At 44.9% G+C, this 60,527-nt stretch overlaps 2 protein-coding genes and 2 pseudogenes across 2 annotated transcripts; 2 read left to right on the forward strand and 2 right to left on the reverse strand.

Moving 5' to 3' along the window:
- Positions 1–2,532: 2,532 nt before the first annotated feature.
- Positions 2,533–6,129, forward strand: LOC136454273 (uncharacterized; annotated as a pseudogene).
- A 10,704-nt stretch (positions 6,130–16,833) lies between these two features.
- On the forward strand, positions 16,834–20,823 carry LOC136449564 (probable LRR receptor-like serine/threonine-protein kinase At3g47570). The gene is given in 3 exon segments (XM_066449619.1): positions 16,834–19,435; positions 19,438–19,932; positions 20,065–20,823. Coding segments are annotated over 3 exon segments (3,132 nt in total). The 5' UTR covers positions 16,834–17,178; the 3' UTR covers positions 20,445–20,823.
- Positions 20,824–20,976: 153 nt separating this feature from the next.
- LOC136449568 (dirigent protein 1-like) lies at positions 20,977–21,775 on the reverse strand. Its single transcript, XM_066449623.1, has one exon. The coding sequence runs from the start codon at positions 21,773–21,775 to the stop codon at positions 21,164–21,166; it is 612 nt and encodes a 203-aa protein (XP_066305720.1). The 3' UTR covers positions 20,977–21,163.
- Positions 21,776–25,884: 4,109 nt separating this feature from the next.
- LOC136454274 (receptor kinase-like protein Xa21) lies at positions 25,885–56,473 on the reverse strand (annotated as a pseudogene).
- Positions 56,474–60,527: the final 4,054 nt, after the last annotated feature.

Below are 60,527 nucleotides of genomic sequence, written 5' to 3' on the forward strand. Positions count from 1 at the left end.
CGTCGCTGGCGATGTCCAAGCACCGAGGAGCGAGGAGTCTCCGACGTCGCTGGCGATGACCGAGCACCGAGGAGCGAGGAGTCCCCGACGTCACTGGCGATGACAGGGCACCGAGGAGCGAGGAGTCCCCGGCGTCGCTGGTGATGTCCGAGCACCGAGGAGGGAGGAATCCCCGGCGTCACTGGCGATGTCCGAGCACCGTGGAGCGAGGAGTCCCCGGCGTCGTTAGCGACGACCAAGCACTGAGGAGCGAGGAGTTCCCGACGTCGCTGGTGATATACGAGCACCGAGGAGCGAGGAGTCCCCGACGTCGCTAGCGATATCCGAGCACTGAGGAGCGAGGAGTCCCCGGCGTCACTGGCAATGTCCGAGCACCGAGGAGCGAGGAGTCCTCGGTGTCACTGGCGACGACCGAGCACCGAGGAGCGAGGAGTCCTCGGCGTCGCTGGCGACGACCGAGCACCGAGGAGCAAGGAGTCTCCGGCGTCGCTGGCGATGTCCGAGCACGGAGGAGCGAGGAGTCCCCGGCGTCATTGGCGACGACCGAGCACGGAGGAGCGAGGAGTCCCCGGCGTCGCTGGCGACGTCTGAGCACCGAGGAGCGAGGAGTCCCGACATCGCTAGCGACGTCCGCAAGGTGAAGTGTGCCCACTTAGTCTTCGAGCATGAAGAATCCGAGCGCCGTTGAGTAACCGACGTATCTGGCGATGAAGCATGAGCGACGAACAGTCTAGTCAACTGATCGGCGGCGAAGTGAGCATTGAGTAGAAGCGACCGGTGAACAGTCCAATCAACTGGTCGGCGATGGAGTCCATAGACCAAGCGGTCCTACCAGTTGATCGGTGGTGAAGTCCGAGCACTAGGTGATCCTATCACCTGGACGATGATCCTGCAATACAAATATGTAGAACGGGTAGTACATGATGTACAAATATATGAACTCTGGAGAAAAATCAGCAATAGCGATGAAATAACGTAAGTAGCTCAGCAATTAGTTGGTGTGAAGATGTATTTATATTTAATATAAATCGTCCGACTAGTTAGTGTGTAGCTGAGTCTCCAGCCCTAGCTAGCCCATTAACCATAACGCGGAGCGCGGAGCCCGTGCACGTATAGGAGGAACAGGTGTGACCAAGGAGCTGCTACCGACCACCCATAATGCAGAGCGTGGAGCCCGTAGCACGTGTAGGGAGGAGCCGAAGACAGGGTCGTCTCTAGAGGCGTCCGAGCATCAACATGACTGTTTGGGGGTTCAGAAAATCGTTTGGAGAGCAAACATGGAGAAAACAGCTTGGAGAAACATTATGGCGATATACGGAGATTGGAGAATATTTAGAAGAATATTAAAGCGTGACTTAACTTTAGACAGAATGTCTGGTCGGCGACGTATGGCGCTATCTGGTCGGCGAGAGGATGGACGTCTTTAACCTGGTCGGCGAATCTGCCCCTCAGGGCATGTTGGTAAGCGGCGGCGGCGTTGGTGAACCCGAAGGGCAGAGCCGCAACTCCTGGAGTTTTCCGAGCAGCCTCCGATAGATCTGGATCGGAGGGTGGTCGGTGCTGAACCAAAGTATCCAGGGCTGATTCGGCAACGAAGAGGCAATCGGCGAGCTTCGGACCGACCTGATCGATGGATTCGATCAGATCGTCATTGTTGATCTGCCCCCTCTGGTAGCGAGGAAGCGGGTGGCGAGTCGTTGATGAAGGTGACCTCGGAAGTGGTTCCAAGATCGGATCTACAGTTGCAAACGCGGGGGTGATCGACGCAGAAACGATCTGCACCGGCTCGAGGAGCTCTCCAACTCCGTCAGCGTTGATGATCCAGAAGATCGATCCGACCGTGAAAATCTGGCCGGGCTACGGAAGGGACGAAGAGCCTGCGGAAAAAAGCCATCTTGTTCGATAAGGAAACAGCACGCACTCCCCTACCTGGCGCGCCAACTGTCGACAAAAGATGCTCGGCAGTCCACCGAGGGGTATCCCACGATGGTAGATTTGTCGTAGAGGTGAGCGAGATCAGGAGCGAGATGGTAATACAAGCACCAAGACATAAGATTTAGACATGTTCGGCCGTTAGTATGACGTAATACCTATATCATGTGTTCTGATGTATTACATTGAGATATATGGATCGTATCCACTAGTGGACCCCTGCCTCTCCTTATATACTCTGGAGGTGTAGGGTTACAAGGAAAGTAGCCTATTTGGTACTATACAATATCTTACGGTGTACGTCGAGCAGCGCTGTGCACGCCTTGATTTTGTGGGCTGGACCACCTCTGATGGTGCGGCCCATGTCTTGTCTTTGTGAATACCGAGGGCCATACCCCACAGACACAAATACCCAAATGCCCAGTAACATTATGATCCACTCAACTAATTTTGTACTGGGGCTACACAATTGCTAAAGTGATTTTTTTGATACATAACACGTGAAATTATTTTTTAATACATACTCTTGTACATATCAATGAATTTGATGGCTATACCCAGATACCCAAATTAATTTCATGGCTATACCCAGATACCCAAATGCTGGTTTGTAGCGATCCCGGCTGAGGCAGTGGGCTGGACGAAGCCATTGAAAAGAAGGTGAAGGGACATAGTCATGATGGGGGCTCCACTTGTTTAGCAGTGTACATACAACCCAATTAAGAATATCTAGCTCTGTAAGTCAAAAAACCTGAAGTGTTCGGTAGGCATTTATATATTGATTTTAGAACTGTGTTAGTGCATGAGTTATTGTAGCATGTAAATATAAATTTGCATTGGGCATCTTTTGCTTATTAACTCCTTTTTTCGCTTGATTCATATTTTCTCTGGCTGTGGCATATTTAATTAGTACTGGCTGCAGTCTGTCAATTTGCTTCTAGTCATTGTCAACTTGGACTTGTTACTTGCCCGTTCCAGTTCTGTGTAGGACATGTTTGTAGAATTTCTATCTACGTCTCTTAATTGTTCCTGTAATAGTTCATGCCTACAGGTTTCTTGCAGGAATTCATTATTATTGACAAAGATTGCAATTTATAGAATTATATCAGTTACAATCAGACGACAACTATTCAGCCTGATTGACTATTGAATCTTCAGACGTGCCACTGAACGGTGACAACACTAGTGCCCTGTTTAGTTGCACCCCAAAATGCCAAAATTTTTAAGATTCCTCGTCACATTGAATCTTTGGACCCATGCATGAAGCATTAAATATAAATAAAAAATAAAACTAATTACACAGTTTAGACGAAATCCACGAGACGAATCTTTTAAGTCTAATTACATTATGATTGGACACTAATTGCCAAATAACAACGAAAACGCTACAGTAGCGTTTTGCCAAAAAATTTAACATCCAAACTGGCCCTAGATTATTCCTCGACATCGTCATGCTCTCCACCTTTGACACTTTGACAGACAGGTGAACAATATGACTCGACCGCAGATTAGTTAGCGGCAACTGATGATGACAATATGGGCAGTGTCCTTAATTGGGTAACTCCTGGATTATATGGTTTCGCATGAATAAGTTTCCTTCCTGACGATGGGCCTATTTGGTACAGCTTATAAGCTACTTATAGTCAAAATAAGCTGAAATTAACAGCCAAACGGTATGCTTTTTTACAGCTTATTTTAGCCACACTTATTCTCACTCTCACCACTCTCAGGGTGTGTTTGGTTGAGCTGTGGCTGTGGGAAAAAACTGCTGTGGGCTGTGAGCTGTGGGAAAGCTACTGTGGGCTGTGAGCTGTAGAAAAGCTGAAAGCTGTTTGGTTAAACAAGTATAAAATATACCTTGTATCTTTATCTCTCTTGAAACAACTATGGAAGAGCTTTTTATTCCACCAATTTCGAAAAGCAGAAAGCCAAAAGCTAAAAGTAAAGTCAAACCAGCTTTCAAAAATATACTATGAAAAAACAGCTGCTTCTGAAAAAGCAGCCTCCAAAAGCAATCCCTTTGATTGGGCTTTTGGTTTTTTGGGGCAAAAAGCCAAAGCCAAAAGCCCAACCAAACGGACCCTCATTTGTACTAAAAAGTAGAAGCTGAATCAGACCAGCTTATTTTGATCGCCACTTTTACTCTATTTGCGCAGCTTATCTAGAAAGCGCTTCTCTGATAAGCTGTACCAAACAAAGCTGATATATGATTTGCTGATTCCCTGGTTACAACAGTAGTAAAATTTATTTTTGACGTAACATGCAAGATATGGTTAGTTTGTGTGGTGTATCTCCGACCACGGGACCCTGTTCATGATGGGCACTGCCTTTATGATGGGTGTTGGAGCTGTCAAGTCCTGGGAGAGGACATGGGTGCTGTTTAGTTCCCTTCCATTTTACAAAATTTTCAAGATTCCTCGTCACATCAAATTTTTGGACGCATGCATAAAGCATTAAATATAAATAAAAAATAAAACTAATTACATAGTTTAGACAAAATTCACGAGACGAATCTTTTAAGCCTAATTAGACTATGATTGGACACTAATTACTAAATAATAACGAAAGTGCTACAGTACTATTTCGCCAAAAATTTCGCCAACTAAACAAGGCGGTCTCTCAGGCACGCCAGCTTCAGCATCATCCGGGAATCAGTGAAGACAGTGGCACTGGCCAAGTGCAATTTTTTCCTCGAGTATGAGACCCGTCCATGTGGATTCAAGGGGGATACTACCCAAGAAGAAGAATTCTTCAAACGGCATGTTCATGCCCTGTTCCATGTTAGCAAGTCTGCCATGGTTGATTCTTCAGTTAATGATGAAGGTTCAAATATTAGAAGTAACCATGTTGGTCTTGGTCTTGGTCGAGTCCTTGAAGGCTTCAAAAAACAAGACACCAAGTACAAGTGGACGTTGATGGAGAATTGGAGATAGAGCTATCTCTTATGCACGACATTCTCTACACCAAAGCAGCTATGGTCCACATCTGGTTTGGCTATTGCATCCGTATCGTGTCAGTGCTCACAGTATCAATCTTGCTTCTGCTGTTCTGGTTCAGTATCAAAGCTGGGTACAACAGGGTCGATGTTGTTATCACTTATGCCTTGTTCGGTGGTGCCTTGCTTCTGGAGATGGTATCGCTGTTGGGAGCCCTATTCTCCACCTGGACATTTGCCTTTCTATGCTCCACGCAATGGAGTGGCCTTCGGCATGCAGCCTTGTGCTCGGGAAGTTGGGACCAGCTTCGTCGTGTAATCGTTTCCCTTCACCGGCTAGCCTACATTACAAGAATTGCTGGCTACTTCAGATTATCAAGGAGGTGGCATGGTACCATGGGGAAGTGCAGCATGTTGGACATGTGCATCCGTTGGGGCACAACCCGACCTCTTCGCGTCATATGGGCTAGGATGCTAGGCTCCAGCGTTTGGACTGTTAACATCCCAGACACAGTCAAGGAACATGTGGTGGATTATATAAATTTCATCAACGAAGAAGGTTCAATAAACACACTGGGGGTGATTAGGAAGAACTGAGGCCAGGTCGCACTAAAGCACCATGATTTTAAGGTTGGCGAGGCACAACATGGTGCTGAGGTCCAAGAGGCCATCGTCATCTGGCACATTGCCACTGATATCCTCCTCGTAAAATTGGGGAAGTTGAGGACCAAGGACACAGAGTGTTGTAGGGGCAATCAAAACAATCTCCCACTACTTGATGTTCCTCCTTGTTGAACGCCTGCTCTGCTACCTGGCCTTGCTCAGATCAAGTTATACCAACGGACAGAAAAAACTTCCCCCACTCTCAGTTCAGCAAGCTGGATTTACATCGTCTATACAATGGTCGTGGAATTACATGGTGGTGGCCCCAACTCTGATTCTCGGAGCTACCGAAGAGAGCAACTTGCCAAGAGACTACTCGATCACCAGCCTAAGTTGGACGAATTTGGCATTAAATCTCGTGTAAGATTTGGGATCAGTCTAGCGGAAAAAACTGCTCAAGAGGGAGGGCAAAGAGAAGGACTTATTGCGAATAGTCTTAGATGTGTGGACAGATATTCTAGTCTATGTGGCCAAGTGCCAACCGATGCAGCAGGGAGTCGCATGCTAAACAGCTTAGCATAGGTGGTGAGTTTACAACTCTCATATGGCTTATGACAGAGCACTGTCATCAAGCTGGTTAGAGACCAACCTCTTACTAGGGATGGCAATGGCCCTGTCCACTGTTTCATGGCAGTTGTTATTAATCCCCATACTTGGGATGTGGTTAAATATGACATTGGATCTGTGCGTATCTTATATCATATAAAAAACATTATATGAAATGTTGAGCCACCTTTGATTCTATTTAATATGTCATGGTCAATTGATGTCCATCTTTAGTATCTTGAAGTCTTATTGTGTTGATATAAATCATGATGTCGCTATTGCCATTTTGATGCTTGTAAAGGGGGATGGAGAACCCAGTGTTAGTTTCTGTGGATCGACTAGGGTAGATCTAGGCGGATGTGTTGTTGAACATGATGAACTAGAACAAGCAGAGAGTGGGAGAAAGGAGAGGGGTGCTGGTGTTGAACCTGAGCCCTCGGAGGGAGTCGCGGTTGAGCTGGCCATCTCAGCTTCGGTGATGGAGGCAGCACACGGGCAGCGACGGATGGAGTAGAGGTTGCACGGACGTCGATGCAGTGCAGACGGACGGCGTAGCAGTGACGACGGCGAAGTCAGTGGAGCTTTCCGTCGCTGGCTGCGCGCCCTCTTAGATCGGTCTAGGGTTTGTTGGTGGGGTTTGCAGCTCACGGTGAACCTCGTACCTCGAGCTGCCGGCCCCCCACCTCTTTATATAGCGCAGTGCGACGGGGCCCACCAACCATGTAGGGTTGGGCGCCCCCGATCAGGGCGCGTGACCAAGGCCCAATAGGCCGTTGAGCTTATTGGTTGAGAGATCAATCTAACATTCTCCCCCTTGATCTCACTATTACTTTTATCTTTAAACTTTAAACTTCAATCCTTTTATCCTTACTCATTTCTTCACAGATGATGCATAGAGCATGTTTCATCGTCACGGTCAATCGCCGATAGATTTAACAGCTATAATGCACGTCTCTGATCTGAAATAGTTACTTTAACTTTTGGGCCCTTTATAGTCCAGGAATCATAGGCTTTTCCTTAAACCCATGCCGGCTACATATTCTCTGAACACGTTGGGTGGTAAGCCTTTTGTAAGCGGATCCGCGAGCATCTTTTCGGTACTTATATGCTCAAGACTTATCATTTGATCCCGGACTTTATTCTTCACAACATAATACTTTATGTCAATGTGTTTGGCAGCACCACTTGACCTATTGTTGTGAGCATACTGTACTGCTGGATTATTATCGCAGTATAACTTCAGTGGTCTATTGATGTCGTCAACCACCTTCAAACCGGGTATGAACTTCTTTAGCCAGTTCACCTACCCCGTTGCCTCATAACACGCTACAAACTCGGCATATATTGTGGACGATGTAGTGACGGTTTGCTTTGAGCTTTTCCATGAAATAGCTCCCCCTGCGAGAGTGAACACATATTCAGACGTGGATTTTCTATTATCTCCCATATAATCAGAATCTGAATATCCCACTATATGGAGTGAATCAGATCTTCTATACGTCATCATGAGGCCTTTCGTTCCTTGCAAATAACACAAGACTTTCTTTACCAATTTCCAGTGTTCTATTCCAGGATTGCTCTGGAATCTGCCAAGTAACCCGGTAACAAATGCCAAGTCAGGGCACGTGCACACTTGAACATATTGCAAGCTTCCGACAGCTGAAGCATATGGAACCACTTTCATTTGATCGATCTCATATTGGTTCCTGGGGCATTGAAAATCCCCATATCTGTCGCCCTTGACTATAGGAGCAGGTGAGGAACTACATTTGTGCATACTGAATTTCTTTAAGACTTTTTCTATGTATGCCTTTTGTGACAGTCCTAATACCCCTTTACTTCTATCTCGGTGAATCTCGATCCCTAGAACGAACGAAGCTTCACCAAGATCTTTCATATCAAATTTTGAGGACAAAAACTTCTTTGTTTCTAGTAGTAGACTGACATCACTACTAGCAAGTAAGATATCATCCACATACAGGACAAGGAAGATAAACTTTCCATTCTTAAACTTTGCGTAGACACAATTGTTCTCAACATTATCTTTAAACCCAAAATTCTTTATTGTCTGATCAAACTTCAAGTACCATTATCTTGAAGTTTGTTTTAATCCATAAATGGATTTCTTTAGGCGGCATCCCAAACGTTCTTTTCCTTCCATGACAAAACCTTTTGATTGTGCCATGTAAACATTTTCTTCTAAGTCTTCGTTGAGAAATGCCGTCTTTACATCCATTTGATATAATTCTAAATCGTAATGTGCCACTAATGCCATTATGATTCTGAAGGAATCCTTACATGAGACTGGAGAAAAGGTCTCATTGTAATCAATCCCTTCTCTTTGTGTAAAGCCTTTTGCCATAAGTCGGGCTTTATATCTCTCTATATTTCCTTGAGAGTCAAGTTTTGTTTTGTAGATCCATTTATAGCCTACTGTTTTGGCTCCTTTAGGAATTATCTCCAAATCCCAAACTTTATTTGCATTCATTGATCTCATCTCATCTTCCATGGCCTCAAGCCACTTTGATGAATGATCACTTTTTATGGCTTCTTCAAATGAGGTGGGATCATCCTCCATTTGAAATTCTTCAGTGTTGTACACTTCATAATCAGCAGGAATAGCTGATTTTTGACTCTTTGAGACCTTCTAGGGGCCTCCTCAATTGGCACATTTTCTGTTTGAGGCTGTTGTTGCTCCCCTTCATGTGTGGCAATAGTTTCTATAGGATCCTGAGGAACAGGTTCCTCATCATCATTCATTGTTGTCACAGGCGGGATAACAATAGGTGCTGACACCACAGTGTCTTGAACTGTCGGTGCAGTAACAGCAGGTAGTAAGAAAAATGGCTCATGAATGATCAGAGTGGGTGCATACACCTGCTTCTCTTCAAGGTCAATTTCTTGAGCTACCATGCTCCCCCTAATCATTTCATCCTCTAGGAAGACAGCGTGTCTCGTTTCCACAAACTTTGTATGTCTGTTAGGACAGTAGAAACGAAAACCTTTTGACTTTTCTAGGTAGCTAATGAAATGGCAACTCACTGTTTTGGGATCTAGCTTCCCAATATTTGGGTTAAAAACTTTAGCCTCTGCAGGGCTCCCCCACACACGCAAGTGGTTAAGTGAGGGTACTCTTCCTGTCCACAACTCAAACGGTGTTTTGGGCATCGACTTACTTGGTACTCTATTGAGAATATAAATGGTAGTTTTTAACGTCTCCATCCATAGACTCATCGGTAAAGTGGAGTAACTTATCATACTACGCACCATATCCATTAGGGTACGGTTACGCCTTTTAACTACTCCATTCTGCTGAGGTTCGCCCGGTGTTGAATACTGGGCGACTATACCATTCTCCTGTAAGAACCTTGCAAAAGGTCCAGGAACTTGTCCATATGGGGTATACCGACCATAGTACTCTCCCCCACGGTCAGACCTGACTATCTTAATCTTTAAATCATGCTGATTTTTAACTTCTGCTTTAAATATTTTGAATTTATCCAACGCTTCTGTTCTTTCTTTAATTAGATAAATGTAGCCAAAACGAGAGTAATCGTCTATGAATGTTATGAATGAATTATAACCATCCACACTTTTCATAGGAAAAGGACCACATATGTCTGTGTGAATAATCTTTAGAATTTCTATGCTTCGTTTGGCATCTTTCTTAATTTTCTTTACATACTTTCACTTTATGCAATCTCTACATTGTTCTAAATCTGAGAGCTCTAATGGAGGAAGAATATCATTCTTAACTAGTCTTTCTATTCTCCCCCTCGAAATATGGCCTAAACAACAGTGCCATAATTTCGACAACGCATCGTGAGCTCTCTTTCGTTTTCTATTTGCATTGTTCGATGAGGATACATTCTCATTCACATCACATACGGAATTCACATTTTCACGAAGTGATAACAAATAAAGCTCGTCTTGTCGGAAGGCAAGACCAACACATTTATTATTAAACAATATCTGACATTTGCCATTTCCAAAATGGCAATCATAACCATCATGGTCCAACTTTGATACACTAATCAAGTTTCTTTGCAAAGAAGGTACATAAAGAACATCTCTAAGAAAAAGTATGAAGCCATCAGCAAGCTCTAGCGGAAGATCGCCAACGATCTCAACATCTGCTTGTACTCCATTTGTGACTTTAATGAAACTTTCGCTTCTTTGCAAAGTTCTCATCGAACGGAATCCCTGTAATGAATTAGCAACATGAATAGTTGCACCTGAATCAATCCACCAAGTAGATTTTGAAAACTTTACATATAAGGATTTATTTACAAATGTAATGATGTTCTCACCTTTATTTTTCATAATCATCTTTAAAAAATCAGGACAATTCTTTTTATAATGTCCCGTCTTCTTGCAGTAGAGACACTAGTCTTTATCCACTGGGAATTGCTTGTTCTGAGACTGTTGCATGGGACCTTTTCCAGATGACTTGGAGGAAGAGCTATTATTATAGTTCTTTTTCTTATCTTTTAGGTAGTTGACAGTACCACCCTGTGAAACTTTTATTCTTTCCTCCTCCTGCACACACATGGCTATGAGCTTTTCTAAATCCCATTTTTTAGGCTGTATGTTGTAATTAACAACAAATGTGTCAAATTCTTTGGGCAAAGAAGCAAAAATCAAATGAATAAGAAACTCATCCTTAAATGCCAAATCCATTGGTTTGAGCTTAGATGCCAGATTGCTCATTCTCAGTATGTGCTCTCTAATGCCACTGCCGCCACCAGAGTACCTTTCTGTTACCAGCTGCTTGATCAGCTGGGTTGCATATGTCTTTGAAGAGCCAGTGAACTGACTCTTTATTCTTTCTAAGTACTCTGTGACCGTGTCACAGTCTGGAATTGAGCCCACAATAGCAGGCTCAATCATGTTCTTTATCACCGCCAAACACTTCTTGTTGGCAGTGACCCATTTCCTATGCTCAAGGTCATAGGACATCTTTACGAGAGCAAAATCCCGCTCTCTGTTCTGCCATGCAGCATCAGTCTCAGCTGTCTCCCTCACCGGTGCCACAGGTTCTCTGGGGCACGGTGTGGTGACAACCCAGTCCACCTCAGCGAGGATGAAAGCTAGATCTATCTTTTTCTTCCACTCAATATAGTTATCACCTTTTAGAGTGGGGATCTCTTTGATACAACTCATCAAGTTGTATCCTCCTAAAAACACAATTCAAATAGTGTGAGAACACAAATAATAACAACAATAATTGCATGCCTTAGTTTAACGTTGGTCAAAATTAAAACATGCAATTATTTTATACATTAAATCTACATCACCGTTGGGCAGAAATAGAAATAATGCATAATCATTAAAATTATAATATTGCTATTAACAACGTTGGTCAAAAAATAACAATATCATAATCAACTCATATTTATCTCTTGGCTCTTAAAATCAAATTCTCCCGTTGGTTCGAATTTAATTAAAAGTCCATAATTACTTTAAATACGCAGCGGAAACATTAACATTCAATAATCATTTTCCTATTTTCCAGAAGCAACTTTACTATTTACTAAACAAAAATATCGTTGGATAAATTTTGTACAGAAAATTATCATAAAAATTCAATTCAAATTGATCAAATTGTTTTCTGGAAAATAAAAAAATAAAAAAACTGTGACTGTACTATTTGTTTGGCCATTTTGGCCCGATCCAGCAACAGTGCGCATGGCCCAGCGAAATGCGGCCCATGGCCTGCTTCACGCGCGCGCGCCAGCGCTCCCGGCCCAGCTGCCTGCGGCCCAGCCGCGTGGCGCGCGCTCCCCCGCACCCAGGCCGCAACCTAGGCCTGGGCCGGGATTTTGGCCGAGCAGCAGCGCCCGGCTGGGCCAAAAGAGGCCCGAGCCCTCCTGGCCATTGATCTCAGGGCAACGAGATCCGACAGCACAGCACATGTTTCGGAGGAATAAAATCGGCAGCAGCAGCGATCCCCTGAAACCCTAACCTCCATTTCCATTCGCACACTCTCTCTCTTCGCCTCACTGCTCTCCCCTTCTCTCCTCAGTTCATCACCGAGCGAGCGACCACGGCGAAGCAGCGAGGTCCCGGCGCCGTCGCCGGCCCCCTCGCCGGCGTGCGCGCTCCCCAGCGGGTGAGCGCGCCGCCGTCGAGCGGCCTGGCCGCGGCGCCCCTATGGCTGGATCCCGGTGAGCGGAGCCCTGGCCGGCCTTTCTTTTCCCCGCGCGCCAGCATGACTGCGGTGCCGCGCGGCGGCGAGCGTAGGCCACCCCCTTCCCTTTCTTCCCCTTTCTTTGATTCATTTGTTCGGATTTTGGCCCGATTTGCCGATTAGGGTTAGGGTTAGGGTTGGGATGGCCACTGTTTTCTTTTTCCCCCGATTTGAAATCGGTTCTTTCTTTCCTTTTCCCGAGCTCTCTAGAGTTAGGGTTAGGTGTTTGCTTCTATTGAATCCGAATCGAGTTCGAATTTACTTTTCTTTTCATTCATTTTTCGTTGCTTTTGATTCAGAAAACCGAGATCTACACCCTAGGCTGACTAACTGCTAGGGTTAGGGTTTCCTTTTTTTGTTGAAACCGTGTCCACTTTTCCCGTACCCGATCTGATTTAGGGTTCAATTTCTTTCTTTCCCCGATCTAGATCTACCACTAGAAAGGCTCTGGTACCATTGTTAGTTTCTGTGGATCGACTAGGGTAGATCTAGGCGGATGTGTTGTTGAACATGATGAACTAGAATAAGCAGAGAGTGGGAGAAAGGAGAGAGGTGCTGTTGTTGAACCTGAGCCCTCGGAGGGAGTCGCGGTTGAGCTGGCCATCTCAGCTTCGGTGATGGAGGCAGCACACGGGCAGCGATGGGTGGAGTAGAGGTTGCACGAACGTCGATGCAGTGCAGACGGACGGCGTAGCAGTGACGACGGCGAAGTCAGTGGAGCTTCCCGTCGCTGGCTGCGCGCCCTCTTAGATCGGTCTAGGGTTTGTCGGTGGGGTTTGCGGCTCACGGTGAACCTCGTACCTCGAGCCACCGGCCCCCCCATCTCTTTATATAGCGCAGTGCGACGGGGGCCCACCAACCATGTAGGGTTGGGCGCCCCCGTTCAGGGCGCGTGACCAAGGCCCAATAGACCGTTGGGCTTATTGGTTGAGAGATCAATCTAACACCCAGTGGGTATCCATTCAATTCGTATGGGTGGGGGTGGGGAAAAATGAGCTTCAAGGACAAGGATAATGTATTTTCTTCCCAATGGGTATGAAATGGGGAGGAGAGGAGTGCTTTAGGTCCAGATCAACGACCATTTGCTATTACAGTTCATGAACTTGACTCCCAAGGAAAGCTCAATGAGTCTGCTATAATGAATATTATTTTAATTTTAACATTTTTTATAAACTAATTTGAAATCTAACATAGTTTAATTTTTTTTTCAAATCTAACACTTTTGGCCGCGCCTATTGCTATGGCGCGGCGAAATGCCTATGTCGCGCCATGCATGGTGGCGCGGCAACGGAGATGACGTGGTGACGACCGAGACGTTGACCGATGACGTGGCAGGGTCTGCCGCGCCACCGATCTTGGCGCGGCGCCGCCGCGCCATCTCTCACGGCGCGGCAAGGGAGCTCGTACTGTAGATGTAGCCTGCGGTGGCCTACTACTGTCCTAGCAGCGGCAGCCTTCAAAGCCTGCACTTGCTGTCTGCCCGACACGGTGCCAGCCTACTGCAGCGCTGCCCGCCTCGGAGCCTCGCGAGTTATGGGCGCAAGTACCGGTAGTAAGCGCCACTGACACTTTGGTCAGCCGCGTAGCCCGCCCCCTGCTGCTCTAGCGACAGTTCTACTGTGGGAGAGTACTACTCGTACTACTAGTTGCCTGACGTCCTAAACCTGGCCTTGTCTCCTCTTACTCGATGCTTACTACTGGTGGCGAAGCGAGCAAAGTTGTCTCATAGGTACATAAGCTTGGGTTATGAAAGATGTATGACCCCTGCTTGTACTCCTAAATTGACGAAAGATTGTCCCATATCAGTCTGTTCGGTTGGTGCTGATATGATCGTGGATTATTACTACTAGCTGGTTTGGTGTGAGAAAAAAATACTATTCTGGCTAGAAATTTACGATCGTTTACGACCAAACGAACAAGCCGCATAATGGACGAAGATATGCCGCGGCCCGTCACGTCCTTGCTAAGCGCGCGACTGCCAGGCAAGGCCCGGAACCGCAATCAGCTGTTCGTTCTCTTTCCTCTACATACGACTGCATTTAATACAATATTTAATACAATATTTTTAATGTAAAAATACTATATTTAATATAGTATTTTAATACAATATTTAATACAGTATTTTATATAAAAAATACTATATTTAATATAGTAATTTATATGTTCTATCTTTGAATTAATTCTGATCATTAGATCTTAACCTTGTGGTTATAAAATTTGAGTGTTCCATGGCCTTAAAATAATCTTGCTCAATCATCTCAAGCGAACCAGCACATATACACATTGAGCAATAGTGTACTCGTTCTTGGGGCTTGCTGAAGTGAAAGCCGGACGACTGATATGAGCAGGTAATGTCCCACCTGCTGGTACTTGTAGCTCTCATACTAGCCTGTCATCCTAAGCTCAACTAGCTGTTCATGCACATATAGGTAGTTGTTCATGCACATATAGGTAGCTGTTCATGCTGCACTAACTGTTCAGGCATAAAGACTCTTTGGTTTACTACTACTCAACACCAGATGACAAGAACTACGTTAATTAGGCACTATTCATGTTATATATACCATGCATGAGACAATTAATATTACTCTATTAAATATTACTTACCTGATTAGTTACCCTTTTCTTTATACACGTCATCTTTTACTATTAATAGTGACGTCGTCGGGAACTAGGACTGTTGATCCATGCTATTCACGTTCAGTCTCACTCGTTCACGTGCGGCCGTGCCTACCTGCAGTCGTATGTAGAGGAAAGAGAATGAACAGCTGATTGCGGTTCTGGCCTGGCCTTGCCTGGCAGTCTCACGCTTAGCAAGGACGTGACGGGCCGCGGCGTATCTGCGTCCATTATGGAATGCTGAGCTGGGACAATCTTTCATCAATTTAGGAGTACAAGCAGGGTCATACATCTTTCATAACCCAAACTTATGTACCTATGAGACAACTTTGCTCGCTTCGCCACCAGCAGTAAGCATCGAGTAAGAGGAGACAAGGCCAGGTTCAGGACGTCAGGCAACATGCTAGTAGTATGAGTAGTACTCTCCCACAGCAGAACTGTCGCTAGACCAGCAGGGGGCGGGCTACGCGGCTGACCAAAGTGTCAGTGGCGCTTACTACCGGTACTTGCGCCCATAACTCGCGAGGCTCCGAGGCGGGCAGCGCCGCAGCAGGCTGGCACCGTGTCGGGCAGACAGCAAGTGCAGGCTTTGAAGGCTACCGCTGCTAGGACAGTAGTAGGCCATAGCAGGCTACATCTACAGTACGAGCTCCCTTGCCGCCCCGTGAGTGCGGGGGCGCCGCGCCAAGATCGGTGGCGCGGCAGACCCTGCCACGTCACCGGTCAATATCTCGGTCGTCACCCCGTCATCTCTCTCGCCGCTCCACCATGCATGGCGCGTGTGCCGCGCCATAGCAATAGGCGCGGCCAAAAGTGTTAGATTTGAAAAAAAAAATTAAACAGTGTTAGATTTCAAATTAGTTTATAAAAAATGTTAAAATTAAAAAAAATATTCGCTATAATAGACACTGATGATGTCGTGCAGGATGATTTCAGAACCAAGAACCAAGATACTGGTGAAAGCTATATGTATGAAGAAATATGGGGCTGTCGCAGATGACAAGTCTCTAAGTAAGTATGATAATTGATACGGAATAATCTAAAACTGGTTCCACGGTCAGTACTATCCCATGTTCATAAATAGTTCACTCTTCATTGGCATCTTGCATCTATGCTATAGACAGAGGATGCTGGGAATTCATTTTGAATGGGCACATGACACATCACAATGTCCTGTATCTTGTATGTCAGTGTCAGTGTCCATACCAAAATTCACAAGGGTCACATCTTGGGCTAAAGGAGATCATCACTCATCAACAAATAATCATTGACATTATTAAAAGGTTTTCTGTCAGACTTGCAATATTAGAGTATGCTTGTCTGATTATTAGTACAATTTCAAGTACTGTTTTACATGCTTGTACTCTGAGGGGCATGTGAAATTATTTGCTTGTTCATCTGTTATGTGTGCTGTCTAGTTGTTGCCAACATATGGACAAGTAAACTATGGATAAAATTATGTTTTATATCTTCCATAGAAGTTGGAAAACGCTGAATTAGTACTGCTGGTTTCAAACGGCTGGCAAACAGTTACAAACTGAACTGATGGTACAATCACTTCATTTTTGGCATACCTCTGCTTAACTTGTACCTCCGTTTTCTTCTGTTAAATTTATAGATCATACGTTGCCTGGCTACTCAGGAACTCATCTAGTACTGTCACAGTTGTGTTTGGTCACTTCCACGCTGCCAGTCCTAATCTATTCTCAGGTAAATCTATTATTGTCTTTTGCTAATTTGCTGCCTCTGGACTACCGACTACCAGCTACTTCTCTTTGCTTTTTGTTGACTGTATTTTCTTTTCATTGTTGAGTTTTAGATATCCTTATGTTAGAAATTACTTCATCTGTTTGCAGATTTTTGAACAGAAGGAATAATTGCTAGAGCAGAATTGGGTAATTCTGTGAATATAACTGAATCAAAGGTTTGTCTCAGATTAGGAACAGAACATGTTTGCTAATTGCTAATGCTCCACAGGTTGGAACATGTTTCTAATCTAGTTGAAAAAATCCCCAGAAACTGGCAAAGCCCAAAACAAACTTGGAAAGGACACGTGAAAGTCAAAGATTGAAGGAAGCAGCGTGCAGCGACGTCTCACCAGATCACGAATCAGATGCGATGGATTTGCATGCTGCATGCATTAGCACGCATCCATCAGGATTAAAAAAATACAGCAAGTTGCTCGCTCCCATGCTCTGACTCTGACCAAGAAAGGCTTGGCCCCTTTCTATTTTTGGATAAACATAAGGCAAGGCTCAGCCAGCTCTTGGCTACGCTCCAGCCCAGCACCACCATGGCAATGCGTGTCATGAGATTGCTGCGCGCCGCCACCTTCGTCATGATTGCAATGGCCTCCTGGGGAACGCACGGCAGTGCCAGCGACGAGGCCAGTTCAATGCTCGCTTTCAAGGCTGAGCTCGCTGGCAGCAGCAGCTCCGGTGTGGTGGCCTCCTGGAACGCCAGCACCGGTGTCTGCAGATGGGAAGGCGTGGCGTGCAGCGGCGGCGGTCAGGTGGTGTCGCTGAGCCTGCCCTCCTACGGGCTCGCCAGCGCGCTCTCCCCGGCCATCGGGAACCTCACGTTCCTGCGGACGCTGAACCTGAGCTCCAACTGGTTCCAGGGGGAGATCCCGGAGAGCATTGGCCGCCTAGCGCGTCTGCAGGTGCTGGACCTGAGCTACAATGCGTTCTCCGGCACGCTGCCCGCCAACCTCAGCTCCTGCGTCAGCTTACTGCTGTTGAGCCTCAGCAGCAACCAAATCCATGGGCGCATCCCTGTCGAGCTCGGCAACAAGCTCACGCATCTTCGGGGGCTCTTATTGGCCAACAACAGCCTGACGGGCGCCATCCCAGGATCACTAGGTAACCTTTCATCCCTGGACTACCTTGATCTGACAGACAACCAACTCGAGGGTCCGGTACCACATGAGCTTGGCAGCATTGGAGGCCTCCAGACCCTTTTCCTCTTTGGGAACAGCCTATTGGGTATGCTTCCACAGTCCCTGTACAATCTGTCATCGCTGAAGAACTTCGGGGTAGAATTCAACATGCTGTCTGGAACTATCCCTGCTGATATTGGCGACAGGTTCCCTGGCATAGAAACCCTTAGCTTCTCTTACAACCGGTTCAGTGGAGCTATCCCACCTTCGGTCTCCAACCTCTCTGCTCTCATAGAACTTGGCCTCGCAGGAAATGGATTTATTGGACATGTGCCTCCTGCTCTGGGGAAGTTGCAAGGTCTCACTGTCCTGGACTTGGGTGACAACAGGCTACAAGCCAACGACAGTCAAGGGTGGGAGTTCATCACTTCCCTGACGAACTGCAGCCAGCTTCAGAATCTGATTCTTGGCAACAACTCTTTCAGTGGTAAAGTGCCCGGTTCAATCGCCAACCTATCGACGACTCTCGAAACTCTTTATCTGGGAGACAATAGGATTTCTGGAGCTATTCCATCGGACATCGGCAATTTGGTTGGTCTGAAATTACTTGAGATGGCAAATAACTCCATATTTGGAGCGATCCCGGAGAGCATTGGTAGGCTAGAAAACTTGGTTGAGTTGGGCCTTTACAACACTAGCTTGTCAGGCCTCATACCTCCATCACTAGGAAATCTTACACAGCTGAACAGGCTTTATGCATACTATGGCAATCTAGAGGGGCCCATTCCAAGGAGCCTGGGAAACTTGAAGAATGTATTTGTCTTTGATCTGTCAACAAATCGACTCAATGGTTCAGTTCCCAAAGAGGTGCTAAAATTTCCTCAGCTTTCTTGGTACTTAGACTTATCATACAATGCATTGTCTGGGCCACTTCCAGTTGAAGTTGGTAGCTTGGCAAACCTTAACCAACTCATTCTATCAGGAAACCAATTGTCAAGCAGCATACCTGACAGTATTGGAAATTGCATTTCACTGGAACGGCTGCTGCTGGATCAGAACTCATTTGAGGGAATCATACCTCAATCTCTGAAGAACTTAAAAGGTCTCGCCTTACTGAACCTGACCATGAATATGCTGTCTGGTAGTATTCCTGATGCCCTTGCTAGTATTGGCAACCTGCAACAGTTGTATTTAGCACACAACAACTTTTCAGGTTTGATTCCAGCAGTTCTACAGAACCTGACACTATTGTCGAAATTGGATTTGTCCTTCAATGATCTCCAAGGTGAAGTGCCAAAAGGGTGTGTTTTTGCAAATGCAACGTCCTTGTCGATTCACGGAAATGATGAGCTTTGTGGCGGAGCGCCTCAACTACATATAGCTCCATGCTCCATGGCTGCTGTGGATAACAAAAGACAAGTGTCAAGATCCCTTATGGCCACCCTAATATCAATTGGCGCACTTGTATTCTTAGGTATACTAGTTGCTCTTATTCATTTGATCCACAAGAGGTTCAGACAAAGAAAGGCAAGCCAACTCGTTTCCACACTAATTGATGAACAGTACGAAAGGGTTTCTTATCAAGCATTGTCAAATGGAACTGGTGGTTTCTCAGAGGCTAATTTGCTCGGACTAGGAAGCTATGGTGCTGTTTATAAATGCACTTTACATGATCAGGTATTACCACAGCTGTAAAGGTGTTTAACATACGACAGTCTGGGTCCACCAGAAGTTTCGTGGCTGAGTGCGAGGCACTGCGAAGGGTACGTCACCGTTGTCTCATAAAGATCATCACCTGTTGTTCAAGCATCAATCATCAAGGTGAAGAATTCAAGGCACTGGTTTTTGAGTTCATGCCGAACGGTAGTCTAAATGATTGGCTGCATCCAGTATCTGAAGTACACACTCTGAGTAATACGCTCAGCCTAGCTCAGAGACTAGACATTGCTGTAGACATCATGGATGCTCTAGAATATCTTCACAATCAGTGTCAGCCACCGGTAGTCCATTGCGACCTCAAGCCAAGTAACATCCTCCTTGCAGAGGATATGAGTGCCCGGGTTGGAGATTTCGGCATATCGAAAATCCTTTCTGATGGCACTAGTAAAACCCTGCTAAATTCAGTCAGCTTCACTGGACTGAGGGGCTCCATTGGTTATGTCGCTCCAGGTAACAGAAGTTCCTACTCACAATGTTACCTTCGGTCTCTAACTTCCATTCTGTCATGTCTAGCTGCCTCTGCATGTGTACTGAATCCATCGACGAAATAAACTAATGCCCGAAATTTGAATGACACTGCAGAGTATGGCGAGGGTCGATCTGTCTCAACTCTTGGGGATGTCTACAGCCTTGGCATACTGTTGCTTGAGATGTTCACCGGGAGGAACCCTACTGACGACATGTTCAAAGACTCGTTGGACCTTCATAGGTTCGCCGAAGCCGCTCTTCCCAAAGGAGCCTCGGAGATAGCCTATCCAGTAATCTGGCTGCATGAAGAAGCTAAGGCAAAAGATACTGCTGATGCTGCCAAAATTAGAAGCCGGAGCGAGGAGTGCTTGGTTTCAGTGATCCGGCTCGGCGTCTCCTGCTCAAAGGAGCAGCCAAGAGAGCGAATGGCGATGGGGGATGCTGCTGTGGAGATGTGTGCGATCAGAGACGCGTACCTCATGGTTGCCAGCTAGCTGGACGGAGATCTGGAAGAGAAGCAAGCAAGCCGCCGAATCCTCTTATTCTGATTAAGTTTCTGATGTTCAAAATCATAGAAGCAGCAAAGCAGGAGGCCCAGTTCTGAACTAAATCATTGTACGGTTTAGAACCTTCATTCATAGCTATGAGCCTATGACAATGATGAAATCAACACAATTATTATTTGTTATACTTGCTTCTTGTACCATTGTGGAAACATGTGCTAAGTGCGTTCTCGAAAAAAAAAACTACTTGTACCATTGTACGCTGGTGAAGTTGCGCATTACCAGGTTTTCATATTTGGATTTGGCAAACTAGTTGCTTGATTGGCTGCTATAATTTTTTTTAAGCTGAAGGTGTAGAGAGATGACGGATCGGTGGAGAACTGAAGGTGTATCTGCTGACCCTATACAGTTCATCATTGGATTAGGAAGAACAAAGAGATAAGGAAGCCCAACAGGAATAAGCAAAGGTTGATGATTGACTCTGCCCAAGAAACAGAACACCTCAATTTAGGCCAAGGAAATCTTTTTTCAGAGGACAAGGAAATTGCGTGTTTACTGGGTTTCATCAAGACAAACAAATCTGAAACAGTTGGATGTACTTCACGTCGTCGAAAACAGACTGATGTTGATTGGACATAGACACTTCACCCACTGCCCAATAATGCGGTAGCCACTAGCCCACACTACTCACTCAAGTCTCAAGGTGTGTGCTAGTATTTGCCAGCAGGGTGCATGAGCACGAACAGGTTGATCTCGTTGACGTCCGTCTCCGGCGTCGGCTTGCTTATCATCTTGAAGAGCATGTACCCGCGCGCGAGCCTGAACTTGCCGGTGCCGCCGACCACGGCGCGCTCGATGGTGCCGGTGAACCCGAGCAGGGGGCCCTGCACGGACAGCGTGCTCCCGCCGTACTCGCCGGCGGTGAACACCAGCGTGATGGACGTCAGGTAGCCCTTGCCCAGCTCCAGGCTCGTGCCGAAGAAGACGCCCTGGTACCGCCCCACGAGCTGCGACGACCGGTCCGGGCCGACGCGTATCTCGTCGTCCACCACGCCCATGCTCCCGAACGACGAGTTGGCGCCCAGCGGGGACTGCAGCACGGCAGTGGCCGTCGCGTTCGCCCCGGTGTACGTCTCGTGCACGTACAGGTGGATGTGCGTCAGGCCGTGGTGGTCGCCTTCGCTGCCGGCGGCGGCGGCGGCAGCGAGGACGGCGACGGACGACGTCAAGGCAAGGAGGAAGAGGAGGTGGGGAAGCGAGGACGGGGCCATCGTGATGGCTGCCTTGTGGCCCTGTGTCGTCCAGTGTTTCCCGGCTTTCATTTAAAATAGGAGTACCGAGTACGTACGAATGTGGCTATGTGGAGGTGGAGTGGGACGAAAAAAATAGATTATGTTTTCTTTCTCTTTTTTTTTTCTTGTTTTTGGACAAGGGAGCAATAGATGATGTTGACTTGCCAACAGCTTCGTGGGTGGGCACAGGCGAATCATGGCGGTGGTTGTGCGCGCCAGCTGCCTCCCTTCTCTATAAAGCCTTGTTTAGAGGTTTTGGGTGTCACGGAGCGGTTGAGATACTAATAAAAAAAAATAAATTATAGAATCTTTAAGAAAACCAGGAGATAAATTTATTAAGCCTAACTAACTCATCATTAGCACATGTGTTACTATAGTACTTTATTATCAAATCATGAACTAATTAGGCTTAAAAGATTCGTCTCACAAAATAGTCGTAATCTGTATAATTAGTTATTTTTTAATCTATATTTAATACTTCATGTATATATCTAAACATTCGATGGGATAAGACGTAAAATTTTGGCAGATCTAAACAAGACATTAGTTTATTTTTTATTTATATACAAGGGTTGCGGTTGAGAAAAAAGAAGAAGAACAATCGTTTGTACTTTTAAACACGTTGACCAAGTCGTATATATTTTTTGTTGAAAACACGACACAGATGGCCGTCTGTCTTCTAATAATAGGCTTAGCCGCTTAGCGCTCACTCTCCATTCCTTTATTGCTTCTGGTCAACGTGTTCTAGCCAAAGGCTGAAACTGAAAGTTGATTTTCAATAAAAAAGGATTATATGCAAACTTTTCTAGTTATCGGAATAAAGAAATTATTTTATTCTAAAAACATATCCGTGCAATCCCTTTTGGTACACGCAACTCTCCTGTCTCTCTCAAATTTGGGAAGGTTTCGGGTGCTTTTCATCTCTTTCTCATCTCACTCTGGATCTCAACTATCCTTGATGCATACCATGCAAACCTGTAAGGATCAATATTCCAGCAACCATAGGGACAATGAAGCATCTGATATCCCTTGATCTTGACATACAACCGCCTCAACGGTTCCATTCCAACAGATGTAATATGTTACCTGAAATGAATAAAGCCATACATGCTCAGATCTGTACTTCTTTCATTAGATTAGAGTGAAAACTAAAAGGCAACACATGCATAATTTGCACATTTACGCATGCAATGTTTGAAGCTCCACAGCAGTGGCATACCGCACATCAACCATAGTTGGTGCAAAGATTTCCTATTTTGATGCACTACAGGAATTTCACAGTTGGAAACAAGCAATTGCATGTACGAGTTACGGAGTTAGAGTTACCACGCACATAGCAATCATTTCACATCCTGAGCAATAACCAATCCTCTATTCCATTTCTTCACAACAATCATTAGTCCAACAGAAATCGCCTACTATCCCAGGTTGATGGTGCAAAAGTCAACTACGGAACTAACTACAGTCTACCCAGAAACCGTCATCAATAAGTTTATGTTTCTGTTCACTACTGTCACTTATGCTAATAGATAGGAGTAGGAGGCACCACTGTAGAGTGGAAACGCCACCCTACTCCTTGAAATAGCGGATGGAGGAAACATGCAAGTAAGAGGAATAGAGGATGCGGATATGGAGGTGCGCTCGGAGATAGCATGCTTTTACGAGCTCTCCTGGCGCAGATCGGATCGGACGAGGCCCTTTTGGAAGACGTCGTCGATGAAGGACAAAAGGAGTTCTTGACAGGTGGCCCTGTGGTGGCGAGGCAATGGGCGCTACACAGTGCCCCCTCTCAAAATCCCCTCTTCCACGGCGTCTGGAATGAGTAGTGCCGGCAGCAACAGAAGTGCAAGCCTTCTTCCTAGGCTGTGTCACTGTCCATTAGTCTCGTTTGTGTAATATCGAAATCTGTATCTATATGCTAATCCAGCCCACGACTGTAATCCTGTATACCTCCTAGAGCGCTCGCAGAACCACATTGTCATATCAAACATTTCTACTTACATGCGTAAATCTTTTGCGTATTTAAGAAAAAAAATCCCCTCTGCGGCCAGGCAACGGGCACTGCGCTCCGGGAGGCGCCGAGAACTTTTGTTGAGTCGTGCTGTGTAGCCACATTGGGCTGATGGGTTGAACCAAAGAAGAGGAGAGTTGGACAGCTCAACTCTGAAGGTTTCGTGTCCTGGCGAGTTGTCCACGTCTTTGTTGGACCGTGAAGAATTTTTATTTTTAATCATTTTTAATCAATATTTTAATAATAACTACTTCAAAAAATAATTTTAGATCTGATCTTTTTGGTCGCGGCGTGACCAAACAACGTTGTCGCGCCAACGCATGTGGCGCGGCAACATTTGCCATGTTGGATGGCGTTTCCGACATGGAAAAGCTTATCGCGCCACTCCCGGTGACGTGACAATAGACGAGACTAAATTTTCGAAAAAAACATAACTCTTCAATAAGATGTCAGATAAAGATAATTTTTATACGAAAATTGTAGATCTCAATGAGATCTACAACTTTCTAGTTTTGAGTTTTTTCGTTTGAGGCCGTTAAGACACTCAAAAAATTAATATAAAATTTCAGCACCATAATAATCATGTACCAACGCTTACCGCATTTAAAAAATAATATCTTTTTTGTATGGTGTTAAATTAAGATACATTTTATATCAAAATTGTAGCCCTCAACGAGATCTACAAGTTTATAGTTTTGAGTTTTCATATTTGAGGTCGTTAACATACTCTAATAACTAATATAAATTTTTAACAGCATATTAATCGTGTATCAAAACTTATCTTTTTAGAAAAAGCGTATATTTCTTATTTGATGTCACGTAAAACTAATTTTTAAATAAAAGTTGTAGATCTTGTTCGAAGCTCCAGTTTTGATATAAAAAGTACCTTCGTTTGACACGATACAAAAATGATATTATTTTTCTAATGCAACAAGCGCTATTACGTGATTATTATGCTACTAAAATTTTATATTATTTTTTAAAACATCTTAACGACTTCAAATGTTAAAACTCAAAACTATAAAGTTGTAGATCTCATTAGGAGCTACAACTTTCATGTAAAAATATCTTCATTTGACAACATACAGAAACAATATTATTTTTCTAATGTGACAAGTACTAGTACGCTGTTATTATTTTCTTAAAATTTTATATTATTTTTTTGACGATCTTAACGACTCCAAATGTTAAAACTCAAAACCACAAAGTTGTAGATCTCATTGAGAGCTACAACTTTCATGTAAAAATTATCTTCATTTGACAACATATAAAAACAATATTATTTTTCTAATACGACAAGTACTAGTACGTGGTTATTATGCTCCTGAAATTTTATATTATTTTTTGAGCATCTTAACGTCCTTAAATGAAAAAACTTAAAACTACAAAGTTGTAGATCTAATCGAGAGCTACAATTTTCATGTAAATTTCATCTTCATCCAATGTCGTATCAAAGAGTTATGATTTTTCAAAGATTTAGTCTTGTCACGCCACTCCCGATGGTGCGACAGAACAATACTGTCGTGCCAGCGGGAGTGGCGTGACAACGTTTTTCACGTTGGAAACGCCGTCTAACGTGGCAGATGTTGCCGCGCCATTGCATGTGACGCGACAACGTTATTTGGTCGCGCCAGCGGATTAGATCTACAAAAAAATTTAGGAGCAATTATTATTAAAATATTAAATAAAAAAGGATTAAAAAAAACCGTCTGGAAACGACTCTCTGGTTGGCGCTGCAGTTGCTGGACTGTCCGGTGGCCATATCGATCTGGACCACCATCAATTGCACAATAGTGCCAGACTTAATAACTGTTGAAAATTAGTTTTGCAAAAATATAATTTACATGATGCAATGATCATGATGAGGATGATTCTCAAGAACGCATGTTGGGTCGTTACACTTTGATTCATACATCTTACTAAATTCTCTACAAAAATTGTCATACAGACATTTGGTAAAATTATTGATCCAGTCTATTTGACACATTTTCTGAATGTCCTTTATACCTGCATGTATCAAAAAAAGACAGGGAATAGTTATAGAGCTGAAACTTCAAGTACATCTTCAGTTATTTCAGGTAAGTGATCACCTACAGGTATCTTGCCCATTTCATGTCCTACGTATTCACTATTGTGGAGAATCGCCGTGAACTATTGCTACTCCTTTGTGATCCACCAAATGAGATCCCGAAAATTTAAGGTAAAAATCTCTAATGGCAAGCATCTCAATAGCTGCATCCTGTATCAGGATCCGATCTCTAGGTTGTTTCTTTGAGCAGGATATTCCAAGAACAATAACAGAAACCAAGCATTTCTGAATTCCACTTCTTGTAGTTCTATTGTTAGCATCTATGTGCATCCAGATTGTCGGATCAACTATCTCCCATATTCTCTCTGGAAGAGCATTCTCTGAAAACTTGTGCAAATCTAACGAGTCATTGAATATCTCATCTGTTGGGCTCCTTCCGGTAAACATCTCGAGCAGCAATATACCGAGGCTATAAACATCACCATGTGTTGAGACAAAAGGACCTTCACCGTACTCTATGATTGCAACAAAAAAAAGTCAACATGCCGTGTTCATACAAGAACTAGGAATAATGTACAAGTAAAAAATAACTATTTCAATTACCTGGAGCAACATAACCGATGGTGCCTCTTATTCCAGTTGTGCTACTTGAATTTTGCAGGGTTCTACTAGCATTGTCTGGAAGGATTCTTGATATGCCGAAGTCTCCAACTCGGGCACTCATGTTTTCTGCAAGAAGGATGTTGCTTGGCTTGAGATCACAATGAATGATTGATGGCTGACAGTGATTGTGAAGATAGTCCAAAGCATCGAAGATATTGACAGCAACCTGTAGCCTTTGTTCAAGGCTAAGAGTATTTGTTTGAGCAAGTGTGTCAGATTCAGGGTGAAGCCACCCCTTCAGGTTACCATTTGGCATGAACTCAAAAACTAGTGCCTTGAACTCTTCACCCTGGTGAGTGATGCTTGAGCAGCAAGTGATGATCTTTATAAGACAACGGTGACGCACCCTTCACAGTGCCTCACATTCAGCCACAAAACTTCTAATAGTCCGAGTCTGCTGTGTGTTAAACACCTTTACAGCTACTGTAGTGCCCTGATCATGTAAAGTACATTTATAAACCATGCCATAGCTTCCTTGTCCAAGCAAACTGGCCTCAGAAAGTCCATTGGTCCCATTTGACAATGCATGATAAGAAACTCTTTCATACTGTTCCTCAGTTGTGGATGTCAGTTGAGTTTCATGCCTTTTTCTGAGCTTCGAGTGGATCAACTTAATAAGTATAACTACTGAAACTAAAGCTACAAGCACACTGATTGATGTTAGGGTAATCATAAGGGACTTCGAAAAATGCCTTTTCTTCTTTTCTGAAGCAAACATGGAGCATGGAGCTAAATGAAGCTGAGGTGTTCCACCACAAAGGCCATCATTCCCTTGAACGGACAGGTTCATTCTATTTTCAAAAATACCCTTTTCTGGCACTTCACTGTTACGATCTCAAGTGAGTTCTGGTATTCAGAATATCGGTAATATAGAGTTAGGCGAGGTAGCAGGGATGGAGCAGAGGAAAGGCAGCAGAGCACGGGGTTGGGGAATTAGAGGAAGCTTGCTGGAGAAGACAAGAGTGGTTACAATAATCTTTTCATGCCTCCCTTCTCTCAACATTCCGTATATATGCTGAGGCTTCACACCTTGGCCCAGTCGCTGCTTCAGCCTTGCCCCAGTCGCTGCCCATGAAGCGCCGGGTTGGAAGTCTGGGCCGGTTGGACCTTCGCAGCTCCGGCCCATACTCCTGCTGCGGCTCAACTCCGTCTTCAGCATCTGGTGCCGGACTCGCAACAGTAGTAGGTCCAGCCGTAACACTCCCCCTCCCTTGCGCGCAGAGCCGGTTCCAGACGGTGGCGCGAGGAAACTGCTGCCGTAGAAACTCCAAGTCCTCCCAAGTAGCTAGAGACCTTGGCAAGTTAGACCACTGAATGAATCTTTGAGTGATAGAATGCGTACCCTTGATGATGGATCGAGTCTGAAGAATCCGCTCAGGAACACTCCAAAGAACCGCCTCAGAAGGTGGATGGCTGGTGACAGAATGATGAGTTCCCACCGACCTCTTGAGCTGTGAAACATGGAACACCGGGTGCACCGAAGAAGAAGCCGGAAGCTCAAGTCTGTAAGCTACAGCTCCCACGCGAGCCAGAATACGGTATGGCCCGAAGAATTTGAAGGCAAGCTTCTGATTGTTGCGCTGTGCTAAGGAGGATTGCACGTATGGCTGGATTTTGACGAATACCAGATCACCAATCTGAAACTGACGTTCGGACCGATGCTCATCAGCTTGCTTCTTCATATGCTGCTTAGCGTGGTTCAGATGCTGACGAATCACCTCAGACATCAGGGCTCGGTCAGACAACCAAGTAGCCAAATCAGGAATGTCTGTGTCTGAAGAAGTGGCAATGCCAAAATGGCGCGGTGCATAGCCATACAATACCTCAAAAGGAGAACGCCCCAAAGCGGAATGCCAATTGGTATTATACCAAAATTCGGCTTGATCCAACCACTGACGCCACTGATGCGGGCAGGCATGCACGAAGCAACGCATGAACGTCTCAACACATTGATTGACCCGTTCGGTTTGACCATCCATTTGCGGATGATAAGCAGTACTCATCCGCAGCTCAACTCTAGCCAACTGAAATAGCTCACGCCAGAAATGACTCGTAAAGACTTTGTCTCGATCCGAGACAATGGCTTGCGGCATACTGTGCAGCTTATATACTTGAGAGATAAAAGATTGAGCCACTGATCGAGCAGTAAAAGGATGCTCGAGAGGCAAGAAGTGAGCATACTTGGAAAAAAGATCCACTATCACCAGTATGCAGTTAGGACCTTGGGAGGATGGAAGCCCTTCAACAAAGTCCATGGATATCACAGACCAGGTGCTGTTAGGAACTGGCAACGACTGCAATAAACCGGGCAGCTTGGAATGGTCAGGCTTAGCTTGTTGGCAGACAAGACAAGCAGCGACAAAAGACTGAACGGCTGACTTCATGCCGGTCCAGGCAAAGATTGACTGACATGCCAGAGTGTCCACCAATAGCAGTAGAATGCACCGCTTTAATCAACCGAGTTTGCAACTCAGGGTCAGCCCCCACCCAGATACGACACTTGTAACGCAGCAGTCCATCACGAAGAGTAAAGTTGGTTACTGAATCCGGTGCCATGGCCAACTTGGCAAGCAATTCCTGGGCTCGAGCATCTTGAGAATACGATTCCACCACTGCCTCCAGCCACTGGGCCTGACAAACTGACAGCGCAGCCACTTGCGCAGAAGGACAACGGGATAGCGCATCAGCCGCGCCATTATCTGCGCCTTTGCGGTAGACAATCCGATACTGTAGGCCAATGAGATTGGTAAAGACCTTTTGCTGCCAGGGTGTGTGAAGCCTTTTGGTCTGTCAACTGCACTAGGCTACGATGATCGGTGATGATCTGAAACTCGGCATGTTGCAGATAACTGTGCCAGTGCTCTAGTGCCAACAAGATCGTCATATATTCTTTCTCATATGTGGATAACCCTTGCAAGCGGGGTCCCAAGGTTTTGCTCAGGAAAGCCAAGGGATGACCCCCTTGCATAAGCACTGCACCAATCCCAGTACCCCTAGCATCAGTTTCCACAGCAAAAGGGCGGTTGAAATCTGGCAGGGCCAACACCGGGGCAGTTGTCAGAGCATGCTTCAGAGCTGAGAAGGCCTTGTCCTGGCTATTTGTCAATACATAAACAACACCTTTGCGAAGAAGATCCGTCAAGGGTTTTGATATGATGCCAAAGTGCTTAACAAAGCGTCTATAGTATCCTGCGAGGCCCAAAAAACTACGCAATTCCTTAACTGACTGTGGAACAGGCCATTGCAAAATAGCCTGAACCTTATCGGGGTCAGTGGCCACTCCTTCCTCTGAGATAACATGCCCCAAATAACGAAGCTGTCGTTGTGCAAAGTGACATTTGGACATCTTCACTTGCCACTGATCTTGCTGAAGCAACTGAAAGACCAACCGCAAATGCTCAACATGTTCTTCATAGGAACGACTGAAAATGAGAATGTCGTCGAAGAAAACGAGGACACATTTGCGCAATAGAGGGTGTAGAGTAGTGTTCAAAACATTGAGAAAGGTGGCCGGAGCTCATGTGAGACCAAAGGCCATGACACGAAACTCGTAATGGCCGGTATGAGTTTGAAAAGCAGTTTTGAATTCTTCCCCACTCTTCAAACGAATCTGATGGTATCCCACTGTCAGATCAAGACAAGAAAACCTAGATGCATGTGTGAGTTCATCGAGGAGCTCTTCAATGACTAGTACTGGATATTTAGCTTTGACTATGATGGCGTTGAGCTATCTGAAATCCACGCAAAAGCGATACATGCCATCTTTTTTCTTGACCAGCAAAACTGATGAAGAGAATGGGCTAGAACAGGGCTGGTTAATGCCGGCTTGCAACATGTCAGTAACTTGACGCTTAATTTCATCCTTAATCAAGGGAGAGTAATGGTAGGGCCTTACTGAGAATGGACTGGCACCAGGTATCAATGGAATGGCATGATCACAATGGTGTGTCGACGGATAGCCAGCCGGAGGAGCAAAGACAGACTGAAATTCAGTTAATAGGTCTGCAATCTCAGACGAAACAGACTCCTGACAAGCTATAGCGTCATCCAACAATAGAGTGGTAACCTGAATGACAGAACCGGCAGGTAGACTCAGCAGCTCGCCTTGCAAGAAATGGTGGCCTTGACCATAGGGAATTATCATCCATTTGCGGTGCCAATCTACCTGCATCGGGCTGCAAGAAGCCAACCAGTCCATTCCAACAATCAGCTCATACGATGTCAGAGGCAAAATCTTGGCTACGGAAACAAAGTCACATTGCTGAACAGACCAAGACAACTGTTTAATTTGGGAACAACAAGGCAATTGAGATCCATCAGCTACGGTGACATGGAGAGCAGGACTAAAAGTAGATGCCCCAGACAGCTGAGAGGCCAAAGTTTGACTGACAAAAGTTTGAGTGCTTCTGGAATCCACCAAAATCCGAGCCTGATGTCCCTGCATAGTGCCCAAAAACTGAATAGCACAAGCAGGTCGAGTACTACCTGATGCTGCCCTGGAAATAGCCACGCACTGTGGTGCATCATCATCTTGGACTGATGCAGAATCTGAGCAGTCATCCGAATGACAAATGTCCCAGAACTCCTGCAAGACATGGAGTTGGACAGTCTCTGAACACTTGTGATCGCAGGACCATTTGTCGCCACAATGGATGCAGAGGCCTCGAGCTCAGCGGTAGTCGCGCAGGTTGTTCAGCTTGGACTCAATCCCACGGCCGCGCTTGTCATTAGGCACAGCTCCTGGCGCGACCAGCTTGTCCTGGCGTGCAGTTCGTAGGGGCGGCGGAGGAAGGGGCAAGGGACCCCATGGCACCGCCTTGGCAAAGGTGAATGGCTCTGGCCTCCGAACATCCCGCCGACGTCCCGGCTCCATCAACTCTTCCTGCAACAAGGCGAGCATGCAGGCAGTATCCAGAGTAGCAGGACGTTGCAAATGTACAACAACACGAATATCAGCACGGAGGCCATCAACAAAACGCATAGCATTGTATAGAGGATCGGTATTGTGGCCATAGGCGATCAATTGCTCAACAAGCCCAGTGTACTTATCAATATACTCCTGCACAGACCCAGCTTGGTATATGTGGAAGAGCTGGCGGATCAGAAGAGCATGCTGATCCTTACCAAAGCGCTCCATGACAGCCTGACAAAAGAATTCCCAAGTCCCCTGATGAATCTGATCTTCCACCGATTGGAACCAGCGAGCCGCGGCCGCGGTCATGTGCATGGTGGCGACCTTAACCCAGCGGTGGTGAGGTACCGTGTACATGTCAAAATAATCCAAACAACGTCCTAGCCACAATTTTGGGTTCTCACCATCAAATGGGGGAAAAATTCATTTTGAGTATGTGTTCGTGAGTTCCCTCCCTATGCCAATTGCCACCAGGAACCCCTTCCCCATGCCAAGTGCGGCGCGGGAAGCCATCACCCCCACCCGATCCACTGGGAGCACCCGCCACGAGGGCTGATCCAGAGTAAGAACGAAGAAGCTTGGGTTTTGGATCAGGATTAGGCGGAGTGAGCATACCCTTGACCGGGGATTGAGTTGGATACTCGAATCCCCGGTGGCTTGATCCCTCGCGGTGCCCTAACAGGTTGAATTTGGTCCAGCCGGCGGGAATCGTCGCCGCGGACACCTTTGGAGGCGACGACAGCACACCGGTTGGGACGGCCGGCGCGGCGTCGAGGACGGAGCGGCTCACGGACTTGCGTAGGGCGGTCATCTCTTCCCGCAATGTCTCCACCTTCTCGTCCGTCTTCCGAATCACACCCACCTCCGCACGCAATTCGTCCATGGTCGCATCCATCTTCGTGCGCCAAGTGTCGAACGCCTTAGCCGCGTCCTCCAGGGAGGCGACGCGCTTGCCGACGGAGTTCTCCACCAAATCCATGCGGGCAGTGAGATTCGCCTGCACGGATCGGTGTTCGTCGAGGATGAGCTTGGTGTTGGGATCCATATCGCCCAACTGCTTGCGGAACCGGGTGAAGTGATCGTGGATGATCTCGTGGGGCTCCAGCGGAAACTCCGGCGACGATCTCTACGCTGAGCAGCGAACAGGCAAGGAAATGGTGGTTTCGTGGCGCTGCAGGATTTGGCTCTGAGTACCAATTTGTTACGATCTCAAGTGAGTTCTAGTATTCAGAATATCGGTAATACAGAGTTAGGCGAGGTAGCAGGGATGGAGCAGAGGAAAGGCAGCAGAGCACGGGGTTGGGTAATCAGAGGAAGCTTGCAGGAGAAGACAAGAGTGGTTACAATAATCTTTTCATGCCTCCCTTCTCTCAACATTCCGTATATATGCTGAGGCTTCACGCCTTGGCCCAGTCGCTGCTTCAGCCTTGCCCCAGTCGCTGCCCATGAAGCGCCGGGTTGGAAGTCTGGGCCAGTTGGACCTTCGCAGCTCCGGCCCATACTCCTGCTGCGGCTCAACTCCGTCTTCAGCATCTGGTGCCGGACTCGCAACAGTAGTAGGTCCAGCCGTAACATTCACCATGTAAATTATTAAAGGACAGATCTAATTTTGACAAAGATGTCAAATTCTGAAGACATGTGGGGATCAATCCAGACAAGTTGTGTGCTAGATACAATTCTTGTATGCCGCCAATACTACAAAGGGCATCTGGAATACTCCCAGACATCTTGTTCATGGTCACGTTGAGAACAGAAAGACCTTTTAAATTCTCCAAAGATTGAGGCACCCTGCCTTCAAACGAGTTCTGATCCAGCAACAACAATTCCAACGATTTGCAGTTTCTAATACTATCAGGTATGTTGCCAGACAACTGGTTTCCTGACAGAAACAATGCGTTAAGGTTTGCCAGGCTACCAACTCCAGTAGGAAGTGGCCTAGACAACGAATTGTGTGACAAATTTAAGATGTAGGAAAGTGCAGGAAGTTTGAAAACCTCTCTGGGGACTGAACCATTCAGTTTCTGCGCTGAGAGATCAAGAATAAACATGTTCTTCAAGTTCCCCAAGCTTGCTGGAATTGGACCCTCCAAGTTGTCATTGTATAAAGCAAGTGTATTCAACTTTGTAAGATTTCCCAGTGACGTTGGTATAAAGCCTGACAAGCTGGTGTTGTAAAGGTATAAAGCGGCCATGTTTTGAAGCCTACCAATGCTCTCTGGAATCCCTCCGGATATGGGAATATTCATAATCGCAAGTACTTGCAGACCAACCAAATTACCTATGTCAGATGGAATAAACCCAGAAATCCTATTGTTTCCTAAGAAAAGATTCCGGAGAGTTGTCCACAGGTTTGCAACTGAACTAGGAAGTTGTCCACTGAAGGAGTTATTGTCAATATACAAGGTCCGAAGCTGGCTACAGTTGCTAGCATCTTCATGAATTCCCACCCCTCCCTGTCACTTGATTCTAGCTTGTTGTCGGACAAGTTTAGGGTAACGAGACCTTTCAATCTCCCCAGAGTAGGAGGAACGCGCCCACTAAAACTGTTTAGCGCGAGTTGCAGAAACGTGAGAGCAGAGATTTTGGAGAGTGAGGGTGGGATAGTTCCATGGAACTTGTTGTAACCAAAGTTCAGAGTTCTGATGCTGGGGAGCCTATCGCCAATATTACTGGGAATAGTTCCAGACAGGGAGTTTGAATCAATGGAGAAAACTTGTAGCCTAGACAAGTTGTACAGAGAGTGTGGAAGCAGTGGCGGCGCTTGGAGCCAAATACAGGGGGGGCCATTTGTCAAATCCAGACCATATAGACTAACTGACCAACATGTATACAAGTTCCATAGAAATAAGTTTTAGTTCTATACTACTATAATTAGGTCACAATTAACAAAACACAGGTGACCATGGTCTATTGTCCATAGGATACCCATTACAGTATCATATTAGTATATATATATACCAAAAGACAAGTAACCCATAGAACTAGCACTCGTTAAAAGTCCACTTTTCTTTTCTTCAAATTCCGGAAATCAGTAATTATATCTTCATAGCTGTAGTCTCTTGCGATCTCGCCTTCTATGTGTACTACCAAGTTATTGGCAAGAAATTCGTCTTCCATCTTGTTTCGTAGTCTTGTCTTAGTGATCTTCAAGATAGAAAAAACGCGCTCAGCACTAGCTGTTGAAACTGGAAGAATAAGCAGCAACCGAAGCAATCTATCGATCATGTTAGAAGTCCTATGGCGTCCTGTGGCAACAAGGCATCGACACAGTTCAGCTATGGTTGCAATATTTTTCAGCTCTTCACTGTTGGAAGCATCAACAACAAAATGCTTCAACTGATACTCTAATCTAAGCTTCTCTTGTTGGTTGAAATCTGCTGGGTAGTACTTCTCAACAACTTTGCATATCTCACTAGCACGGAAAGATGGAAATCCGTTTTTTGGTATTAATGTAGTGCTAATGGACAAAAGGTCCATCACCTTCTCATTGAACTTCAGGTTCAATTCAGCTAGCTGAGTATCAATTGTTGCCCAAAATATCTCCACTCGAAAATAGCGGTCATTGGTAAAATGATCTGGTTGACGACGATCACGACCACCACGCATAATGTATGTTGCTTCCATATCTGGAATGTCAATTTCATGACCCAAACAGAACTCAACAACGCCAGAAATAAAATTTTCCCATCCATCATCTGATCTCATTTCTTCAAGTAGAACTTTTTGTGGATTGCACAAGTCGAATACATTCACTATGTCTTGTGTTTTCTTTTGTAAAGCCTGACCTAGTTGTTCTGTGATCTCCATTATTTCTCTCATCATCAGTAGGACAAATACAAACTCAAAAGATGTCAAGTAGTTGAAAGCAGTATCACCATCGGCACGGTTTGCACCAGCTGATGAGTCGGAAGCTAAATTTTGTAGAACTGAACTCACAGGATTGAACAAATCCATAAGGCTAGCAATAGAACCTAAGTGTGAACCCCACCTTGTATCTCCTGGACATTTCAGAGAGCAGATTTGATTTGCTCCTTGTCCTGTCTCAAGCTCATCAATAGCTAGCAAGCGTGCAAGTTCATCCATTTGGGCGTCATGGAGCTCATCGTGACGCTTAGATGATGAGTCAACAGTGTTTACAATAAAAACCAATTTCTGGAAAAATTGGGTAACAGGAACCACATCCTTTGATGCAGCAACAAGAGCAAGTTGTAGACGATGGGCATAGCAGTGAACATAATATGCATAAGGGCATTCTTTGAGAAAAAGTGCTTGCAACCCATTTAACTCTCCCTTCATGTTGCTAGCGCCATCATAACCTTGACCTCGAAGGTTCTGCACATCAAAGGCATAGCTGGACAACAGATAAGATAATTCTTTCTTCAATGTTAGTGCTTTGGTGTTCTTCACATGTATCAAGTCAAAGAACCGTTCTTGTACAATACCATCATTATCCACAAATCTGAAAACAATTGGCATTTGCTCTCTTTTTGCAACATCACATGTTTCATCCACAAGAATAGAGAACTTTGCATCCCCGATTTCCTCACGTATATGCTTCCTGACTTTCATTGCAAAAATACTCAAGATTTCCTTTTGGATATCAGGTGATGTGGACTTTGCAAATTGTGTAGCATTCTCTAACACAACACTTGCAATTTCAGGATTAAATTCAGCAAGAAGTTTTAATATTTCAACAAAGTTCCCTCTATTTTTTGACTGAGGTGTCTCATCATGGCCTCTAAAAGAACAAGATTGAAATGTTAACCACCTGACAGCTGCAATTGATGCTCTCAGCCGTAGACGATTTCTTTCTTTCTCTTGATTGCTTGCCACCTTGATAATATTATCAACAAGATTTGGTTGATTCAACAGGTTATGACATTCTGTGACTGCATTGTTGTGTGTTGAGCAAGAATCAGATCCTATGTGAACCAAGAATCCACAATTTTTGCCATTATTAACTTTCTTGTAGCTGTCAAAGCCTTGTGCTGTGAAGACATCAAAGCCACTTCTTTTCTTTATATTTTTGCTGGACACAAAGCAAAGAAGACAATATGCACGACCATTGCTCTCTGAGTACTCCAGCCAAGATGGAAAATCACTAAACCAATTGTACTGGAAATGGCGCTTATGACCCTGCGGTCCAAAACCCTTGTATTTTTTAAGTTTAGGTTGCATTGGACCTAACTTCAAATATGCCCGTTGTACTTCATCTTGCTGGTTACTTGGATACTTCCAAATTTGTCGGCGTAATGCTGGATCTCGCTGTAGGAATTCAATTCCTCGAAATACAATAGGTTCACATTCACCTTCATCTGCTTGGTATTCATATTGCCTTGGTTCTAATTCAACTAAGTTTGCAGGAATCGATGGTTGCTCAATAATAGGCCCGTCGTCTCTTTTTTTCTTGAAAAATGAAGAAATGGGTCTCTCTTTACCCATTTGTATCTACAGGAAAAAATGTACATACTATTATCACTCAAACAAAGGACAAGAGATCTCAATCGTTACAAATTATCACTCAATCAGCCACTTCTAGACAACATGTGCAGGGTTATGAGGATGCTACGCTAGCCGGAAAACAAAAAATTCGACCACATAAACCAGGATCTACTGCTAGTTATAGATCACAGGATTACCACTAGACACGCAGGTGCAGCGGAAGCGACTCGATGTAGTCGTACGCATCGTAGCAGTGCCGTGCAGTTGCAAGGTTGTCCGTACGTCCGTCCCCTTCGTGCGGTTCGTCTTTGTGCTCCAGATGCAGCACCTCCGAGGTATCCACACGTACAGGGAGGAAGCGTCGTGCCTCCGGACTGCTAGGTCCGCGAGGAGCAGCAGGCGCGGGCGTAGGATGGGCAGCGACGGCTGCCAAAAGGCGTGCCCTACTTAGCCCCGTTGCCCACCCCACTTATTTATAGGCGTCCCTAATGAGCTCCTGAGTTGGAGGCCCATTAGTAACCCTAAGCCTTGTCTAACTCGGATCCAATTCGAATTAGGCTTCCAGCCCCTTAAGCGTGCGACCCTATGGGTACACGCACACATAGACATGGCCCGAGTACTCCTACTCGGCCATTAGTTGATAGCGGCCTCTAGCAAGGCATGTCAACTCCTATGCGTACGCAAAGATCATATCAGACGAACCACCACAAACCACATACTTGTTATTCCCTTGCCTCATGATATTTGGTCCAACTCATAGGTTAACACTTAACCCAAGCATGGCCATGCATTTCTTGATCTAATCATTAGAGTGATCTAGTGATATCTCTCTCATATAGAGAGGGGCAAATTCCATCTTGATTGTCTATGTCTCATAGCATGTTTCCCGACAAACCCGAAAACCACCTTTATAACTACCCTATTACGGAGTAGCGTTTGATAGTCCCTGAGTAGGTCATTTCACATCTTGAATACATACAACAATCTCAGATCTAAGGACATAACGTACATGATGTGAATAGAGATAATAACAACATCTCACGTTGGGTCAGTCCAGCCCCATGTCATACATGTGCCCACATTATCAGTTTGACATCTCCATGTCTATGACTTGTGAAACATAGTCATCAACTAATAATGTGCTGATCCATTATTCATGTGTGTCCTCACATGAACTCTGACCAGGGACAACATTAGAATAACCATACAAGTAAAAGAGTTTCACAAACAATTCACATAATTGCTAATCGATACAGGTTGTCTTTAATGAAAATTCAATGAACTCATAATATACCATGGATACAAGGCAATATAATCATCTCTATGATTATCTCTAGGGCATACTCCCAACAATCTCCCACTTGCACTAGAGTTAATCTCGAAGATATCTAATACCCATAGCTCTCATGTGCGCCTCATGCTTAGGCTGTGGAAGAGCCTTTGTCAAAGGATCTGCAACATTCAAATCTGTGTGTATCTTGCACATCTTGATCTCATCTCGTCTAACGAACTCTCGAATGAGGTGAAATTTCCACATTACATGTTTGTTCTTTTGGTGATTCCTTGGCTCCTTAGCCTGCGCAATTGCCCCATTGTTGTCACAATGTAGATTCAATGGGCTGGACGCATTCGGAAACACACCAAGTTCAATGAGGAACCTCCTCATCCAAATACCTTCCTTCACAGCTCCAGAAGCTGCAATGTCACCGTCTCCTGCTTGGAACTTTTCCAACTTACAGCACCACCATTTATTGTGAACACAAAACCTGATTGAGACTGTGAATCATCCGTGTCAGTTTGAAAGCTAGCATCGGTGTAACCATTTACAACGAGCTCCTCCTCACCTCGATAGATTAGGAACACATCTTTAGTCCTTCTCAAGTACTTAAGAATGTTTTTAACAAGTGTCCAGTGACTCTCTCCTGGATCAGCTTGGTACCTGCTTGCAACACTTAGAGCATATGAGACATCTGGGCGAGTACATATCATGGCGTACATGATGGAACCAACTGCCGAGGCGTATGGAACCTTACTCATGCGCTTCTGCTCATCAGCTGTCGAAGGACACTATTTATCACTAAAGCGCATACCATGTGACATAGGCAAGAACCCTTTCTTGGACTGTTCCATGTTGAACCGTTTCAACACCTTGTCAATGTATGTATCTTGGCTTAATCCTATAAGCCTCTTCGATCTATCTCTATAGATCTTAATGCCCAAAATGTATGCTGCTTCTCCTAAATCCTTCATAGAAAAAATATTATTCAGTGAAGTCTTTATGGATTGCAACATAGGAATGTCATTCCCAATCAATAATATATCATCCACATACAAGATCAGAAATACAACAGCGCTCCCACTTTCCTTCTTGTAAACACAAGGTTCTTCTTCATTCTGACGGAAGCCAAACCCTTTGACCACTTCATCAAAACGAATGTTCCAACTCCGAGATGCTTGCTTTAACCCATAAATGGATTTCTGAAGCTTGCAAATTTTTCCAGCATTGTTTGGATCAATAAAACCTTCGGGCTGTATCATATACACGTCCTCATCCAAATTTCCATTTAGAAAGGCTATTTTAACATCCATCTGCCATATCTCATAATCGAAATAAGCAGCTATTGCTAGAATGATCCGGATAGATTTAAGCATCGCTACCAGCGAGAAAGTCTCATCGTAGTCAATTCCTTGAACTTGCCGAAAACCCTTTGCAACAAGTCGAGCTTTATAGACGTGAACGTTTCCATCCATATCCTTTTTCTTTTTATAGATCCATTTGCACTCTATGGGTCTAACCCCATCAGGCGGGTCAACCAAGTTCCAAACTTGATTGTTTCCCATGGAATCTATCTCGGATCTCATGGCACTTTGCCATTTCTCGAAATCTGGGTCCATCATTGCTTCCGCATAAGTCGTAGGTTCGTCATCATCTAACAATAACAAATCCCCACGCAACTCATGGATTCTTGCTGACCTTCACGGTTGTGGCGGTGTTTCTATTGCCACGGGTATCTCAACTTGTTCTGCTACATTAGCATCACTCGTAGAGTCCTTCCCAACTGGCTCGTCTTGAACTTCTTCAAGATACACCTTCTGTCCACTTTTCTCTCTTTTGAGAAACTCTTTCTCTAAGAAAACACCATTTTGAGCAACAAACACTTTGCCCTCTGATCGGTTGTAGAAGTAATATCCTAAAGTTTCCTTCGGATATCCCAGGAAAAAGCATTTGTCTGACTTGGGTGTTAGTTTATCTGTCATAACTCGTTTGACATAAACTTCACAACCCCAATTTTTTAGAAAAGACAAACTGGGACTCTTACCAGTCCACATCTCATGTGGTGTCTTAACTATGGACTTAGACTGTACCCTATTTAATGTGAAAGCGGCTGTTTCTAGAGCGTATCCCCAAAATGATAACGGTAGGTCTGACTGGCTCATCATTGACCAAACCATGTCCAACAAAGTCTGATTACGTCGCTCGGACACACCATTTCTTTGAGGTGTTCTAGGTGGCGTAAGCTGTGGAACAATTCCGCAACTCTTTAGATGATTGCTAAACTCGTGGCTCAAATATTCGCCTCCACGATCAGATAGCAAAGCCTTAATTTTCTTGCCACGTTGATTCTCTACTTCACTCTAAAACTCCTTGAACTTTTCAAATGTCTCAGACTTATGTCTCATTAAGTAGACATAGCCATATCTACTAAAGTCATCAGTGAATGTTATGAAGTATTGGAATCCGCCTCTTCCTGTCGTACTCATTGGTCCGCACACATCAGTATGTATGAGTTCCAGCAAGTCTGCCGCTCTCAGGAAAACCTATGAAAGGTGTCTTGGTCATCTTGCCCAGCAGGCAAGCCTCACATGTCTCGTATGATTCAAAATCAAACAAAGTTAAAAGCCCATCAGAATGGAGCCTCTTCATGCGATTCTTACTTATGTGACCAAAACGACAATGCCACATATAGGTAGGACTTAACTCATTAAGCCAAGGCTTTTTAGCACTTATATTATAGATAGGAGCATCTTCAAGATTTAAAATAAATAACCCATTTACAATGGATGCAGAAGCCACAAACATGCCATTTTTAGAGATCACACAACCATTGTCTTTACTCGCAAATGAATAACCATCCTTCATCAGACATGAAGGTGACACAATGTTTCGACTTAAACTAGGAACAAAATAACAATTATTCAACTCCATAATAAATCCCGACGGGAGGTGGAGTTGCATCATCCCGACGTTCAACGCGGCAACTCTTGCATTATTGCCCACACGGAAATCAACTTCTCCCTTTTCCACGCTTCTACTTCTTATCATTCCCTGCATCGTATTGCAAATATGAGCAACATATCCGGTATCAAATACCTAAGAATTAATATAAGAATTAGCAAGGAAAATGTCTGTAATATAAACAACAAGTGTACACGCTGTGGGAGTACCTTTACTGCCGTGATCCTTTATGGATTCTAGGTATAGCTTGCAGTTCCTCTTCCAGTGACCTTTCCCATGACAATGAAAGCACTCAGCATCAACAGGTGGTCCAGCCTTAGGTGCAGGTGGGTTTGGCTTAGAGATCTCATCTTTAGCCTTGCCCTTTTTCTTCTTCCAAGAACTGCCCTTCTTCTTAAACTTAGGCTTGTTTTGGACCGCCATCACATGGCTACTGCCAGCACCTTTCTTGATATCAGCCTCTGCTATTTTAAGCATGCCACATATTTCATTCAAGCCCTTCTCCGCCCCATGCATATGGTAGTTCACGACGAAATTTCCATAGCTGGGCGGAAGAGACGCGAGAATAAAATCAGTAGCTAATTCAGGGCCAATTGGGAAGCCTAGCTCCTCCAACCTCTGAGTGTAACCAACCATTTTGATCACTGTGGCCCAACTGCTGCACCCTCTGCTAGCTTGGTTTCAGCAAAAGCCTTTGAGACATTAAACCTTTCAGTCCTGGCTTGAGTCTGGAACATATCATTGAGCGCCACAATCATATCATGCGCTGCATGGTTATTGTCAAACTATAACTGCAGATCTGGTTCCATACAAGCAAGCATAAGGCAACTCACTTCAAGATCAGCATCACATGCTCTCTTGTAAGCGGTTTTCTCTACAACAGGTGCATTATCAGCAGGCTCTTCTGGTAATGGGGTGTCTAGAATTTCTTCCTTTTTCTCAGCCCTGAGAACAATTCTCAGATTGCGGATCCAATCCGCATAGTTTGTTCCATTCAACTTATCTTTCTCAAGAATTGAACGCAAAGTAAATGGTTGATTGCTAGGCACCATTTATCTACAACAAAAGTAATGCAAAATACTAAGACAATGTATCCAAGATAGAGTAAACAATATTAAACCTTTAATAGAATCTACTCCCACTAAAATCAATATCCCTCTCTTGAAACTTAGTGATTCAAGACCCACAACTAACAAGTCTACTAGTGAGCTTTAGCATCACCGCTAGAAGACATGGTAGATTGGTAAGAAACTCTTTGCTAATCATATCACATATGACTCTTGTTGTTGGGTAGCATCTCTATGCTTTGGTGCCCAACTACTCATGCTCCAAGGTCCCTAACCGTTAGGATGACCTTGTCTAAGTAACCAACCCTTCTGCTGTAAGTATCCGATACGAACCCATCTAGTCAAGGAAAACCAGTGGCACCCTAATTTCATAGACCCACCACCAATTGTACAAGACACATGACAGTGCAAGGTTTGGGGAAGCATTTTAACTTAAACATTGTCGAGGGATCGTTCTACTTCACCATCGCATGTAGACAAAAACATTATCGCACGTGAAAGTAGAACATAGTAAGAATGACATTAACACAGATATGACATGGTATAGCCCATTGTTTCTTTGGGGATCTCCATCTCCATCGAACTGTTCCTCATGATGATCTCTATCTCCATGATCCATGTATGCCATCCTTCAGTGATGAGTCCACCAAGACTAGCTATCACTAACGCAAGGCAGTGAAGAAAATTACATAGTCGCGGATAGGATCATCACAGTTTGGCACGCAGGCCATTACATCAAATTGACAATATCTTTGTGGCTCCAGCCATATTGTCATACTCACGACATGCAAGCCATGAATTAATTACATACATGCATCACATACACATAAGGGCTATACCAGTCATAAATTCCTGCAAAACAGAGTTAACCGATTCCGACGTCTAATCTTAAAACGCCGAAAACACCATCTTCCCGGCTGTTTTTCGCTAATCTAATTTCAGCAAAACCGCCGGGTGAGAATCGGATGTAAATTTTTTTTCTCTACAATTTTCATATAAAGTTCATCTCAATCCAAGGTCGTATGCAAAAGTTATGGGTGTTTTACCGAACAACACTTTTTCTTGCACCCCGGCGCCCGGCAGTTGATCCAATCTATCACCGCTGCGCATCACATGCGCTCGGCACTTGACCTAGGTTTGATTTGATCAATCTGATTGATCTCCATCTTGTCATGACTGGATTTACATGTATCACTTAACTTGGATGGCAGAATTCCGATCGGTACGAGTAGATCGTTACAAGACCAACACGGTAAAATCACGAACCATGATCAGAGACTCATCTACAACTGCGCATATCTCCATACGCACTCATCCAAACCTATAACAATGCAGTAACCCTCTTTGATACCACTGCAGGGTTATGAGGATGCTACGCTAGCCAGAAAACAAAAAATTCGACCTCATAAACCAGGATCTACTACTAGTTATAGATCACGGGATTACCACTAGACGCGCAGGTGCAGCGGAAGCGACTCGATGTAGTCGTACGCGTCGTAGCAGTGCCATGTAGTTGCAAGGTTGTCCATACGTCCGTCCCCTTCATGCGGTTCATCCTTGTGCTCCAGATGCAGCACCTCCGAGGTATCCACATGTACAGGGAGGAAGCGTCGCGCCTCCGGACTGCTAGGTCTACGAGGAGCAGCAGGTGCGGGCATAGGATGGGTGGCGACGGCTGCCAAAAGGCGTGCCCTACTTAGCCCCGTTGCCCACCCCACTTGTTTATAGGCGTCCCTAATGAGATCCTGAGTTGGAGGCCCATTAGTAACCCTAAGCCTTGTCTAACTCGGAGCCAATTCAAATTAGGCTTCTAGCCCCTTAAGCATGCGACCGTATGGGTTCATGCACACATAGACATGGCCCGAGTACTCCTACTCGGCCATTAGTTGATAGCGGCCTCTAGCAAGGCATGTCAACTCCTATGCGTACGCAAAGATCATATCAGACAAACCACCACAAACCACATACTTGTTATTCCCTTGCCTCACGATATTTGGTCCAACTCATAGGTTAACACTTAACCCAAGCACGGCCATGCATTTCTTGATCTAATCATTAGAGTGATCCAGTGATATCTCTCTCATATAGAGAGGGGCAAATTCCATCTTGATTGTCTATGTCTCATAGCATGTTTCCCGACAAACCCGAAAACCACCTTTATAACTACCTTGTTATGGAGTAGCGTTTGATAGTCCCTGAGTAGGTCGTTTCACATCTTGAATACATACAACAATCTTAGGTCTAAGGACATAATGTACATGATGTGAATAGAGATAATAACAACATCTCACGTTGGGTCAGTCCAGCCCCATGTCATACATGTGCCCACATTATCAGTTTGACATCTCCATGTCTATGACTTGTGAAACATAGTCATCAACTAATAATGTGCTGATCCATTATTCATGTGTGTCCTCACACGAACTCTGACCAGGGACAGCATTAGAATAACCATACAAGTAAAAGAGTTTCACAAACAATTCACATAATTGCTAATCGATACATGTTGTCTTTAATGGAAATTCAATGAACTCATAATATATCATGGATACAAGGCAATATAATCATCTCTATGATTATCTCTAGGGCATACTCCCAACAATATGGGCTATGGATCTAAAGAGTTTCAAAAAAAGAAAGGAGAAACAAGAGCAAGCGTACCTGAGGCCTGACTCTGACGGTACAGATTCTAGCGTGGCTGCTATTGGCTGCCTGGGCGTTGCCACATTGGGGCGCCGCCGCGCCAGCCATCGGGGGCCGGTCAGCCGATCGCCGACGAGCAAGTCAAGGAAGGCCGCCGCCACCGCCGCCGCCGCCAAGGACTCCATCTCGAGGCATCGACAGCTCCGGTGCTCCGACCTTCGGCATTCGGCTCGTCGCCTCCGCCGTCTCGGTCACTCCATGGATTATTTTGCTCGTGTTGACTGATGCCAGGGCCCAGGTGCCCGGGTCCCAACTCCCAAGTGCAGGCTTGCACGTGGCCCATCACCTAGTGGGCTAAATTAGCTAGCGGACTTGCACATCCGCAGCATATATCCTCATTTTTTTTACGGGGCAAGGGGGGCCAGAGCCCTCTATGGCCAATACGTGGCTCCACTGTTTGAAAGGTCCTTGTGTGGTTTTGGTAATTGAGTGACAACCTAGGTGGACTAATTGTGTTTATGTGAGATACACAGGTGATTAGTCCACAGGTACATGTGTGTGAGCAACATATGCCATGAAGGTGAAAATGGCTTGGAGATGTTGCAAAGCTCACACATGTGATGATGAAGGAGCTCATTGCAAATGAGACATGACATTGAGTCATGTGATCAAGGTGGAGAAGATCAAGACATGACTTGGTTTGATGGACCAGTTGCAAGCGTGAAGGGCAAGTCGGAGGCTTTGGAGCGATGGACCGTGTGGCGGTGAAGCTTGAGCAACACTTGGCGCCGATGGACGAAGGCAATGGTGAAAAGCAAGTGAAGTCAAGATCGATGGACCAATATGATCACATGATGATATGAAGTGGATCATATCATTGTTGATCATGTTGGTGCATGTGTTGCATCGACTTTGGAGGAGATGGAATGGAATGCACAAGGCAAAGGTATAACCTAGGGCATTTCATTTCACCAGTCATAGGTGTGTAGAGAAGTTGATGACCGGGTTTAGGATAGATGGCCGTACTATCAAGAGGGGCAAACTTGTTTGCATATCGGTCATCTAGTGCCACTCGAGTGATCTAACTTTGCATCATCGCTAGGATCAAGTGGCGTGGCAAGTTGAGTGGCTAATCCTTTGGAAAATGTTTGTGAAATGCTAACACACATACACATGGTGGTGTACACTTGGTGGTATTGGCACATTTACAAAGGAGATGAAGTTGGAGTTGATGTGGATCAACTCGGCGATGAAACGGAGGCGAGAAGGGTTAGAAACTCCACCGGCGGAGTGTCCGCCCATAGAGTGCGGACAGTCCACCCATAGAGTGCAGACAGTCCGACGGTGCCACCTGCGCCCTATATAGAAATGACAGGGTCTCACAGAGTGGACCGGACGTTGGTCACGTGGTGACCGGACGTTTGTCACGTGGTGACCGGACGCTGGGATCCTGCGTCCAGTCAGTGGCGGCAGAGAGCGTGCAGGCGTCGGTCTTCGACCAGATGCTAGCAAGGTGCATCCAGTTAGGCTAATGAACGGTGATGTAGGCGACACAGAAAGGTTGGAGAAGGACCGGACGCTGATGCTGCATCCGATCGTGACCGACCGGACGCGTCCGGTCGCAGCTGGTACCTTACTAGAAACGACCGGACGCTGGGGTTGCTACGTCCGGTCACTTTGAGCAGCTATGTCCTGTCATCACTTGATCGTTGAGATCACGCGACTGAGGTTGAGCAGAGGTGACACGTGGTGAGCATCCGTTGACCGGACGTTGAGGTCCTGCGTCCGGTCGATATGACCGGAGCATCCGGTCGTCCTGAGTTTTGCCCAGTGAAGGGGTAACGGCTAGTTTATCCCGTGGGGATATAAATAGAAGGTGGTCTTGGCCATGGCTGGTGCTGAGCACCTCGGGGGACTTTGTGTCCATGCTTGAGAGTGCTTGGGAGCCCTCCATCTCACATATGCTTGATAGTGATCATCCGATTGTGTGAGAGAGCGATTCTAGTGCGATTTCATCGTGAGGTTTCATCGAGTGGCACTAGGTGATCAAGTTGCAAGCCGGTGGTGCTTGTTACTCTTGGAGGTTTCCACCTCCTAGATGGCTTGGTGGTGGTCTCCATCGAAGCCCGCAAGAAGCTTGTGCGGTGCTCCGGAGAAGAGCTTTGTGAGGGGCATTGTGCTAGCCCCGCAGGAGCCGCGAAGAGCAACTCTAGTAAAGCGTGTCATTGAGCTACCCTCACTTTCAGGGTAGGTTCTTGCGGTGCCCGACGTGTGGGCTTGGTGGGTGATGCCAATTAGCCGCCGAACCACCAAGTGAGCAGTCGACACAATGGGGACTAGCGTGTTGGCAAGCACGTGAACCTCGGGAGAAAAATCACCGTGTCAACCTTGTTCTTCCCGTTGGTTTGCAATCCCCTTTCACAAGCTTGTATTTATATTTCATATACATTGTGCTTGTGTAGTTGCTCTTGTAATTAGTTAGCTTGTGTAGCTTACTAGTTATCTTCTTGCTTGTGTAGCATAGAAGTAGCTCCCTTGCGTGGCTAATTTGGTTTGTGTAACCTTGTTAGTCACATTGCTTAGTTTGTGTAGCTAAGTAACTGTGCTCTCTAATTTGGCATTGGTTGCCTTGTTATTGAGCTTTGCTAGTGAGCTTAGGTGGCTTTGTGCTTTTGCTTACTAGCTTGTGTAGGAGCTCTCTTGTTGCTTGAAGTACTAGTGGCATAGGTTTGTGTGACCTTGCACCTAGAATTGGTTAGGTGAGCTCTAGCTAGCCCGGCACCTTTGTTGCTTAATTAGTATCTTTGGAAGGTGCTAGAGAACATAAATAAAGGGGTGTAGCCTTGGCTAGACCGATAGGCTTAATTCCTCACTTGTTTTGGTTAGCCGACGTGATTAATTTTTAGAAAGGACTATTCACCGCCCCTCTAGTCTGCCATCTCGACCTTTCAAGTGGTATCAGAGCTAGGTCTCTCATTTGTGGTCTTCACCGACCCGAGAGGATGGCGTCTAATGGGCTAGATGTTTGTGAGACACATTTTTTATGGCACAAACTTTGCACTTTGGAAAAATCACATGCTTGATCATTTTCGTGCAAAGGGACCTAAATTTTGGTGGGTTGTCACTAGTGGTCTCACCCATGTTTTGGATCATAGAAATCTCACCAAATCTCAAAGAGTTCTCTATGAACTTGATGCACATGCTTATTGTTTTCTAATGGATGCTTTGAGTTTTGATTTGATGAAACAAGTAAACATCACGGGAACCGCTCGTGAGATATGGGAGTCTATCAAGTGCACCTTCGGTGATTCCTCCACATGGGGTGATGGAAAATTCAAGAAGGAGGATGAACCCAAGAAGGAGGAGCATGAGTGTGTCGAGCATGATCACAATTTGGTGATTGTGGAAGATTGCTCCACCTCATGGTCAAGTGATGATGATGATCGATCTACTATAAGTTCACTTGACAAGGTTGATGATGATGCCACATGTGTTGCACATAAAGATTCTACCTCAAGCACACTTGGTGGTGATCTTGACAATGTTGGTTCATGCTCAAGCCATGATGATGTTGCTACTACAAGCTCTCCAACTACACCACATTGTTTCATGTCACAAGGTGACACCAAGGTATCAAATGCTAATGTGGTTAATCATGTTGATTCATATGATGAGCTTGTTAGTAGACTTGCTAGCATAACCATGTCTTTAGAAAATGAGAAAGCTAAAACATTGAAATTAGAAAATGAAAACTCATTTCTAAAGAACTCTTGTGAAGAACATAATAAATTACTTGATGCTTTTAAATCTTCACATGATGAGCTAAAATTGAATCATGAGACACTTCTTGCATCTCATGATGAATTATTAGAACAACATGCTTCTCGCATTAAAGTGTTTACAAAGAAACTTAAAAATAATGAGAGCTCGTCACATGGATCAAATGATAAATCACAAATTGTTGCTAACCCTTGTGATGTAGGCAAGAAGCATGCATCCACCTCTTGTGATGATTTATTAGATATGCCATGCTCTTCACATATAGATGCTTGTTCTACTTCTATGTCTTGTGAAACTAACCTTTTGAAGGAGAACAATGAGCTTAATGAACAAGTGAAAAAATTGAGCAACAAGTTAGAGAGGTGCTACAACTCTCAAGTCACCTTTGAGCATATGTTGAAGACTCAAAGAAACTTTGGTGACAAGAGTGGTGTTGGCTTCAAGACTAGCAAAGTCAATCATCAAGAAAGCCGCAATGACATAAGTGGCATTGGCTTCAACAAGAGCAAGATCAAGGGAAAAAGATGGGGCAAGAGAAGATATGAAAGAGAGATGAAGAAGCAAGAACAAGAGAAGCTCTCTCATTTCATGTGCTTCAAGTGCCATGAAGTGGGACATCTTGCAAATGGTTGCCCCAATGAAGAAAAGCTCAAGTTGAAGAAAGAAGAAGAGATGCTAAGGCATGTTAAGTGCTTCAAGTGTCGCACTTGGGGTCATCTTACCTCAATGTGCCCAACCAAGTAATTGGTGAAGCAACTAGAAGAGCCCCAACTAAAGCCACAAGTTGAGCAACAAAAGACACCCCAAGAGCAAATCAAGATTAACCATGATGGTAGTGATTTGATGATAAAGAAGAAGAAAACAAGAAGGGGTGAAAAAGTAAGGCATCCAATGCAAACTCAAGATGCCAAGATGATGAGCAAGAATAAAGATGAGAAGAAAGATTATGCTCACATCAAGTGCTTCAAGTGTGAAAATATGGGACACTTTGCCTCTAAGTGTCCTACCAAGCTTGAGAAGAAGGTTCAAGCAACTCGTGAGAGGCAAGGCAATGGGAAGCACCACACGAGCAAGGAAGAGAAGGCTCAGTCAAAGAGAAAGTGCTACTCATGCCGGGAAAGGGACACATGGCATATTCATGTCCCCTAGGTAATATTTCTAAGCCTATTTCAATTATTGATAATAATATGCTTAGAAAGGATGGCAATGGTTAATGGTACCTCATTGGTTGCAATTGCAAAACATCCCGCTACTCATACTAGGGCTTTGCCTAAGTATGTTGCTCCTAACTTGAGAGGACCCAAACTTGTTTGGGTGCCATCAAAAAGTGGATGTAGTTTGTAGGTACCATTGGCATTGGAGACTTGATTCAATTGATTTCATATTGATCATCATATGTTGAGTCAAGTTATGAAGCCTAGTGCATATCCAAACCCAATGCCATGATAAGTGAGTGAAGTCCAAATGTGTTACATCATACAAGTGCTATAATTTAAGTTGTTGGTGATTCATTGGATATATTTGACGGCTTGCAAATATTTGAGTTGAAGCTTGCTAGTTGATGATCATGAGCTAACCAAGGTATATCTCTTGTTGATCATTTCATTTGGGTGCATATGAGTTGATTGAATTGGATAAATATGAAATATTGCTTGCTATAAGATGGTTGAATGGATAATTGATTAGTAATCAAGTTTGGATTGATTTGTGTTGGATAAATTCATGAGATGACTTTTAGTAAGTGGTTTGAATGGATATATGTCTTATGGAAGTATTCAAACAAGCTAGTTTCAAGTTTGATTCATATTTGGTGAAGTATAACTCAATTGTTGAAATCTGTCCTATATTGCAAAATCTGAGCTAGCTGTGATCTTAGCCATGTTTGAGTGACCAAAACTTATTGGATTGGCATAAAAATTGGTGTACATGCTCTAGATTTATGGTATAAGGTGCTGTACAAATTCTATGAGAATTGGATAAGAAATGCTTCGGTTTTGGAGTAAATCTTGTCAGCTATAGTGCAGCAGTTTATAGCATGTAGCAGTGGTGAAATAATTGAAATCTGATAGCAATCTAGAAGTCAAATGAAGCTCAAATTTTTATAGCTGCTAGATAACTTAGTGAAGCACATATCCACAAAATTTTGTGGTATTTGGATTTGTACTTTGGGAGATATGCTTATTTCTTTGAAGGGTACAAAATCTAACAGAAAAGTGACAAATATTGGATTGATCTAGAGTCATTTTGATTGAAAGGTCCTCAAATTGGAAATATGATTCATAAGTAATTGAGGCACCTAAGTTTGGTTTTGAAATGATCTAGAAGCATGACAAGCAAAGAGTACAAGGCCATTTGATTGTGGAGTGTACTTTGTACATTTTTGGTACTCAAGATGAAGATCAAGATCAAACTCAAGTTGAAGATGAAGTTTAAGTTCTAGATATTGATTGGAGATTATTTGGTAGAAAGAAAAGGACTTAAACAAGTAGAAAGAAAATGACTTAAAGAAGGAATCAATGTTACTCATCAAGTCAAGTCCTTTACTTGGATCAATCAATCAAGATATTTCATCAAGAATGGTTCTGGGAGAGAGGTCACTTCTCCCTAGTGTAGGGGCTTGCCGCCTATGTGTAGGTAAACCAAGTATGATACTTGGAAGGCTAACATGGAAGTGGTGATCCAAGGGACATTTGAGATGCTTAGTTGAATCAATCAAAAGGGTTGACCAAGAAAAACAAGCAACACCCAAAAGAGAGCTAATCATAATATTTGAAGTGGTATTCTCACGTTGATGCTCTCATGCAAGCATTGATCAAAAGATGAAACAAGCCAACCACAACAAGAAAGTACACTTGATCATAAGTGGTATTCATTTCATATGGGTGAAGAATGGAATTCAAAATTGTATCTATTGATCTTCACCAAGCTTATAATTGGACTTCACATTGCTATTGGAGTAATGAATTGGAATCTATGTGACTATCCTCTACTCCAACATAGCAAAGGTATCATTGTAATGTGCATGATCATTTCATCCCTCACTAGTATGCGATTAGTGCATATAGTACATGTTTCATAGGATCATGCATAACAAATGAAATGTTCAAATTCATAGCCTACCACTATTGCTTGAATGATAAATTGATCTAGTGGTTAGTATATGAATTTTTTTTCATGAGCTAGTAAACCCAATTACTTGACTTAATTTGGATTGCTAACAAGTGACAAGTACAACATTGACAAGATAACCCTTGCAAGAGGTGTGAAGAAGCTTGTCATTGGTTCAAACCAGACTTGGAAGCTTAGACAAATCAATTTAGTTCAAGTCAACTATAGAAGCTCATGATAGTGATAAGAGTACAAGTACAAGACAACAATGCAAATGGATATCTAGTTTGTTTGTTACAAGTGGTATCTAGACTCAAGTATTTCATCAAGAATCTACAAGTGATGTCTAGATCAACTCACAAGTGATATCCTATAAGTGGTACTCATGAAGATAGCAAATATTCAAGAAATGGTTTTTATTGATAAATCCAACAAAGTGGTTCCATACTAGAAGATTCTTTCAAGTAGTATCACATCTACACATGGTCTCAATCATGCAAGATGATGGTTCCACAAGTGATCCTCAACTTTAAGTGATCATCAAATGAAGAATGCATCCCTCACCTACAAGAGCTCAAGTGTATCAAATGGATGACCCATGCTATCACATAGGGGGAGGTGTCTCACAAATTGATATCAAAATCAAAGATCCTATGTGTGGTATCTCAAGAAGCCCTACACAAGATATAAGTTACAAGTGGTATCTACAAGTGGTGTCATTCCAACAATCAAGTGATGTCCATAAAAAATGCAAGATTTAAGTCTCAACCATCTACCCCAAATGCATACCTTTGCATCAATGATATGCACACTTTTTATGGAAATTGATGACAAAGGGGGAGAGATTGTACAAAGATATGAAAGCTTTAAGATTGAGAGTGTACAAGGGGGGAGAGATAAGATATAGCTTTAAGATTGAGAGTGCACAAGGGGGAGAGATAAGACATGAAAGCTTTGGGAGAGATTGAAACAAAGAAGTAGAGGTTGGACATGGACATGGACAAAGAGGGAGCAACATTGAAGAAAAGACAAGGATCAAAATTCTTAGGCAAAAGAAGCACACAAATAGGGGGAGCAAGCTCATGAACTTTGATTGATTGCATTTGATATGTGCATATTCATGTGCTTGCTTGCATTGCATAAGTTCTTAAATTCAATATGCATGCTTGTGTGAGGTATGCTAGTTGTAGAATTTGATTGATGAAATGAAAACTAGCATGCATAGGATGATAGCTAGACACTTGGTATGCTTTTCAAGAAATGCTAGTACCTTGGTTTTAATGTTGATCTCACGAGGTATCTAGTGATTTTATTCCCAAGTGATATCTAGCTAACCATGGTGCTAAGGATGAACTTAAAGGTGCAACTCCGATTGGTATCACGCTTCAAAGGTTTACTCTATACACCTTAGCATCATTTAGTAGTAATTACTCTCCCACAATTTCAATCTATGCATATGTGCGAGCTTCAAAACAAACACTCTAGCACATATGTAGGGGGAGCTATTACTATCATTTCGGGTTTGTGGTACTTGTCCAAAATCATTTACACATGGTAAAATTGCTTGGGCTAGCAACATGAATCCAAAAGAGTTTAATTTCCATATCTTTGTAGAGTTGTCATCAATTACCAAAAAGGGGGAGAATGAAAGGTCCTTGTGTGGTTTTGGTAATTGAGTGACAACCTAGGTGGACTAATTGTGTTTATGTGAGATACACAGGTGATTAGTCCACAGGTACATGTGTGTGAGCAACATATGCCATGAAGGTGAAAATGGCTTGGAGATGTTGCAAAGCTCACACATGTGATGATGAAGGAGCTCATTGCAAATGAGACATGACATTGAGTCATGTGATCAAGGTGGAGAAGATCAAGACATGACTTGGTTTGATGGACCGGTTGCAAGCGTGAAGGGCAAGTTGGAGGCTTTGGAGCGATGGACCATGTGGCGGTGAAGCTTGAGCAACACTTGGCGCCGATGGACGAAGGCAACGGTGAAAAACAAGTGAAGTCAAGATCGATGAACCAATATGATCACATGATGATATGAAGTGGATCATATCATTGTTGATCATGTTGGTGCATGTGTTGCATCGACTTTGGAGGAGATGGAATGGAATGCGCAAGGCAAAGGTATAACCTAGGGCATTTCATTTCACCAGTCATAGGTGTGTAGAGAAGTTGATGACCGGGTTTAGGATAGATGGCCGTACTATCAAGAGGGGCAAACTTGTTTGCATATCGGTCATCTAGTGCCACTCGAGTGATCTAACTTTGCATCATCGCTAGGATCGAGTGGCGTGGCAAGTTGAGTGGCTAATCCTTTGGAAAATGTTTGTGAAATGCTAACACACATACACATGGTGGTATTGGCACATTTACAAAGGAGATGAAGTTGGAGTTGATGTGGATCAACTTGGCGATGAAACGGAGGCGAGAAGGGTTAGAAACTCCACCGGCGGAGTGTCCGCCCGTAGAGTGCGAACAGTCTGATGGTGCCACCTGCGCCCTATATAGAAATCACAGGGTCTCACAGAGTGGACCGGACGTTGGTCACGTGGTGACCAGACGCTAGGATCCTACGTCCAGTCAGTGGCGTCAGAGAGCGTGCAGGCATCGGTCTTCGATCAGACGCTGGCACTAAAAGTGACCGGACGCTGGCAGGGTGCGTCCGGTCAGGCTGACGAACGGTGACATAGGCAACGCAGAAAGTTTGGAGAAGGACCGGACGCTGATGCTGCATCCGCTCATGACTGACCGAACGCATCTGGTCGCAGCTGGTACCTTACTAGAAACGATCGGACGCTGGGGTTGCTACGTCCGGTCACTTTGAGTAGCTCCATCCGGTCATCACTTGACCGTTGAGATCACATGACTGAGGTTGAACAGAGGCGACACATGGTGAGCATCCATTGACCGGACGCTGAGGTCCTACATCCGGTCAATACGACCAAAGCGTCCGGTCGTCCCGAGTTTTGCCCAGTGAAGGGGTAACGGCTAGTTTAGCCCATGGGGCTATAAATAGAAGGTGGTCTCGGCCATGGCTGGTGCTGAGCACCTCGGGGGACTTTGTGTCCATGCTTGAGAGTGCTTGGGAGCCCTCCATCTCACATATGCTTGATAGTGATCATCCGATTGTGTGAGAGGGCGATTCTAGTGCGATTGCATCGTGAGGTTGCATCGAGTGGCACTAGGTGATCGAGTTGCAAGCCGATGATGCTTGTTACTCTTGGAGGTTGCCACCTCCTAGATGGCTTGGTGGTGGTCTCCGTCGAAGCCCGCAAGAAGCTTGTGCGGTGCTCCGGAGAAGAGCTTTGTGAGAGGCATTGTGCTCACCCTGCGGGAGCCACGAAGAGCAACTCTAGTAAAGCGTGTCATTGAGCTACCCTCACTTTCAGGGTAGGTTCTTGTGGTGCCCGACGTGCGGGCTTGGTGGGTGATGCCAATTAGCCGCCGAACCACCAAGTGAGCGGTCGACACAACGGGGACTAGCGTGTTGGCAAGCACATGAACCCCAGGAGAAAAATCACCGTGTCAACCTTGTTCTTCCTGTTGGTTTGCAATCCCCTTTCACAAGCTTGTATTTATATTTCATATACATTGTGCTTGTGTAGTTTCTCTTGTAATTAGTTAGCTTGTGTAGATTACTAGTTATCTTCTTGCTTGTGTAGCATAGAAGTAGCTCCCTTGCATGGCTAATTTGGTTTGTGTAACCTTATTAGTCACATTGCTTAGTTTGTGTAGCTAAGTAATTGTGCTCTCTAATTTGGCATTGGTTGCCTTGTTATTGAGCTTTGCTAGTGAGCTTAGGTGGCTTTGTGCTTTTGCTTACTAGTTTGTGTAGGAGCTCCCTTGTTGCTTGAAGTACTAGTGGCATAGGTTTGTGTGACCTTGCACCTAGAATTGGTTAGGTGAGCTCTAGCTAGCCCGGCACCTTTGTTGCTTAATTAGTATCTTTGGAAGGTGCTAGAAAACATAAATAAAGGGGTATAGCCTTGGCTAGACCGATAGGCTTAATTCCTCACTTGTTTCGGTTAGCCGACGTGATTAATTTTAGAAAGGACTATTTGCCCCCCCTCTAGTCCGCCATCTCGACCTTTCACCGTTGTGTGGAAGCACACCTGAGAGCTTATTTTCATAGAGATAGAGGAAGCGCAGGCCTCCAATGCTGCCAAGTTCAGGTGGTACGGGGCCTTCGAAGTGGTTTGTAGTTAGATCGAGAGAGTATAGAGCCGACATGTTGGCTAGTGATGCTGGGATATTTCCGAAGAAGCTGTTGTTTCCTAGCCAGAGCTTCTGAAGGTCTGTGAGCCTATGGCCGAGCTCGACAGGAATACGGCCATGGAGGTGGTTGTTGCTGAGTGTCAAGAACAGTAAGCTGACGTAGGAGCTGAGGTTGGCAGGCAGTTCTCTGTTGAGCTTGTTGTAGCTCAGGTCGAGGGTCTTGAGGTGTACTAGGCGGCCGATGCTTGCAGGGATGTTCCCCTAGAACCAGTTGAAGGTCAGGTTCAACACTCGCAGGAAAGTGAGGTTCCCAATGGCCGGCGATAGGGTGCCAGCGAGCCCATAGACGGGCAGGCTCAGCGCCACCACTCGTTGACGCCTAGCCCCGCACCTGATCCCCTCCCAGCTGTAGAAGCCACCAACGCTGCTACTGTTCCACGAAGCATGCAGGTCATCACCATGACCGCCGCTGATCACGGCGGCGGCCTTGAACTCCAGCAGTGCGGTCTCATCATCGGTGGCTTGTGCGGCCATGAGAATCGAGATGGACACGGAGGCGGACAGCAGCAGCGACAACAACAGTGAGCTCGCCGAGGCCGAGCGCATCACCATGCCTATTCCTCTATTCGCTCCACTGCTTATTGGGTATGGATGGGTATGCAGCAAGTGGTTTTGGGTTCTTTTTGAGTGTTCACTTCGAACAGCGCGGCTTCGTCATGGCCCTCTGTGGTCACACCACCATTATTTGCCGTTATAAATGTCCATGTAGCCCCTAAGGCCTAGCGGCCCGGCACGTTGCCCACAAATTTGGCTCGGCCCAAGCACGGCCTGGCCTGGTAGAGCAGGTCGTGCCTAGGCCGCTACTCAGGCCCGCGAGTTGGCGCGGCATGTCCTGGTTTATAGGGGTCGGCCCGGCAGCGGCCCGAGACCTCCCCCAGCAGCGAAGTGGCTCAGCGCAACGGCCAGCCGACCTAGCCCCACAACGCCTCAGCCCCCGCATATATAAGCGATGGCCACAAGGCTCTCCCTCCTCAACCCTAACCCTAAATCATTTCCTCCCCCACCGCCTCGCCACTCTCGCCTCTCGCCTAGATCTCGCCTTGACCGCTTGATGGTCGACGCCTCACCATCTCGTCTACTAGCGTCCGACCTCGCCGACCCCGACTCCAGTGACCTCGAAGCGCCTGTCGCCGGCGACCTCCCCTGATCCCCTCCCTCTCTACCTCTCCCTTCTCTGTCTCCCAATCTCCCCTCTAGATCTCGGTGATTATGTGAGTTCATTGTCCCCGTCTATCCCTCCTCCTCCGCTCGTCGTCCTTGCTAACCGGTGTGTCGTCTTCTCTGGGTGGCCATCATCTTCTCTGGCACCGGGCTCCGGTTGCGCAAGTAAAACACTAACCCTCCTCTTCTATCTTCTTCCATTGATGTATTCTGATGTGATCTTTTCATCCTCCTCCATCTCATTGCACAGGTCGGTAGCCGATACGTCGTCCTCTAGTTGTGGCATAGAGCGACCAAGGCAGCCCCTCGCACCATTGAGGAACGGTGCTGGAGAGCCGTCCGCCATGGCGGTTGCTAATGATGATATCGTCTGCCCGCTCACCGGCAATGACAACTTGATCGTGGCAGGCTTGGTCCCTGAGGATGACGACGACACCAGATAGGACGCTGTTGCGTTGTTCGTTATCGATGTCGGTAGCGGCTCTGCTGCTCTGACTCCGATCAATCTAGACGGCGATGGTGGTGAAGGGGCGACGGCGATTGGGAACCCGCTGGGCTCCAACTCCAACAACTCTGCTCCATCTGTTGCTAGTAACTCTAATATTGGTAAGCATAAATCACCTGTGTGGGCTGATTTTGATGAGATATATGAGACTGTGAATGGTAAGAAGATTTGCACTAAAGCTACTAGTAAAATGTGTAAGCAAACCTTGTCTGCTAGATCTAATGTCGGCACTGGCCACTTGAAGGGGCACCAGAAATCTTGTAGGTAGAAAACTAATCAACGTGCTAGGGTTCAGTCTAGGCTTGCTTACAATCCTGATGATTCTGTGCATAACTGGGACAATAAACCTGATGTTGCTAGATCTGAGTTGTGTCACTTGATTGCTAGGCTTGATCTGCCATTAGGTATTGGTGAGACAGAGGTCTGGAAAGAGTATATTGTTCGTGCTCATAACCCTAGGTTAGTTAAGTTATCTAGATAGACCACCACTAGAGATCTTAGCAAGCTGTTTACTGAACGTCGTAATATTCTTAAGAACTCTGTGTTGTCTGCTGCTTCCTCTGCTGCTCTGACATCAGACATTTGGTCTGGTAATGCTAAGAAAGACTACATTAGTGTTGTGGCTCATTATGTGAGTGCTGATTGGGAGTTACAGAAAAAGGTAATTGGTCTTCGGTTGATTGAGGTGAAACATACTGGTGAAAATATTGCTGAAAGAGTTGCTTGTGTAGTTCAGGAATTTGGTTTGACTGACAAGGTATTTTCTGTAACTCTATACAATGCTTCTTCTAATACTAAGGCTATGAAAACTTTGACACCTATGTTTGCTGGTTATTTGGGTTCTGATCCTGCACCTGATCCTTCAGATCCTAATAAGCATAAGTATAGTCTTGTGCATCAATGTTGTGCTTGTTATATCATTAATCTGATTATAAAATCTGGTTTAAAGAGGTTCAAACCTTACATAGAGGATTTTAAAACTACTATTAACTTCTTAAATTCTTCTAATAAAAAAATTACTGTGTTCAAGAACTACTGCACGGCTCAGGGTGTTAGACCTAAAAAGTTTGGCTTAGATATGGATGTTAGATGGAATGCTACATACCTTATGCTTAAACACTTGCTTCCATATAAAAATATTTTTTCTATGTTCATTAATGCCAATTATGGGTCAACATTGTTAACTACAAGGTATTGGTATATTACTGAAAAGATATTAGAGTTCCTGAAAATTTTTTATGAATCCACTATTATTCTTTCTGGTGTTTACTATCCAACTAGTCCACTTATTCTGCACCATCTGCTAGACATTGCTTCTCATTTGCATGCAAGTGAAAAAGATCAAAATCTAATAGCTGATGTATATCATATGAAGCTTAAATTCCTTAAATATTGGCAGATATTCATATGCATTCATTCCTGATCCTACAGCTAAGTTGAGAGGTTTATTTAATGTTCTTCAAATACTTAAAAAGAACACTGTCTGTGACTACAATTCTTATAATGTTGATGTGAAAACTGAAATTTACAAGTTATTTAACAAATATGAGAGAAAGTTTAGTGTAGCTAAGTCTCAAAGGGCTGCACAGCCTGCAAGCCATATAGGTAAAAAAAGACAGGCATGGGAAAGAATCTTTGGAGGCCATGGATCATCTGGTGTTGTTGGTCCTTCCCATGCCTCTCCCCCACTCCATCTCTATCTGCTTCTGCTACTGCTTGTGAGCTCTCAGCTTATCTGGACAGTGATAATGTCACTGTATATGAGGATGATTTTGATTTACTTATCTGGTGGCGTGATCATAAACTAATCTTTTCAGTACTTTCTATAATGGCTAAAGATATTATGTCTGTTCCTGTTTTTACTGTCTCTTCAGAATTATGTTTCAGCTTGACAGGAAGGATAATTGAAGAGCGGCGACGATGCTTATTGCCTGAATCTCTGGAGATGCTGGCTTGCATAAAGGATTGGGAGTTAGGAGAAAAAAGGTTGCAACATGCTGTTGACAACCAAGAATTGGAAGACTCCTTTGAGAATCTCTATCTTGATGAAGATGCATCTGGGGCTGCTTCTGCTGGCACATCTGCATCTGCATCTGTGGCTTTTGCTGGCACTTAGTGTCTGTGCGAGACTTGAGAGTTGTGAGAGTGTGAGACTTGAGAGTGATAAGTTATCTGTATCTGAGGACATTTGAACAATGATTGAAGACTTAATTAAGAGCTGTGCTACACTCTTTTTTTTTCTTTCTAGGGTTTCTCACAAGGGTGAGTTTTATCTAGAAAGATTTTTAATGAGGCAGCATTGCACAAACAGCTCATTTATCTTAATTGTCTTATCTGCTTTGGTGCTTTTGGTTAGAAGTTATAACTTAAAATCTATGATAAGTTTGGAATGTTATATTTGTGATTGTGAATGAGTTTGGTTACTGGCTTGTGAATGAATGTGAATGAATCTGTGCAACTATAAAAATTGAGAAGAGTGTGATGGGAGCAACATTTTGAGGTGTGTTAAGGTCATCGGGCCGTGGGCTGGCACGACACGATGATTTGGCCATACTTAGCGGGCTGGCATGGCACGGCACGATTTTTGACCTGTAGTGCCGTGCTTAGGCCGAAGGTCAGGTACAAGACCCGTAGAGGCACGGCACGGGAGGCACGGCGTGCTGTGCCTACCCGACCCCTACAGGTCGTGCCAGATCGGGCCGGCGCGACGGACAACTATAACCGCAACCTTAGTGCTGTTGCCGCTGTTACTATCCGCCTCCGCGCCCTTCTCGACGCTTGTGTCTGCCGCAAAAGCCGGTGACGGGGCTGCACTGCTGGCGTTCAAGGCCGCCGCCGCGATCAGCGGAGCCCGCGGGCACGGCGACCAGCTTGCTTCCTAGAACATCAGCAGCGTTGGCGGCTTCTGTAGCTGGCAGGGGGTCAGGTGCGGTGCTAGGC

The sequence above is a fragment of the Miscanthus floridulus genome, chromosome 5, assembly GCF_019320115.1.
Source record: "Miscanthus floridulus cultivar M001 chromosome 5, ASM1932011v1, whole genome shotgun sequence".
Lineage (NCBI taxonomy): Eukaryota > Viridiplantae > Streptophyta > Magnoliopsida > Poales > Poaceae > Miscanthus > Miscanthus floridulus.

Bases quoted from the DNA above. Each gene is read 5' to 3' on its own strand.
- LOC136449568 (XM_066449623.1), bottom strand. From the start codon at position 21,775: ATGAAAGCCGGGAAACACTGGACGACACAGGGCCACAAGGCAGCCATC.